Consider the following 72,089-nt stretch of genomic DNA (forward strand, 5'->3'; position numbering starts at 1 on the left):
TTTTGGTATGACTTACCATAGCATTTACTGCCACTTTGGTAGTGTATTTTATAGCCTGTTCATTTGGAAGACCATCCGAAATATACGCGCCTTTTAGGGCGTCGGTCAACTCAGTAATCTCTTTTGTGTATGAAACACAGTTATTAGGGTTTCTCTGCAGATTTTTAATCTTTGCTGTTAAAAGATCCACTGATTCACCCTTAAAGATTGTTGACAGTTTTTGTATAACTTCGTCAATCGTTGTTTCCGAGCTTAGCGTATTACCCGCTTGACCTTTCAATTTTGATTTTATTATTTCGATGGCTACTGCTTCATGCGTTTCTTTTATGGTATCAAGTACGCGAAGTGCCCCAATGAAACCTTGTAGGTTTTTAATGTCACCATCGAAGAATGGTAGCAGCCTTGTGGCTGTGTTTATGAATTCTACCACTGTTTGAGTCATTTTGTTGCTTCCTTTTGGAATTGCTGGTTTATTATGACTTATAATTGACTGATCAGAGCTCACTGGTGGTTTTTCTTGACCTCTTTCATCATCGGCCATTAGTTGCGTTTCTTCTTCCAGCACTATTGAAGTTTCCAAATCAGTTGTTTGTTTAAATTCAATATTGTGTCTGTTTAGCACAGCTATTGCTTTTTGTTTGCAATCACTGTAGAACGCATTTGCGGCTGTTTTTTGCCCTTCCTTTAGTTTGCTATAGTGCTCAGTTAATACTGCCCTAATAGCTTGGAGCTTCTCGGTTATTATTTTCGTGTGTTTGGTTACTGTGTCTTGGGATGTTTCTCTGTTTTGCGAGAGGCACTTACAAGATTTAGTTAATTCTTGTGCGTGTATTCTAGCTTTTCCAATTATATCATCCCAAGTAACCATAGTTTGTTAAAAATAACAAAATTTTCGAAAATGTTTATGTTTATTTATTTTTTTTTTTTTATTATTCTGTATCTATTATTTCTACATCTGAGTCTGTACTCGATTCTGATATGTCTATCAGCGCGATCGAGTCCTTAAAAAGTTCGTGGACCCATCCGGGCACGTCTTTATGTAAAGGAGTCTTAGCTAACAATCTACTATAAGCTACTTTTATGGATTTTTCCATAAGATCTACAATTTTTTTTTTGTAAATTTGTAGTTGTGGGCTATCCAATACCTTATTTCCTTGTATTTGTGATTTGTTTCGCCTGATTGTATCAGGAAATCGAGGAAAGGTAAGTATTTTTGTAGCCTTTTTGTTTCTATCTTATCCATATTCTACACTAACTTGTTAGGCCTATTAATATGGATGTACGTATATAAAAAAAATCATGGAGGCTTACTGCCTCGGTTCCTCCATTCGGTAGAAACGATATGTGCCTGCTGCGTTGGAAAAGCAACATACATATGGTACTGTGAGGATGAAACTCATCTGTACCCTAGTGCTTCCTTGAACTGGGAATTCTTCTCCCGTTATATTTAGGTAAGCTGACTTAATTTGTACCAAGTTTATTGAGTTCTGTGGTGAATTGATATGCTCATTTCTAAAAACCTCAATTAAATCTTGGACAATACTGGGATGCCTAGCGTTTATTTTTCCAAAATAATTATCAAGAGTGGCCATTGTTTTCCAGAATTATTATTATTTTTTTTTTTTATTGTTATTCGCGTGTGTGCATATGTATTCTTAGACCTTATCTAGGTCATTAGCTTGGCTTATGGCTCTTTTGGTTACACATTTATTGTGTAATAGATAAGCTTTATATAAAATATATGCGCACATTATTACGACGATTATTAATAACAATATGTTCGTTAATCTCAAGTCAGTATTTGATGATTCGATTTTATTTATTACATTAGCAGTGGAGTCCACTGATTTTGTTTCTATTAACCCCATTGTGGGTATAAGAGATATATCATCAAATTTACTTATGGAATTATCGAACATATGGAGTTTATATAAAAAAAATTTTTTTTTTTTTGTGTATAATTCTAATAATAATCTCACTGACTAACGATCCTATATGAGACTATTTTAATTTAGCAGGATGAAAATGAATATGACAAATACGGGAAAAAATAGGGAACAAAAGCCCATAAAAACATCTCAAAACCTTTTGTTTAAAAGTTACTAAAAAAAAATTTTTTTTTTTTAAGTATTTCAAGCTTCGTTCTTATTTGCTTGAATACGAATTATAATTATAAAAATTTATATTTGAATTATTTGAAAAATTGTTATGGATTCATGAATTTTTATGAAATTTTATTTAAAAAAATTATTAAATTTTTTTTTTATACGACAAAAGAAAAAAAAATTTTATCTCAACTGTGTCTTGCACAGCGAGCCAGAGACGTGGAAAAAATTATAGAGCATGTGGTTGGCTCACAATTCAGATTTACATTTCATTCGTTATTGTTATTTAGAAATAAAAAAAAATTTATATGAAAAAAAAAAAAATTCTCCAACCACATTGTTAGTAATAGCCTACAGAAAGTTAGTAAGTTCGCAAGTTGCACTTTCGTGCTTCAACTTGCTATTAGGCTTATAATTATTATTATTAAATTAAGGCAAGTTAAGGCTTGCGCATTTCTGCGGCCCCCTTGCGTTTCTTCGCTCTTTGGCGAAGTTCAGTTTTTAGGTTCTCGATACGCTCTATGCAGCGTTGTCGGTCTTCTTCGTTGGTGCTGGCCTTTAGTAAATCCTGCTGCAGTCTTTTCTGGGTGAGCAGGCGTCTCACCTCACCGCCCCGTTTCGTCTTTTTGGGGATTCTCGTCTGCTGCCGGGCTCTGTACTCCTCTATTGTTAGTGGCCGCGGTCCATCGCTGGGATACAGCTCTAGCGCTTCTTTTAGCGTCAGTGCATCCCTTTGCTCGACAGGAGCAGATTCCGCAAAGGGAATATCTTCACTGTTGTTCATGTATTTTTTTTTTTTTTTTTTTTTTTTAGTCAAACTTATGTGTTGATGCTGATGTTCATCGTTGGGATAACGAACGAGACTCAAATATATTCACTAGATATCTTCAGTATTATGGTGTTGAAGCTGATGTTGATAGCTGTTCTTTAGCTTTAAATGTTTAATGTCTCTGTTGTTTATGCTGTTGTTGTTGCTACAATCTCTGTCAGTTGTTTCTTTTCTTGCCAATAAGTTGCAGCATCATTTAGTTGTTGTCGCTTTTCCATATATTAGTTGTCGCAGCATCATTTAGATGTCATCGCTTTTCAATATAAAATTATGTTATTATAAATTATATATATGTTGTGTGCAGCTCAGGTCCTGTCACGGTCGCCATGTAAAAACTCCTTCGACCGGGTTCTGTTGGGTTGAAAAATAATAATCAGAGACACGTCTGTGTCGGTTGACTGGAGTTTTTAATTGAATTCTTTATTCCAAATTATTCTTTTGCTTAGGCTAATTTTACATATATATTCTTATGCTGCGATTTATGCGACAGCTACAAAAGAGAGGGAGAGTGTCAGTACATACATACATACATACTGTTGGAGCGCATGCATCAAAGTGCTTGGTCAGCGGTCACACGCTGGCCTGGCTCTAGCTCATGTTACGCTTGTGCATACAGTGCTTATGTGAATATATGTATGTGCATATACAAATGTACATACATATATGTTCATGCTTAATTGTATGTTTACTTGAATATGTTTATGTGAATACTTCAATGTATACATATGAACATATTCAAGTGCACAATTATATTTTAATGCGTATATGTTTTAATTGTTTATACTTGCAACAAAGTGTTACAAGTTGAGCTCATTGTGTTGAGTTATTAGTTGTATGAACATACTACAGCCTAAGCCTATTTAACTGATTATGGATGTATTTAGTTCTTTACTGCTTTGGTTCCACCATTAGGTAGAAACGCAGTGTGCCTGCTGCGTTTGAAAAACAGCATACATATGGTACCGTGAGAATGAAACTCATCTGTACCCTAGTGCCTCCTTTGACTGGGAAATCTTCGCCCGTTATATCAAGGTAAGCTAACCTAATTTGTAATAAGTTTATGGAGCGTTGAGGTGAGGTACTACCCTCGCTTCTAAAAACCTCAATTAAGTCTTGGACTATGCTAGGGTGCCTGTTGTTTATTTTTTCAAAGTACCTGTCACAATGGGTCATTTTAAAAAATTTTTTTTTTTATATATATGTGAGGTTAACATTATATTTGTAATAGTTTATTGTATATAATATTAACTGAAATGTTTAAATTGAGGTGTAGTACATATGTATATTTCTTTGAGAATAATAACTGATTTCATAACTGCCGAACGCTCTCGTAACCCGTTTATATCTTGCCCGTTCTCGACGACGACTGCCCTTCGACTCTCTTTCTTAGATGCCTCTCACTCTCCGCTGCTACACGCCTCATCAAAATAGGGGCAATCTCAGATCAGTGTGCCCATCTCGTCTTTACATATATATATATATTTTATCTTTTGTTAAAAAGGTTTAGATTTAACATTGCTTGTGTGCATATGTATTTTTAGATCTTATCTAGATCATTAGCTTGGCTTAGAGCTCTTTTTGTTACACATTTATTGTGTAATAGGTAAGCCTTATATAATACATATGCGCACAATATTATGACAATTATTAATAGTAGTATGTTCGTTAATCTCATATCAGCATTTGATGATTCAATTTTATTTATGACATTCGCAGTGGAGTCCACTGATTTTGTTTCAATTAACCCCATTGTGGGTATATCGGATATGTCATCAAATTTACTTATGCTATTATCGAACATAGGTATGGGATTTTTGTTTTTATTTATTACAAGTGTGCAAAATATGAAATAAAGTTCATAAAGACAGGTTAAAAACTTTTGTTTAGCAATTACTTTAATTTTATTAAAATTGTTATGGATTCATGCATATTTTTTTTTTTTATTTAAATTATTTGTGAAGAGAAAAAAAAATAAGAGAGAAATAAAATTTATCTCAACTGTGTCTTGCACAGCGAGCCGGATACGTGGAAAAATTATAGAGAATGTGGTTGGCTCACAATTCAGGTATACATTTCATTTGTTTTATTTTTTTTTAAAAAAAATTCTCCAACCACATTGTTAGTAATAGCTTAGCAGTGAGTTAGTAGTTCGCAAATTGCACTTTCGTGCTCCAACTTGCTATTAAGCTTATAATTAGAATTATTTAAATAAAGGCAAGTTAAGGCTTGCGCATTTCTGCGGCCCCCTTGCATTTCTTTGCTCTTTGGCGAAGTTCAGCTTTCAGGATGTCAATACGCTCTATGCAGCGTTGTCGGTCTTCCTCCGTCTTCAGAGTGGCCAGTAAGTCTACTTCCAGCCTCTTCTGCTGGAGTAGCTTGTGTATTTGGCCTCCTCTTTTGGTCTTCTTTGGCTCTGGCTTTGTAGATTTTGTGTTGCGGGCCCGGTACTCAGCTATTGTGAGTGGGCGCGGTCCATCGTTGGGATACAGCTCTAACGCTTCCTCTAGCGTCGGTGCGTCCCTTTGCTCGATAGGAGCAGATTCCGCAAAGGGAATATCTTCACTGTTCATTCGTGCTCCTTGTTGGTTGATTGGTCGATTTCGAACGCCACTGCCGAAAAGATGGATATTTGACGGGGGGCGGGAATTTGTTGTTTTTGGCGCTTAAAACGTTCAATTGAATTGTTTGTTTTTTATAAAGATTGTTGGTTTAAAGCCGGGTGGGGGGAGAGCTGGAACTGGAACTGGAGCTTGGAGCTTGAGCTTTGAATTAACGTTTTTTTTTTTTTTTTTTTGTTTTGTTGAAATTTTCTTGGTTTTTTTTTTATTGTTGCTGTTGTAAGCATGGAGAGTCCTTGTAGGTCCTTTAGAATCCTGTCACGGCCGCCATGTAATGACCGGGTTCCATTTGAGAAGAAATGATATTATTGAGGACGGACACGTCAGTGTCCGTTGATTTTAGTTTACAGATTGATTCTTTATTCCAAATTATTATTTTGCTTAAGCTAAGTTTACATATATATTCTTATGCTGCGACTTATGCGACAGCTACAAAAGAGAGGGAGAGTGTCAGTACATACATACATATTGTTGGAGCGCATGCATCAAAGTGCTTGGTCAGCGTTCCCACGCTGGCCTGGCTCTAGCTCATGTTACGCTTGTGCATACATTGCTTATGTGAATATATGTATGTGCATATACAAATGCACATACATATATGATCATGCTTAGCTGTAGATTTATGTGAATATGTTTATGTACATACATCAATGTATATATATATAAACATATTCAAGTGCACAATTATATTTTAATGCGTATATGTTTAATTGTTTATACTTGCAACAGGGTGTTACAAGTTGAGCTCATTGTACTGAATGATTATTTGTATGAATATACTACATTCCGTAACCCTCGTGAATAAATATCATTTTGTAATGTTTGAGTAAAAGTTATGTGATCTTCGTTGTAGCGAAATGTGAGCGGTGAACTGAATTATATTGGGATGTTCCAGAATCTTGCGAAAGGAAAATCATTGGTTGGGAGGGTTTAGACGCGAAGCTATAATAACATCCTCATAGCTTCCCTATTCGTGCGATACTAATATACTCTTTTTCTCTATCCTTCTAGATCATCTCTTTTGTTTAAGTAATTGTGTAATATTCGAGAGCATCCCTATTCGTGCGATACTAATATACCCTTTTTCTCTATCCTTCTAGTTCATCTCTTTTGGTTAAATAATTGTGTAATATTCGTGCTCTAGGGACTTTGTTTTATTTTATGTACTACGGGTGTATTGAGTAATGCTGGTCCAAAGAACCCCCCCAAAGACTGTTTGCTAGCCGACAGCCAGAAGTCCCACCCGGACCAAACTTCTCGATACACTAAGCCCGTAGATGTGTTGGCATTGGCCTAATTTGTGGTACTCTTGCCCATCATAACATCTGATGATTAGGGACTGCAAGAGAGACTACCTATATAGGCTGAACCTGACCTCTTCTTGGATCAAAGAAGATTCTTTGACTAAGAGGTGTAGCAGGAGAGACGGTCACACTTGCTCTCTTGCTACTCTTCGATCCCAGTATTTTAATAGGACAGGATATCGAGAGAATATTAATAGAAGTTAACTTTCGCATTATTATGCGAGAGCTACCTTACGATTTCGTAAGGATTTATTTTAAGTATTATTTACCCAAATGAGAATCCTTGAGAATTGGAAAACATTACAAGTTCTTTTATTCAATACTTAAGTATAAAGCAAATCAATAGTACGTTGTTGGTTCTTTATTTTATATCAAAGCAAATCAATTGGTGGTTGTTATTCTCTTGCTAGCTGCTACAAGAATGTTTCTTAACGCTGCAGCCCAGAAGCGCCAAAGCTCCCTAGCTGGCCCTGAGGTGCTGACGCAGTGCGAATGACCGTCCAACAGTCGCACGCGCATCCGGTGTCACCGCTTTGGCTCTTGCGCAATCGGTTGGAATTTCTGCTTCTCCATCCTTTCTGCTGAGCCAGCAATCCATGCTGAGCCAGCAGTTTGTGTGAGGGGCAGTTTGTGTGAGGGGCAGAGTGGCCTGATGTTTGTGGGCAGAGTTCATGGTGTTATTTCCTCCCCCTACAGAGACCTGCGTCCCGCAGATTAGGGTGAAGGTGACAGATTGGCCATTTCTGCCGACACACGCAGTTCCAATGGGCTCTGTTAATAGCGATATCTGGAGCTTTCTTGATACATCGTATAGTTTTCTGAGATTTTGTATAGAGAATTCGTGAACATATTGCAGTGTCGGGGTGTACCTATAGCTGTTACATTGGAGAGGACCGCAGGCATTGCGGTAAGGGTGGAAACAGATCGGCTCGAGAAGGTCTTCCTTCCGATGGTTATTGTTTCATTTTGGAGTTTGACTGGAGGAGGTGGTCACTGTTCCATTAAAGCCAGTGAGGAACACCGTGCTCTCGTCTATCAGTGTCACTGATTCCTGTGCGTCCCTCAGGTAATGGCATTGTGCATTGCCATTGTCCTGACAAACTGTCGTGTTGCCGATAGAGAGGCAATTTCCAAGGACCTTATAGGTTTCGCTTGGGTCCACTGCCACCAGGTTGGCATCCAAGACGAGTTTCTGACCCTCACGGACTATGGGGAGTAGGTGAAGTAACTTATACTTTTTGTCCATCACCTTAGGAATGGCTAGGACGTAGAGCAGGAAGGTCCCATTGGACATGACCGTTGGGCGGGAGAATTCAATGGCCTCGACCGCATTGTGGTACGGGAGTCCCGTTACTTCGCTCAGAATATCGTCTACTTCCTTTCCGTTTAGCAGGTCCGAGTTCACCGCTTCCGTCTTGGCTAGTTGGCACGCTCTGGTCACCTCATGGACTTGGTTTGCAAGAATCATGGCCTTATGTAGCGTCGCAGTGGCGGCGTGGATGTCTCCATCAATAGAGTTGTGTAGTAGTTCCGAAGATATATTGAGAGACACCAATTGTTCTTTCTGGTTTGTACTCAGTTTATTGAATAATTCTTAATTGTATAACAATTGTCGACTATAGCTAAGACCGCGTAGCTGCGCTGCTAGTCATGCAGGCAGAGGAGCGGTATGCTTATGTATAAACATACTTATGTATAAATGTATAAGTGTTTACATAAAAGTATGTATGTTTATATACCGTCGCAGCGGTAGAGTGAGGATGTATCATATTGCATATTGGGCCAACGCGGCCGCGCGTGTTATATTTGCCGACACAGCAATTGTCCAGCACCATGCACTCATGGGTGGTCATGTTACTTAAGAGGCAAATGCACTTGAATGTTGCGCACATAAATATTGTAACTAATTGCTACAATATGTTTGTATTGTTGTTAATATGTTATTCCAAAACATGCTACATCCCCCCTCTTTAGAAAAATAACGTAATTATATGGAGTTATTTTCTAAAAAAATTTTTTTTTTTTTTTATTTTCTAAAATTTTTTTTTTTTTTTATTATATAGAAATTTATTTACTTATTATTGTTTCTTTTTTTTTAAATTTGTTTAATGATACATGTGGTAAAATTATATTTGTATATGTATAGTGTCATTAAATGTTGGTAATTTATTTGTTTAAATTTATTTCTCTTGTTTTATTGTCATTATTATTTTTTTTATATATATATTAATTGGTTAAGATTTTTAACCTATCTTTATGCACTAATTGTTTCTTATTCTTTGTATCTTTAATTAAAATGTTATTCCTATCTTTTATTTCTTCTATGATGTATGGGCCTAAATACTTAGATTCTAGCTTATGACCCGTATCATTACGTAATAAAACCTTATCTCCTATTTCTAATTCAATATTTTTTACCTTTCTATCATATATTTCCTTATTCTTCGCTTTGTGCTGTTCTAACATAATTCTTGCTCTTTTATAAGCCTGTTCTAATCTAAATTTTGATTCCTTAGCATAATCTTCTATGTTATATAGTGGAATTATCTTATCAACACTATTAAATTGTTGTGGTAAATTTGAAGTTTTACCGAATACTAACTTATATGGACAATAATCATGTGCCATAGAGGGTGTTGTATTAAAACAATATTCGAAGTATCTTATCCATACATCCCAGTCAGTTTTGTCAACTGAAATGTATGATCGTAAAAATTCATTACGTGTTCGGTGGCTTCGCTCCACAGTGCCTACAGTCTGGTGATGATGTGCAGTTGAAGTTATCTTTTTTACTTGCAAGTTTTTGCATAAATCTTCAATTATTGAGTTTCTATATTCTGTTCCCATGTCCGTAATGAACGTCTTCATTGGACCGTACCGCAGAATGAAATCTTCAAATATAGTTTTCGTTACTGTTTTTGCACTTTTGTCTTTAATTGGTATTATAGCGGACGTTGACGATACTATGCGCAGTACGTTCAAGTGGCCCCTACGACACCAGGACAAAGCCTGTTACGCGCGAGCGCAAGCAGATAACTGCCCACCTCCCACCCGACCGACAGAGGGGTGCAGCCGTATAACGCACGGCACGAATCGCGTGGACAAAATACACAATAGAAAAGACAGACAAACACATAATACTGTAGCTATCTATTAACTAAATGGGATAGGATAGATGTTTTAAGCATATTAATAGAAAACTCTGAGCCGATTACAGGGGATAGAAGATTGTAATCAGAGCAGAGGACCCTAAAAGGTTCATGCATAGCATAGTTAGAAGAACAACGACTAAGGGATAAAGGTATCAAAGGATGTCTACTCTGTCTACATGGTACCGACAGATTCACCTGAGCTAATAACTCAGGCGAGTCGATATCACCAATTAGGAGCTTGTGCATAAAAATGACACCAAGCATAATTCTACGGTTAGTTAGGGACGGAAGGTTAATCAAGAGAAGTCTACTAGAATACGAAGGCAAATTGACATTGCGATCCCAGTTTAAGCCACGAAGAGCAAATAGCAAGAACTGCTTTTGAACGGATTCTAGTCTAATCTGGTGCGACTCATATTGAGGTGACCAAATGCAAGATCCATACTCTAAAATAGGACGGACAAGCGAAGTAAAAAGAACTTTAGTTGTATAGGGGTCATCAAATTCTTTTGACCATCTTTTAATGAAACCCAGGACACTCATGGCCTTTGCGACCGTGGTGGAAATATGGGTGTTAAAATTTAACTTATGGTCCATAAGTACGCCCAAATCATTCATATTATTTAGACGTTCTAAAAAGCTGTTGTTTAGAAAATAAGTGACCAGTTGAGGAGAGTTACGAAAAAAAGTCATTACCTTACATTTGGTAGTGTTAAGATTTAGTAGATTAAACTGGCACCAGGATTGAAAGTTTTTAAGATCAGCTTGTAGCCGACTAAATGAATCTGTATCTTTATAAGTAAGACAAAGCTTGACATCGTCACATATATAAGCACACGCGAATAAACAATGACTGATGGAAGATCGTTAATAAATAGTGTGAAGAGCAGAGGGCCAAGATGACTACCTTGAGGTACACCAGAAGTCACAGAAATGGAAACGGAAAAAGAAGACTTAAAAAGTACCTTCTGTTTTCTATTTGTTAAATATTCTCGAACCCAAGAAAGGAAAAGGGGTGGAAACCCAATGTCGCTCAGCTTAGAAAGTAATAGGGTATGATTAACGGAATCAAAGGCTTTGCTGAAGTCAGTGTATATGACATCAGTTTGTTTACCAATTTTGAACCCCTTGATAATTATTGATGTAAATTCTAAAAGGTTAGTGGTTGTAGATCTACGTTTCACAAACCCATGTTATGATGGCGAAATAATAGAGCTGCAAAAATGTTGCAATTGAGAAGTTATAATTTTCTCAAAAGCTTTCGGAATAGCGGACAATTTTGAGATACCTCTATAGTTAGAGGCTTCGGACTTTTTGCCATTTTTATGCAGAGGAATAATATACGACTCCTTCCAAATAGATGGAAAAGAGGAAGATTCTACAGACAATAGAAACAATTTTAAAATGGGCTTACATAATGCGTTTGCACAGAACCTGAGTACACATCCAGGAATACCGTCTGGCCCCGGAGAATAAACAGGTTTAACTAATTTAAGTTCGCTAAGAATAGAACTTTCATCAATCACTGGATTGAAAATGCAATTAGCCTTTTTTAAATGATAAGGATACGGACTTGCTCGATATTCCGTTGAGGAATAAGTTGTTTTGAAAAAACTCGCAAACATATCGGCAATTGCCTGATCAGTGCTCGCTTTTTTATTTTGAAAAGACAAAAAAGATGGGTGCACAGAAGTCTTACATTTAGAATTAACAAAATTATAAAATTGTTTAGGGTCAGAAGAAAACTGAAGCTTACACCGCTGAAGATAATTCTTATAGCATTGTGTATTAAGCATCATGAATTTTGAACGAGCGACTGTATACAGAGCATAATCTGATGAACGACGTGTTTTTTGAAACTTCTTATAATATCGTGTCTTTACATTTTTCAAATTGGATAGCTCGCGAGAGAACCAGGGAGGTTTGTTAAGCCGCTCCAGCCTACCAAGAGGCACACAAATATCAAAGAGTGAATTCAGAGTATCATAGAAAAAACGAACAGCCGAGTTCATATCACTACAATTGTACAGATAAGACCAATCGGTAGTAGCAATGTTTCATTAAGGCTGGCAAAGTCAGTCTTACGAAAGCACCTAGTTAGAGGTAACTCATTTGAACCAAGTAATGGTGAAAGCAAGGGCAAATCAATTTTTAAATTTAATGTAGGATGAAATTTGTCTTCTGGAAGAACAAATGGTTCGATCCTAGAAACCTCACAATAAAAAGAATCCAATACAAAAATAAGATCTAACGATTTTCCATTAGAATCTAAGACAGGATTGACTTGAGATAAAGATAAGCCTAGAAGGCCATCAATAAAGTCATGTGACAAAGAGGGCAGCAACGTGGTAGATTCATCTGTTAGTGACCATGCTAAAGCGGGTAAATTAAAATCACCTACAACTATGAGCATGTCTTGACTCGAAACTAAAGAGGAGACAGACTGAATTGCCTCTAAATGATTTAAATATACCACCATGTCTGACAATGGTGGAATATAGGAACAAGTAATGAAAGCATTAAAAGATTTAAAATTTACTTTAACACCGACAAACTCAATCTCCTGGGTACTAGAAAATTGAATCATTTCAGATGATAAAGCAGCATCAACAGCTATCAGAACGCCACCACCTATGCGAGAAATCCGGTCACGTCTGAAAATAGAAAAGTTTGTGGAAAAAATCGATGCATCAGCAATATCAGGTTTTAGCCACGTCTCTGTGAAAGCTAGAATGTTATGCTGAAAAGAGAGACTATCTACATAGAGATTAGGAAGTTTAGATTTCAGTCCTCTAACGTTCTGGTAACCCAGGTTAAGGGACGAAGCTAGTTTTTTGACACACCAGCAGATGCTGATGTGGCAGGAATAGTATTAGTTGTTGTTGTAGGCAAGCGAATCGGTTGCCGATTTTTCTTTTTTACAGTATATTCCTTAACTATTATATGTTTAGGCCAAAAATCTTCTCGACATATAGTGTCGAAGATATTGCAGAAACACTAATTTTAAAGGACGAAATGTCCCGAGAATAAGAAAATTTAAACTTCTCCACCGCAATATTCGAGACGTTAACTTTCTTCCGAATATAGGCTATTACATCATCAGATGTGACAACAGGGTCTAGCCTAGAAACAAATATATGTTTCTTTGGTGGTTTGCCAACAAGAGGCCGCGGTCCCGAAGCGTCAGCCGCAGTAGTAACGTTGGACAAGTCACCCACTGCAGCAGTCAACTTGTTTACGGGGCCCTCAATACTTTTAGAACTATCGGCAATTTCCATTGGAATGGGTAATTGCCCAGACACATCGGACACTACAATAGGCATCGTTTTTAAGAGATCATTCCCAGGTGATACCGGTAATTCATTACTAATAGCATTCACAACCGGGCTCTTAAACGATATCAATTGCTGTACATTAGGAGTGGACGGTGCATGAGACCGGTCGGGGACGATAAGAGACGCTGGCGGATCTACAGATACAGAAACACCCCAAGGACTGGTCCTTTTACGTTTCGGAGACTCATTCATAAGCGATAAACTTCTGAACTGAGTCTCCACCGCAGTAAACTCCGCTTGGAGTTTATTAAAACCTGCCCTTAAAGTGTCAAAACTATCTCTAGTCCGCCTCATGAAAGAGCGCATCTCATTCTCGACCCCCCGGCAAGCATCACATCCATATTTTAAGCCACCACCTTTAGCAATAGACTCCTTGATTCTGCCTGTGTAACCTGCACACTTAACGTGAACCGCATTGTCACACAACCAACAAAGAATATAATCATGGGAGTCAACCGCATTAGTGGCAACTATGCAATATTTTTTGAGCAGACAACCATTTTATCAAAAAGTTTAATTTAATTACAAAAGGAAATACAAAAAAATAAAAAATAAAAATTCTAAAGGTAAAAAATCTGTGTATAAGAATATACTGACCAGTTCTGACACAAGGGTTAATGTGCAGAGTAAGCCTTCACAACTAAAGAATAAAAAGAAATGAAAACACAAAAACAAAAACACGTATCACAGAGTCGCGGGTAGGCAAAAGACGAGAGCGCAAATCAATCAAGAATAGGAAAGAGCGGGAGAGCGCGCCAAATTGAACACATGCAACAACAATTTGTACGCAAGAGCGCGAGAGTTTGTTAAAACGGTAAAGACACAAAAGCAAAAGAGATAAACAAAACAACAACACCGCTAATGCAAGTATTGTTGTAAGTTTTGATTTTATTTAAATTTAAACAAAAACGACAGCAAGAACTCGCGAAATGAAAATAAAATTCGGATGTTGTAATTATTATTAATTAAACCGATAATTTAAGAGTTATGTAAAAGTATTTAATCGCGAGAAAAAATAAAAGTTGATAAGCGCAAAAAAAACACGTCCGTCCTCTGCAACGAGTGAAAGACAAAACCTAACAAGATATTTTGTTAGGTCGCAGATTAAAGTTACTGCGTATTCATTCCGTGTTCTGATGTTGGGAGTGGACCGATCGTATCCACAATAACCCCATCGAAAGCCTGTTGTGGCGTTTCAGTTATGATTAACGGGGTTTTTGTATGCTTTGTTATCTTTGCTTTTTGACACTTATTACATTTTTTTATATATTGATATATATCTCGTGTCATATTTTTCCAATAATAATGCCTTTTTATTTTGGCCATAGTTCTTAATATTCCAGTATGACCTCCTTGTATGGGGTCATCGTGGAACGTAAACAGTATTGCTTTTTTTTCTTTATCGTTATTTGATAATAAGGTCACCGGCTTGATTAGCGCTACTCTTAATAATTGTAAAATCTTATTGCCCATATTTTTGAAAGATTCTATGGTAATAGTCTCAAAGATCTTTTCGCTCGGTGCCACTTTGACTTTACTGATGTTGAGTATACCGGCTTCTTTTTCGAGCCTTTGGAAAAATTGACCTAAGTCAAGAATTCCATTGGTATACAAATCGCAAATGTCAATTCTTGCTATAACTTTCTTGCCATGTTTGAATGTGGTTAAAGAATCAGTTATTCGCAAGGTCACTACTTTTCGTACTTCGTCATTTACAAGACTTCGTATACGTTGGGCTTAGAAGCATCTAGAGTTTGCTTTTGCAAATCTTCTTTTTCTTTTTCGTTCCCTGCGCAGGAATTTAACTGTTTATTTTGGTTTCTGGTAGTGACTTTCAGAATTTTTTATCGATTTGTATGTTTTGTAAGTCTGTGATTGTTATTCTTGATAGGGCATCTGCTACATAATTATCTTTACCCTTTAGATACTCTACTGTGAAGTCATATTCCTCTAATTCAAGTCTCATTCGCGTTAGTTTCGAACTTGGATTTATCATTGAAAATAGATAAGTAAGTGCTCTGTGATCAGTTTTGACGGTGAAATGTCTACCATAAATGTATGGTCTGAAATGTGTTATTGCCCAATGAATAGCTAATAATTCTTGTTCTGTTGTACTCTTGTTGCTCTCACCTTTTGTAAAGGCTCTTGATGCGTATGCAACTGGTAGCTGGAGTCCTTCTTTGTTCTGTGTTAGGGCTGCTCCACATGCGTGCTTACTCGCATCAGTGATTATGCAAAATTCTTTGCTGAAATCTGGGTATTGCAATAGAGTTGGGTTCATTAATGCCGATTTTAGATGTTCAAAAGCATTTTTACAGTCAGCTGTCCATAATCTTGTTATGTGACGAGAATAGTCGGCAAAATTCTTTATGAATCTTCTGTAATAATTGCAAAATGCAATGAATCTTCTAGCGCTGTCCGCATCGTGGGGACTGGATAATTTTGGATGACGTCGTATTTTGTGTCATCAGGCAAGATTCCTTTGTCTGTGCATTTATGCCCCAAAAAGTTGACTTCATGCATAAAAAATGAACATTTTTCGGGATGTAATTTTAGGTTGTGTTGCCTACATTTCTCAAACACATCTGTTAAGTTATTGAGCATATGTTTTCAGAACAACCAATGACTATTAAATCGTCCATATAAAGGAATGCTTGAGAAGCTTCAGTCCAGTGAATGCTATAGTCATCATTCTCTGGAATGAATTTGGCGCTATCTTTAGACCAAATGGTAATCGCGTGAAGCGATATGAACCATTGTTGTTGAAAAGGATGTAACATTTCGTGACTCTTTTTCGAGTTCTATCTGATGAAAACCTGACATTGAATCCAGGCACGAAAAGTACTTCGCCCTTCCCAGTTGATCTAGAATATCATCAATCCTTGGGAGTGGGAATTTATCGGACAACAATAATTAATCAACAATTTTTTTATTAATCTTTGGTACAAGTAACAGTGGGCTGTTATAAGCTGATACCGATGGTTCAACTATTTTGTCATCTATTAACTTTTGGACTTGTTTTTGTATCTCGTCTTTTTGACTATGAGGATTTCTGTAGTTCTTTATATATATTGGTTCATCATCTTTCAGTCTCAGTTTTTTCTTGGTTCGGAATTAATATACTGTCTTCCGCTGAGGTTATTTCAATTTTTCGGACAACTTGTGATCTTGCTGGCAGAACTATGGAGTTGTTGCCAGAACTGTATGCTATTGGTACATATATGGGATATTGTAAATTATTTGGTCTAATTATAAGCCAATCCTCAGTCGGTTTGAAATCTAATTGACAGTTATATTTTCTTATGAAATCGATACCTAGTATTCCATCACCAGGAATAGCGAATTGTATATTTACGATATGAAAATCGTGTGGAATTATGTATTTAGAGGTTTGTATTTCTATGGAAGTAAGTCCTTTTGATTTTGTTATTTCTTGACTTATTCCCTGTATATTTATTATTTGATTGGTTTGAATATATTGGAAGTTGTCGGAATTTTCTTTTAATATGGATATGTCAGCTCCTGTGTCTATTAAAAATACTAACTCTTTTCCTGTTGCTACGTTTGTGAAACTTGCAAATGTGCTTTGACTGAGACTGATGGTGTAACCTTGTAATTTTTTATTGTCGAGTATCTAAAGGTTGTTGGGAGTTTCCCGAATTATTCTGGCTACCCTAACATTGCTATTATTAGAGTTATAACCTCTGTTTTGTTGGTTATTTCCTCTATTCCCTCTGTTATTATTTCTGCCGTAACCTCTGTTGTTTCCTCTGTAACTATTGTTTCTGTTTTGTTGGAAATTTTGGCCGTTATGGTTTTTGTTATAGTTGTTGTAATAACCACGACCATTGCCTCTACCACGATAATTATATTTGTTATTGTAATTACCTGGTTTCTTTGAGCAAATAGAACCGTATTTGTATTACCTGATATCTCAGTATTTTTTGTAGGTACTTTGCTATAGCTTCGTTCATGGTTTTGAAGTTACCAGAGTCAAGTATATTTTTAATTCTGTTGTGTTCGCAATTTCCAATCATTGCTTCTATAGCATCGTCTGTGCTATTCTTAAGGGCAAGTGCTGCAGGCATACCTTCTTCGATATATGCAGATTGAAGTGTTTTGCGTAAGTTATCTATCTCCGAAGTAAATTCGTCAGCGGTTTTACCTTTCTGAGTTGTATTCTTCAACCTGGCTTTTATAACTTTGGATGTTTCACCAATTACAAAGCCTTGCAATTTTTGTATTATTGCTTCTATTGAAATTTCTTCTTCGACTTCATATAGTGTTGGGCCAATAATTTTTGATTTTTATTACCTTTCATCATATCTACCAACTTCAGAGCTGTTACGAATCTTTTGAGTTGCATTTTCGTGCCGTTAAATTCAGGTATGGCTATGTTTATATCTTTCATATATGCCCTTCGGGCATTTAATTCTGCCATCCTGTCAGTTGTGTTTATTACACTTGTATTGATGTATAATCTGATTCGTTGTCTTGTTCAGACAACGCTTCTATATCAGGTAATGTTAATAGCGCAGGAATTGTTAGATCGTTTAGATCTTTCTCTTCTATTTCTTCCTCGCTTGTTTCAGATTCTTCACCTTCTTGCTCTGTTTCCTTTTTAGAGATTGTATTTTGTCTTTTTAGAGATTAGGTTTGCTCGTAACTTGATCAGTAGATTGGAAATCTTTGACCAATTTGCTTTACCTATGCTCTCTCTATTAACATGCACTAAATTTCTTGCTTCGTTGAAAGAATCAACTAGAATTTTTGCGTGCTTGTTTATTGTTTCCTTTTGGATGTTTCTATTTTGTGTAACGCATTTATATGATTTTTTGAAATTTTCTTTAATATTTTGGATATGGAGAAGTATTTCTTCCCATTCCATGCTTGAAAGTTTTTTTTGTGTTTTTTTTTTATCTGTCACTTAGACCTCTTATCTGATTCTCCTACATTAATAGTTTCTATATCTGCTTTAAAAATATTATGTACCCATGCAGACACATCCTTATTCTTAGGTCTTTCTAGTAATAGTCTGTTATATGCTATTTTTATGGATTTTTCCATAAGTTCTACCATATTTCTTTTAAATTTTTAGTTTTTTTGTATCCAAATTTTATTTCCTTGTACTTTTTATTTACTGGTCCTGAATGTATCAGGAAATCAAGAAAGGTATATATTTTTGCAGATGTTTAGTTTCAACTTTATTCATACTTATTTATTTATTTGCATTGTATTCAATTTGTAGTAACTAATTAAAGTCGGTATTTTTATGACAACTTATTGTTGTTCGGCTTCATCCATCAGGTAGAAGCGAAATGTACCTGTTGCATTTGAGAAACAACATATATTTGGCACTGTAACAAGAAAACACATCTGTACCATTGCACTTCCTTGAACTGGGAATTCTTCTCCAGTCAAATCAAGGTATGCTGATCCGATCTGTACTAAATTTATTGAATTCTGTACCGAATTAACATTATCTATTCTAAAAACCTCAAGTAAATCTGCTTCAATGCTAGGATTCCTATCTACTATCTTCCTAAAATAATCTTCTAATGTACTCATTTTATTCAATTGATATATATGTATATTTGTTTTAAACTTTTTTTTTTATTTAGTAAATTTGGAAAGTGATTTTTTTTTTGTTTCAAATGCACTGTTACAATAATTGATGCATATGTTATTTAGATATTATCAAGATCATTAGCATGGCTTAGGGCTCTCTTTGTTACACATTTATTGTGTAATTTATATGCTTTGTATAACACATATGCGCTCATTATTACCACAATTATTAATAAAAGTGCATTTGTTGGTTTTCAAATCTACATTTGATGACTCTATTTTGTTAATTACATTTGCAGTGGAGTCCACTGTTTTAGTATCTATTAACCCCATATTGGGTGTATCAAATGTATCATCAAACTTGCTTATTTTGTTATCAAACATTCCATTTATAGAAAAGGTTTGGAATAAATATTTATTTCATTTTTTAATTTTTTTTTTTTGGATGTAGTTTAGTAGAGTAGTAATTTAATAAAATTTTTTTTTTTAAGCTGAAGGCTCTTCTTTTTTTTTTTTACATATATCCCTTCCTATTTTTTCGTATGGTTTTCAGGCCACACTCTAATTGGACAGCTTTTAATGCCGCACAATTATACATTGATTATTTTAATTCTATTAAAAAAAAATGTGCATCGCAGTACACGCTTGTAGTCTCAGCTGCTGATGTCCGGTGCCATTCATCGCACCAGATTTGTTGATTCTTTGTTTTATTTTTCTTTTCACTTCCTTCGCTTGGGGACTGGCTTTTCCTTTGGAGTCCCGTAGCAATGTCTGCATGTATACTCGCAGTATGCTGAGTATAATGGGCCCTCGCAGTAGTTTGGGCAGACCTTCTTTAACTTCGGTAGTTCCTTCACAGTTTGTGGACTTATTTTTACTTTTGGTTTTGCCACGTTTTTGAATCGGCGTGTAATTCCACCGAGGTATTCCAATTAGTCTGTGGGCTATTTAGTAGCCTCAATATCTGCGCCTTTCTGGCTTTTAACTTTTTGACCACACCAGATTTTTTCCCCATCACTCTATGTGCCATGTCGCCATGGTCGCCATGTAGTAGTTTCGATGATATATATTAAGAGACACAAATAGTTCTTTATGGTTTGAGTTCAGTTTATTGAATAATTCTTAATTCTATAACAATTGTCGACCATAGCTAAGACCGCGTAGCTGCGCTGCTAGTCATGCAGGCAGAGGAGCGGTATGCTTATGTATAAACATACTTATGTATAAATGTATAAGTGTTTACATAAAAGTATGTATGTTTATATACCGTCGCAGCGGTAGAGTGAGGATGTATCATATTGCATATTGGGCCAACGCGGCCGCGCGTGTTATATTTGCCGACACAGCAATTGTCCATCACCATGCACTCATGGGTGGTCATGTTACTTAAGAGGCAAATGCACTTGAATGTTGCACACATAAATATTGTAACTAATTGCTACAATATGTTTGTATTGTTGTTAATATGTTATTCCAAAACATGCTACTATAGTCTTTTAAGGGGTAATTTAGAAAATATAACTTCAATTGTTCTGGTGAAGACAAAAGAAATATTTATAAAAAAAAAAATATTAGGTCTACCACCTTTATATAAAAAAGTATAATTCAGTGCATCATTAATACAGTGGAAATTAAAAAAACAAGTAATAGAGGAAAATTAATCTTCATTAGATTCAGACGGGCGTAAAAGAAAAAAAACAAAGGCATTACTTTTGCCAGATCGCCCATAGGAAGAAAGGAAGTCAAATGGCTTATGTGTTCCCCTTTGACTTCGACACTCAGTAATCCATGAAGTAATTCCAACGCCGTGGATAGACAACAAAATGAAATCACATCTTTATAGGATGTGTCTGTTGTGGAGGATCTTATAATTTTGGTATTGTAAAGATTAAGGAAAAATCATTTTATTATATTTAGACGGGAAAATAAAATTTTAAAATCTTATGCTGACGTAAAGAACACAAATAAAGAATATAAATGTTTTATGACTGAAACGACTTCATCTTAATGATTCCGAAAAGCGCTCAGTTCATAAGATGCAGGAATATTTTAAAGCGTTTTAAATTTTTAAATGCTTTAAAGGAGAAGGAATAAATTAAAGCGTTTTAAATTTTTAAATGCTTTAAAGGAGAAGGAATAAATTAAAGTTTTAATTTTAAATTTTTAAATTTTTATATGCTTTAAAAGAGAAGGACCAGGGAGAAAGAAGTAAAAAGTTGAACTTGTTCCTTTGACTGCTGCGAAGCAAGTAAAGTTGATTGTGAGCTGAGGTCGAACGAAAACTTTTAGTGCCAGTGCCGCCTACTTGACCCCAAATAATATTATCCAGTTTTGGAAAATCGTAGAAAGTAGTGTTGGAAAACGTGAAACACACTCGGGTCAAATTTTTAGTGTTGCATTTGTTAGAGCTGGGAAACTATCGATAGTGGCGTGATTCGATATTTTCAATGTTTTAGGAGCAAAATTTAATTACAATAATTATCATTTTCAAAAAAAATGAATACAATTTTGCTTAACCTAATATTAATAACCAAAATTATATAGTTTTAGCCTTTCAAGTTATATAAATATTTACCAATTAATTATCAAAAAAAAAATTTAACTTGTTTTGATTTTGTTTAAATTAAAATTAAATTAACATATATTAGTTTTCAGACTTTTAAATTTATGGAGATCAACTCTTAAAACAAAAATTAAAAGAAAGTGTAAACACCTATTTATTTAACAAAAACGATAAAGATTCATTAGTATTTTTTGGATTTGATTTTGGTTTGTCCGCAGACGTCTTGTTCGTTTCGAGGCCGGAAGAAAAGAGAACGACGCCGTCTCGTGCCTATCGAGGACTTATCGCTAACCATCGATACTTTCTACTCACAATCGATACTTATTACTAACAATCGATACTTATTACTAACAATCGATACTTATTACTCACAATCGATACATATACATGAGCATTTAACAGACTTTAAATAATTGGAATCTTACAACTCGGCCGTCCTGACGAGGAATCGACCTCGATTCCAATTGGTAACAACGGAGGGGGGGGGGTACATAAGAATCTTAAGTGGCTGGGGGAGGCGGAAGTGGCCGGTACAGCAGTGGCAGCGGGCACAGCAGTGGTAGCGGGTGCAGCAGTGGCAGCGGCGGCAGGTACCGTAATGGATGCGACAGCAGCGGCGGCGGGTACAGCGGTGGCAGCGGCGGTGGGTACAGCAGTGGCAGCGGCGGCGGGGACAGCAGTGGCAGCGGCGGCGGGTACAGCAGTGGCAGCGGTGGTGGGTACAGCAGTGGCAGCGGGTACAGCAGTGGCAGCGGCGGCGGGTACAGCAGTGGCAGCGGGTGCAGCGGTGGAAGCGGGTACAGCAGTGGAAGCGGGTACAGCAGTGGCAGCGGCGGCAGGTACCATAATGGATCCGACGGCAGCGGCGGCGGGTACAGCAGTGGCAGCGGGTACAGCAGTGGAAGCGGGTACAGCAGTGGCAGCGGCGGCAGGTACCATAATGGATCCGACGGCAGCGGCGGCGGGTACAGCAGTGGCAGCGGGTACAGCAGTGGCGAGTATGACGGCAGTTGGCCCAGCAGGGGCGAGTGTGACGGCGGTTAGCCCAGCAGGGGCGGATGCAGCAGCGGCGGGCCCGGCAGGGGCGGATGCAGCAGTTCGCACAGCAGGAGCGAGTATGGCAGCAGTTGGCCCAGCGGGGGTGAGCATGTCAGCGGTTGGCCCAGCAGGGGCGTATGCAGCAGTGGTTGGCCCAGCAGGGGCGTATGCAGCAGCGGAGGGCCCAGCAGGGGCGGATGCAGCAGTTCGCACAGCAGGAGCGAGTATGGCAGCAGTTGGCCCAGCGGGGGTGAGCATGTCAGCGGTTGGCCCGGCAGGGGCGAATATGTCAGCAGTTGGCACAGCAGGAGCGAGTATGGCAGCAGTTGGCCCAGCGGCGGCGGGCCCGGCAGGGGCGAATGTGGTATCAGTTAGCCCAGCAGGGGCTCGTATGGCGGCAGTTGGCCCAGCAGCAGCGGGCCCGGCAGAGGCGAGTGTGGCGGCAGTTGGCCCAGCAGCAGCGGGCCCGGCAGAGGCGAGTATCTCGGCAGTTGGCCCGGCAGGGGCGAGTGTGGCGGCAGTTGGCCCGGCAGGGGCGAATGTGGCATCAGTTAGCCCGGCAGGGGCTCGTATGGCGGCAGTTGGCCCAGCAGCAGCGGGCCCGGCAGAGGCGAGTATCTCGGCAGTTGGCCCGGCAGGGGCGAGTGTGGCGGCAGTTGGCCCGGCAGGGGCGAATGTGGCATCAGTTAGCCCGGCAGGGGCTCGTATGGCGGCAGTTGGCCCAGCAGCAGCGGGCCCGGCAGAGGCGAGTATCTCGGCAGTTGGCCCGGCAGGGGCGAGTGTGGCATCAGTTAGCCCGGCAGGGGCTCGTATGGCGGCAGTTGGCCCAGCAGCAGCGGGCCCGGCAGGGGCGAGTGTGGCGGCAGTTGGCCCAGCAGCAGCGGGCCCGGCAGAGGCGAGTATCTCGGCAGTTGGCCCGGCAGGGGCGAGTGTGGCGGCAGTTGGCCCGGCAGGGGCGAATGTGGCATCAGTTAGCCCGGCAGGGGCTCGTATGGCGGCAGTTGGCCCAGCAGCGGCGGGCCCGGCAGAGGCGAGTATATCAGCAGTTGGCCCAGCAGCGGCGGGCCCGGCAGGGGCACGTGTGTCAGTTGTCGGCACAGCGGTTCTCGGTACTGCAGCGGTAGTCACAGCAGTGGGTGCACTAACAGCGGTGGGCGTGGAGGCGGCCATTCTCGATGTGGAACGTGTGGCCTGCCGTGTCCCGAAATATTTGTCGTTTCAGGTGGTCATCCCACTTCTGAGTTGTAAACACCTATTTATTAAGTAAAAACGATAAAGATTCATTAGTATTTTTTGGATTTGATTTTGGTTTGTCCGCAGACGTCTTGTTCGTTTCGAGGCCGGAAGAAAAGAGAACGACGCCGTCTCGTGCCTATCGAGGACTTATCGCTAACCATCGATACTTTCTACTCACAATCGATACTTATTACTAACAATCGATACTTATTACTAACAATCGATACTTATTACTAACAATCGATATATGCATGAGTATTTAACAGACTTGAAATAATTGGAATCTTACAAAAGCAAAGAAAAACATTTAACATAAATTTTACTCCATCCAAGCGTGTCTTTTCAAGTGCTGTGTAACTATTACATATGTATGTTATACTATCGATAGTGGCCAAAAACAATCGATGGTGGTAAATATTCGATACTTCGATAGTGCCATCGATAGTTCCCCAGCTCTATTGGAAGCCTATTGGAATTAGAGTTGGAGTATTCAACTTGAAATTTTTTAGTGTTTTGGTTTTTTGTGTAAGACATCGAATCCCCAAATTATGGAAAGATTAGATACATACCTACATATGTACATATGTATGTATGAACACATGTTACAGTCAATATAAATTAGCTCTGCTTAAACGCCGACAGCAGCCTACCTCGGAATCAACAGAGCAGCTGAGCTCACACACATACAAAAGTATTGCTAGTACTTCATTCTGTATGAACGAATCTTTTGCTTCGGCAAACGGGAGTGACCGAAGATTTTTGTTTGTTCCGAAGGAGTTATCGTCTGTTTACTCACAATCACACTTTTCGATAGTGTGTGATTGAGTGGCTGTTAATATTTCTGTCGTCACCAAAACAAATAAAATAATTTTTCTAAGTTCTTGGAAAAAATTTAGGAAAATAATTCAAAATTTATAACAGAGCAAATGGAAAATGGAACCTTTACTTTGTCCAGCAAACGCAAAGGACGCAGTGCGATTTGAGAAACTTGAATTAATATTGAAATAAAAATTTCAGCCAACCGATCTAAACGATCGATTTGACTACCAAATTTGGGCAACTAAATAAAGCGCAATATTACATAAAAAACTGGCGTCTAATTATTTGGTTAGAGGGCTCGGGATATAGTTCATACATACATATGTTTGAACTAGCGAACTTTTTTTTGGAGCCAACCCCCGTCGACGGACTTCGGGTCAACAGACATCTCGAGTTAAATGCATTTAAAATTGACCTGTCTTAATTTATCTCATATTACAAAAATGGTTTCGGAAATTACGAAATACTTTTCTGCTACTACTACATTAAAAATTTTAGATTGCGTTTTCCACAACACATAAAAAAATATTTTTATTTGCGGAAAAGGAGGGAAAATATTTGCTAAAATATATTTGTTGTTTAAACTTTCGGCGTCTTGTCTAAAAAGCTTATATCCAGAGCTAAGAAAATGTCAAGAGGCTCTCCGTTCAATTGGATTTTACACAAATACAATAGACGATAGTCCATGAGAGAACTTGGAAACGGAGAAATTAAAGTTAAAAGATCACCGATGTAGTGGACAAATAAAACATTAAAACAAAAATCGCCCAGAATGAGGGAATCGTCCAGAATTGGAAGCAGCAGTTGAAGAAAAAATGGGAATATTTAAAACAAAAAACGAAACACCATCACAAACAAAATTGGAGCAAATATGACTTTGTTATAATCGTATTATGGTAGTCAAAGAGTCACAAAATTGCTGTGGACGCAGGGTTTTTGATACATTTTTGATTTAATGGAATTATAATGAATAAGGAAAAAGTAAAGAAAGGAAGTAAGACTTTACCAAACCTCAGAGACGGCAGAGTCCTTAAATAGAAAGAAAATGTAAATCTTTAATACCAATGTCATATCTTGCTAAAACTGTCGATTAGCTTTAAATGGTGTGGCAGCGAAGTTAAATGCCTTACTGCATAGCCATGCACGATGAAAAACAAAAAAGGAGGAGAAATATCCCAATGGATTAACGGACTCGTTTTTGAAATTAAGATCTATTTTTCGGCACGTAGCAGTAGCAACAAACTAGTTGGCTTATCGTGGCATAAAGACGGCAGTTACAATGTCGAGCAAGGGTGTCCAATGTAAAAAGTTCGCAAATGGTTATTAATTTCTATATTGATTCTTTAGCTCGTTTCGACGACTTTTTTTAATAAAATACTAAACGTTAACTTCTAACTATGAACTTGAGGTCTCTTTATGTTCTAACGAGGGAAACACTCATGCACTCAAATGCAAAGGTGAAAAAACAGAATCAGAATCGGTACAGAATCACCAGAAGCATCAACAACACCGTCGAAATTGGCGTCATTAAAACTAATTTGTTTATGGTTTTACCATGGCAATAAGCAACAGTCAACAGAAAATGGTTCGGACCTAAAACATAAATTCAGTATTTACGCTGCGTTTAAAATGATGCATCTTGCAATTATGGGATCGAGTAGACAACTGGCTATCCACTGAAAACGACGTGAAGCAGAAAAGCCAAAAACCTTACTGACTTAGAAGTATGGCTATGTTTATTGGATAAATTGTTGGAAGTTCGGAAATACAATGAACAAGGAAAATGCTTTGAACGATACTCTCCCAACGTCGGTGTCAATCACATCTCCTAAAAGGCCTATGGCGCTGTTGGAACGTGAACCTCAGATAGAAATATGCACTTTAAAACTTTAATGTGTACGAATAGGGAAAAAGTGGTTAAAATTTAAATTGAGGACAAAAATTAAGGAATAAATTTGATTCTATCGCAACGACTTAACAAAATAGAATGAACTCTAGCCCTTCAGGTTCCTCTATTTATATGCTTCTGTCTGTCAAAGCCAACTAGATGTATATAAGTAAATGCCATTGGAATTGTAAGTGTTGACAAGACAGTAAACTTGAAAGTCACTTACAACACTACTGACAAATTTTTTTTAGCACTGGCAGCTCAATTGTTATCGATATAATTTTTTCTCTCAACACTAAGCAGCTGAGCTCACACACACTGGAGTATCGCTTTGAAATTTACATATGTGATAATATTGGATATAAAACCCCAGATCCCACAATTTGAATCTCATCGGATGAATATAACACAAGTTACAGTCAATATAATAATCGGCTCCAAGCTCTGCCGGCAGCGCTGCTTGCTGTCTACTACGTCTTTCGTCATCAACACAGTACATGCATACACACACAGACGCAACGCTACATAAACTGTATGTGTATGCGTGCGTTGCTTTGCTTTGGGAATGCGGGAAGAAGAAGAACAAATTGTATAGTATAAAGAGTAAAATTGTTTTGTTTGTATATTGGCGAATTGAGTTGCAGAAAACAAATTTTAAACATGTAAAATTATTATTGCCGAAGACTGCAAGGGTATATAAACTTCGGCATAGCCGATGTTAGCTTCTTTGATATTTTTTACATTAAATTACAAAAAAATACCAACAAATTCTATTTTCAATTTTCATCGGCGGCCATTTTTTACTTTCATTTATTTTTCATTGAATAAAGAAAACATACATAATTCTAGTAACCCTAGAAAATAAAAAATTATGTATGTATGCATATATTTATATTCGTTGTTTTGTGATCTACAACTTTCTTTTATTTGCTGAGCTTTTTGTGTAATTTTCTTAAAGATGTTCGAATATGACACCCATGCGGGTTGAGTTAAGTTGTTTAAGAAAGTCGTCTGGAAACTGATTGCGTAGACTCCTAATGTGATCATTCTCATAAGTCATAACTAATATTCTTAAATTTGCCTCGATTATGTCCTGAACCGTATTAACTTGTCGTTGTGGTGGAGACGATGTAAAATAGCTGGTCATCTTTGAAATATACATATTAGACGAGATGAGACCCATGGCAAAGAGTACAATATACAGATAGCGTATTCGATGTGTCGGCGTCTTAATAATATAAATAGGAGCACTATAGGTCACAGTGCATATGGACTGAAGAAATGCAGCACTAAAATCTCGCGGACGTATGGGTGAACACCACCAAATGGCAATGGTTATATAAAGAACCGAGAGTAATAGTAATATCCAGGCGCTATTTTCCAATGCTTCACGTATATAAGCTTCAGCCGGTGATTGATTGCGATATGGGACCATGATACACCAGTCATTTATGCCAATGGGATAGCTATAGCTAACCGAATAGTTGCCAACCATGTCCGTGAATGAATGTATCAATGTCTCATACACACCATGAGCTACCAATTCCAATAGATTTGGTAAATTCAAAGACATTGACATATTTCTGCTTGTGTCCAGAATGCGAGCATTTACGAACTTAAGAAATCCCATTATCCTCATAATTATCCTCATAACTGTTTGTTGGCCTATCCGACTTGAATACCCGTGGCAAATCATAGAGTATTGGTGTCTTTAGCACATATTCCTTCATATCCCTACTATACTTGTAGAAAAATTCATCTGCCTTCCAGGAGTCTGTCTTATTTACTATTGATGGTGTGGGGTATGGTTCCAATAGATAGACATTGTTCTGTAGTGTAATCAGTACAGTATTTAGAAATTGTTTGCTCCAAACCCAATCAAAAGTATTGTTAATATTCTTAGAGAATTGTGTTAGGGCATCAAAGTCCACATAAAACTCGGCAGTGCTGAGTTTTGGAAACAATATGAAAAGGGTTTTCAGCCAGCGTATTCCTCGTAATTTCTGGGCAGCTAATTCCATAATGGGATCATCACGTTCCGTTGTATAGATCATAACCAATGAGGGTGTACTTATTAGCTCTACCATGGGCATTGAGGCATGATAGTTCCGGGTGAATATTAAATTCGGTGCCAGCGGAAAATGTATACAAAATTCACGAAAGAAATCGAGTGAGTTTTCATTCTGTAAGTCCAATCTCTCCGAAATGTAGAAAATGAAATTCTTAAAGTGATACAATTCATTGATGCGTTCCACAATGTCTATAACGAATGAATTGCTAACCAACTGAACAGTGGCTTCTCCGGTTCTATTCGCCGCTACTGCTGCATTGTTGTCCACCGTTTGGCCCGGACGATGTTCGTCCAATATGAGGTTGGCCGTGCGATTATCCATTGTCCCCACACGGATTGACAGTTGACAACTAAATGATTGAAATTGGCGCACTTCAACTTGGGTGTGCCAACGTGGCCAACCTGGCTAACCTGGCCAAGTTTAAGCACATTCTGTGACATTACTGACAAATTCGCTATGACGATTTTATTGACTGACTATAAAAATTGTTCACGACCCTTAAAGCTCAGGAGCGTTTTCACAAGATTTTTGCATTTGACTTTTAATGCTAATAAAAAGAACAAATACGAGTATGTGGATAAAAAAAATAAAAATGCATTTCAAATTGATTGTTGGCATTTATAAAATGTCAGTCAAAGTAACAGTACATTAAAGTGCACTTAAATCTTTTCTTATGGTTTTGGTAACAATTGTTAGTAGGAATTACAAGTTTTATTTTAGCAAGTAGTTTACATAAACTAAGCAAAATTTATCTAGACTACTCTGTTAGCATTATGGTGCAATAATGACACATTTTTACTCATCTAATAATTTAAAAAAGATTCCTAGGTTAAATTAACACCCTAAAATATGCAATACGTTGTTGATGATTATTATCCGTGTGTTATATATAATTCTATATTCTATAGAATAAGTTAATAATCACTATAATGAACTGTTATTCTATCCGTGTGACACATAGAATTGTTATCCGTGTGTTCCATTTTCCTTGCACCCAGCCTGCCTTCCTAAAAGCCTGCAAAGCACAAATAAATTATGAAGAAGCATACGCAAAATTAGGAAACTATACATTTTATTTTAGAGATGTTGAAGAAATAGAAGAAGAACAAAATATAGAAGTTTTTTTTAAAGAGTTTAGGCAACTTATCTTTATGACACCCCAAAAACTATTCATACAGAGATGTCGCAGAAATCGATAATATTGAAACATGCATTACAATTTTCAATTTGCAAAAACATAAAAAAATAAATGGAACTACAGATTTATACATTTTTTTTGCCTTTATTGGCTTTTTTGTAACTTTTTGAAGAAGTTATATCAAAGTGCCAAGTTAAAAAATTAAAATGAAGAGTAAGAGCAAGAGTAATTTCAAATTAACATCGGTTAATTATAAACAAAATATATGTAAATTTAAATTTTTAAAACAATTTTTTTTGGGAAAGCATATTTGTAAGCTTAAGCTAAACTTTAAAGTAAAAGGTTATTGTAACTGGAAGTAATACTTTACCAACAACTATAGGAAACCCACATGCTGCAAAATTGCTACTTTTGTGACCTACTTTTTATTTGAATCCATGTCGCAAAGGTGAATCAGCTTATCATTTTGTATGGATCGTAAAGCAAATTCAGGAGAAGGAACTTATGTAACACGATTAAAAAGTTTATCAAGCAGAAGTTTCAGGTTTCTTTACAGAAAACCTTTTTTTTTTGCTTTTCTTGTCAAATAACCGAAAAAAATCATCGGATTCTACGAAGAGTTTTAGGATAAATTTTATTAAGAAACTATATGTTTGAAATGAACTCCTAGCCTGCGCTGGGAAGCTTTAAGTTTTGGGATGAGTTATTGGTTTATCAATTTTATGTATTTAAGGCACTTTGAAAATAAAACAAGTATTAAAAAAAAGGTTAAAGAAATGTTCGCATAAGTTGATCCAAAGTTATGACTTTTGCAACAGTTATTCAGCATTTTTATACCATGCACCTATAGGTTGAAATGGTATGTTAAAGTCGCCAAAATGTATGTAACAGGCAGAAGGAAGCTTTTCACTACGAAGTAGTGGTTTTGGTGGTTTTGTGCTGACCAGCACAGATGGAGCAGAGAGAGGGAAGGCAGCAGTACCTGGCCGTATGGCCAAAGAGAAGACAGTTTTTGCATTGAGGAATACCTTTTTGGCCCCTTTGCCTCTCCACGCGGATCTCTTGGCATCCCAGGACTTAAATTTTAAGAATTTCGTTATGTTTATTGTCCTCCTGTCTGTTTATTTCTATTAAGAATACATTCATTGGCTTTTTAGTTCTGTAATTTGTTAATCTTTTAATGTATTTAGTCTCATATCCTAACTTTTTCAGATCACAACGGATGGCTTCATGTTCAGTGGAGTGGTGCAGATTCAAAATGGCGAATCTAGCATTTCGTTCCCATCTGGGCTGATGTGTAAAAAAGGCGTATTTGTTTGCGTCTAGCGTAGTTTTTATTTTGGCATAAATATCCATTGTTTTGGCAGTGATTCGGGTCAGGCCGTTACTCAGCCGGGCCAAGTGATAGAGCGAGAGAGAATTTCTAATTTCTCTCGTCAGTATCGGGAAGAGAGCATTTTGGTTTTGGGGCAGAGGCAGAAAGAAAGCCGGGGGTTTATCTGGCAGAGGGTTCTTTCTGCGTGCCACCATCGCCCAAGTGCATCTATCCTGCAAATGAGAGCGCTCATCGGATATTTGTGGCACGAAGTTTGGCACTGGCTGGGCCAAGATACATACATTATAGGCATTGTGATTGATAAGGACATGAGGCTAGGTATCGTAGGGGGCATTATGCGCTTTTTTTCCAGCAGCTCTGTCATAAAGGGGGAGGGGCATTCCGAGATGAGGGGGTTGTTGTGGTCTGTTATTAAAAGAGTAGTATTTAAGGGTGAGTCATCAGGGAGGACTAGGGCATTTATGGGCATTTAGGGCATTTTGGCTGTCATCTCCATAGGCATTTTGCATGCTCACATTGTGTAGGTGGGCGAGCTTTTTTGTTGTTTATTAGTCAAGTCATTGAGTATGGGTGCAGCCATGTTGGCTTTGCTCTCTCATTTATTCTCTCTCCTCTCCCTATGACTTGCTGAGTCACACTTGTTGCATATGTTGTTGGTGTTGGGGTAGGCTCAGGTCAGCTGTTGTTGTTGGTGGTGGATTCTTAGCTGCAGACAGAGAGTCTGATTTGCATGTAGTTGTAGTTGTTGCTCTTTTTTTTTTTTATTTAGCGTTTTAGCGGTTTTAGTTTGTTTTATATGTGTTGGGGGCATTTTTTATTAACATTTAGCGGTTTTATTGACGTGTAGAAATTTTTAAGTAGATTAATTATTAGCTTGTAGTCATTTTTTTTTGTTTATAAGGTTTTAGTTATTTGTTTAATAGTTGTTAGTTAATTATTTATTGCTTATTTAGACGTTTTATTGATGTTAACACATTTTAGCTGTAGGTTTAGGTGAGTTCCAATTTTATATATTGTTTAACAATTATTTTAAGCCATTTTAATTAGCTTTAGGGTTTAATGTTAGGCTTTTTATTTGTTTTTAAGATAAGGCGTTGGGAACCGCCTGGCCTCAGTCTTTCGATTGAGGCCGCTTTATTTTCTATCCTTTCATTTTCTAGAGACATACAACAGAAATTTAAAAATAGGGCCGTTACAGCAGCAGGGGAGGGACAATATAAAATAACTTATAAATTAACTTAATTACTAACAATGAATGTATAATAATAAAATAGACAATGACATTTATAATAGAGTTTTTTTTAGAGATAAGTAAGTAGTTTTAAGTATTTAGCATAAGTATTAGTTTTTAGCAATAAGAATTTTAAATTTAATTTTCCGGTGCAAAGGGTCTTAATAGGGGGAATTAGGAGAGTGCAGAGGGCACTAATAGAGGTAAGTAGAGAAGTGCATAGGGCGCTAGAGCGAGAAATGTAGGGAAACTGGCATTTTTTTGTGGTACTTTTAGGGCAACACTGGAGTGAGTGCTCATTATTGCGTGTGCGCTCACTGTTGCTGCTCAATACTTATTCGATAAGAAATCGATACAGCATCAGGTGGCGGCGCATGTGGCTAAAAAGAGAAGCCGATATATTTCCAAAATGTAAGCAAACAATTAGAAAAATGTGACAAAAGTATAAAAATTGACAATAAGATTAACAAATATTGGAAATTATGAATTAATTATTATTATTTTTACAGAACATGGCTGCTGAATCATCACTGGAGACCTCCAGCGACGACAGAGTAAAGCTGTTAGGACGGGAACAGCTGCTTGCAGGTAAGTATTTTTTAGGTTGATGTTTTTGCTTATTTTTATTTTCACGTCGAGGTAAGTATACTCCATGGGATGCAGGTGGCCGCGTTGAGTTTTTAGGTGAGTATTGTTGGCTTTTAGTTTTTCCAATATTTGTAGTTAAATTTAATTTTGTTTTTCTCCGTTTTCAGGTGCGTCTGGTATAGAAGAATGTGTTGCGGCTGGCGGCATTTGTATGGCAGGTGAGTAATTAGTTGGTTTAGTAGCATTTTTTAGCATTTTTATATTTTTTCCAGGTGCAGGAGCAGCTTTATGGCGTTTAGGACCAGATGACGGGCCACGTGGTGCAGCAGAAGATGCAGGAGGTGCTCCAGTTGGAACTGCTAGCGGCTGCGGCTGGATTTTAGATATGTATTTAGTTAAATTAGCTTAATTCTTTGTTGATTTTTTGTTTTTTTCAGGTGCAGCCTTAGGTAGAGGGCCAGAAGGACCAGCTGGAGTTGCTGCAGGTGACTGAAGAGAATTTGCAGGTTACGTGATTATTGAGAGATTTTTCTGACGATTTGTGTTTTTTTTTCATCTCTGCTGCTGTCTGACGTAGATTTTCAGGTGAGTTTTTGTGTTTTATTGCTGATTTAGATAATAATTTTAATATATTTTCAGATACAGGAGCTGCAGACGGACTAGCTTGACGAGATTCTGGACGACGCAGATGAGACGATGCATACGACGCTGGACAAGGAGCTGCTGTTTGCTGTTGTGTATTTTCAGGTGAGTATTTGTACTTTTTAGTTGGTTTTATTTTTCGATTTGTTTTATTTTCAGGTATTGGTGCATCAGGCGAGCGGAAGTCTGGACATGACGATTGTCGATATGGTGCAGACGCTGAGAACGAGGCAGAGAGTGCAAGAGGCGCTTCTACTGGAGGCACAGCTGTCGAGGACTGGCCCTCTGGCCAGGCCAGGAAGGCAGCTGAATAGTGGACAGGATTCCGGCTTTGCAGGGGCCGCCTGAAATCATATTTCGTTATGGTTAGGTAAGGTATTTGCTTTGAGTACCTAGGCCATGGCAAACGATTAGGGATAAATGGCTTTAGATAAAGTTTTTCAATTTCTTTGTTCTCATGGTCAGACATGAAGTTAAAGAATCTTAGGCAAGCGTCATTGTTTCTAGTTTCTAGAGGTTTGGCGTTATGTTTTTTTGAATTTCAGAGTTTGGGCAATAGATGTTCGCATTTGTTAGCTTTCTGAGCAGTTTATTGTGAGTTCCGGTGAGCAAGTGTGTTACCCTTTTTGAATAGGGTGTTAGATATTAGGCTACCCCATATGGGTATAGCGTATGTCCAAATAGGGACTAAGATTTGCTTGTAGATAGTGACCTTGCAGCGGGTGCTAAGATGGCCATTTGTAGCGAGTATAGTTTGGCAATATGGGTTTTAAACAGGAGTTTGCTATCAACAAGGACTCCCAAGTATCGGCACGAGGACGTATTTTTAATAGGTTTGTTATTAAACTTAACAGTGGCAGCTTTAACAGCAGGTGAGGTAGATCGTCTGGAGAAGAGAACATGAATTGTTTTACTCACGTTGACTGTGAAACACCATTTGTTGGACTAGGTAGAGAACTTGTGTAGGTAATTTTCCGTTTTATTCATGGCTACAAGGGCGTTTTTATCGGTCGAGATGAAAATAGTATCGTCAGCATATGTAGAGAGCAGAGTGTCACCGTGTTTATAGGTCGGGTAATATTCGATCAGGGTTTCATGCTCAATTATGAACTTTGGAATTGGCATGTCTGACGAGTATATGTTGTATAGCAGGGGTCCCAAACACTACCCTGAGGGATTCCTGCTAAAATTTTCGCATCACGGGACATAATACCATGGTTACCGCGAACGGAGAACGTGCGATCCTTGAGGTAACTGTCCAGAACTTTGTATAGGTTAATAGGTAGTAGCTTTATCAACTTGTTACGCAAACCGCAGTGCCAAACTTTGTCAAACGCTTCTGTAATATCGATGAATATAGCCGATCCATACAGTTTGTCCTCAAAAGCTCTCTGGAGGAATTGTGTAACGCGAGCTAGTTGATGCTCGGCCCCATGAAATTTGCGGAATCCAAATTGGTAGTTAGGTATGGATTGTGAAAGACGGTTACATTTAAGGAGCCTCTTGGCAAGCAAGGATTCAAGTATTTTTGAGAAAGCAGGAAGCAAGCTTATGGGGCGATACGAGCTAGCTTCAGAAATTGGGGAGCTAAAAGCCATCTTAGCACCCGCTGCAAGGTCACTATCTACAACCAAATCTTAGTCCCTATTTGGACATACGCTATTCCCATATGGGGTAGCCTAATTATCTAACACCCTATTCAAAAAGCTCACCGGAACTCACAATAAACTGCTCAGAAAGCTAACAAATGCGAACCTCTATTGCCCAAACTCTGAAATTCAAGAAAAACATAACGCCAAACCTCTAGAAACTATATACAATGACGCTTGCCTAAGATTCTTTAACTCCATGTCTGACCATGAGAACAAAGAAATTGAAAAACTTTATCTAAAGCCATTTATCCCTAAACGTTTGCCATGGCCTAGGTACTGAAAGCAAATAGATAAACTTGTCGCCTTACGAACGATAAAAAAAGCCCAAACGCCACCACTGATGCCACCTCAGCTCAACCCAAGCGTAACAGTAACTAACATAAAACTTCGCATTGAATCCAAGCTTATGGAGTTCTTCTCCAAGGCGCCAACTCTTATTGCTGACAACTGTCACCAGACCTACAACAGGATCACTGAAAAGCAAGATGTTCTCAGAGCTAAGAAAGCGTCCGGAACGCCTGCCTGGACACATCATCAACTTGCTGTTTAGAGATTATAAGACAGGCAGAAGATCCAGAGCGGACATTGAGGAAAAAATCAGGGACAACCCACTTGTCATTTAAAGGCTCATCCTGCCCCCTTTGGGCCAAACGAACAAATTCAATACACGGAAAATGAACTACTCGCTCTAAACATGGCTAGTCTGGAATCTGAGTTGCTCAAATTAATTGATAACAGCACGAATAGCACTGATGCTCTAAAAAAAAAGGAAAACTGATACTGCACCCATGATGGTCCTAACTAACAATCAGTCTAACACCAATACTAATACTTCTGCAAACATTCACTTACCTAACCATAACGAAATATGAATTCAGGCGGCCCCTGCAAAGCCAGAATCCTGTCCACTATTCAGCTGCCTTCCTGGCCTGGCCAGAGGGCCAGTCCTCGACAGCTGTGCCTCCAGTAGAAGCGCCTCCTGCACTCTCTGCCTCGTTTTCAGCGTCTGCACCATCTCGTCAATCGTCCTGTCCAGACTTCCGCTCGCCTGATGCACCAATACCTGAAAATAAAACAAATCTAAAAATAAAACCAACTAAAAAGTACTAATACTCACCTGAAAATACACAACAGCAAACAGCAGCTCCTTGTCCAGCGTCGTATGCATCGTCTCATCTGCGTCGTCCAGAATCTCGTCAAGCTAGTCCATCTGCAGCTCCTGTATCCGAAAATATTTTAAAATTATTATCTAAATCAGCAATAAAACACAAAAACTCACCTGAAAATCTACGTCAGACAGCAGCAGCATCGTCTGCGAATCCTCGTCCAGCATCTGGCCAATCATCTGGTCCATCTCGTCCTTCACTAGCGCCTGCACCTGAAAAAAACACAAATCGTCAGAAAAATCTCTCAATAATCACGTAAACTTACCTGCAAATTCTCTTCAGTCACCTGCAGCAACTCCAGCTGGTCCTTTTGGCCCTCTACCTAAGGCTGCACCTGAAAAAAAAAAAAAATCAACAAAGAATCAACCTAATTTAACTAAATACATATCTAAAATCCAGCCGCAGCCGCTAGCAGTTCCAACTGGAGCTCCTCCTGCATCTTCTGCTGCACCCGTGGCCCGTCATCTGGTCCTAAACGCCATAAAGCTGCTCCTGCACCTGGAAAAAATATAAAAATGCTAAAAAATGCTACTAAATCAACAAATTACTCACCTGCCATACAAATGCCGCCAGTAGCATCGCGTGCAATTCTTCGTGCTAAATCTGCCCAATCTCCTGGTCCATCTCGTCCTTCACTAGCGCCTGCACCTGGAAAAAAACACAAATCGTCAGAAAAATCTCTCAATAATCACGTGAGCTTACCTGCAAATCCTCTTCAGCTCTTCAGCTCCTCTTCACCTGCTGCAACACCAGCTGGTCCTTCTAGCCCTCTACCCAAGGCTGCGCCTGAAAATAAAAAAAAATCAACAAAGAAACAAGTTAAAATAACTAAATACATATCTAAAATCGAGCCCCAGCCGCTTGCGGATCCAACTGGAGCTCCTCCTGCTTCTTGTGCTGCATCACTTGTCCCGTCACCTGGTCCTAAACGTCATAAAGCTGCACCTGTACCTGAAAAAAATATAAAAATGTTAAAAAATACTACTAAACCAACCAATTACTCACCTGCCATACAAATGCCGCCAGCCGCAACACATTCTTCTATACCAGACGCACCTGAAAACGGAGAAAAACAAAATTAAATTTAACTACAAATATTGGAAAAACTAAAAGCCAACAATACTCACCTAAAAACTCAACGCGGCCACCTGCATCCCATGGAGTCTACTTACCTCGACCTGAAAATAAAAATAAGCAAAAACATCAACCTAAAAAATACTTATCTGCAAGCAGCTGCTCCCGTCCTAACAGCTTTACTATGTCACATTTTTCTAATTGTTTGTTTACATTTCGGAAATATATCGCCTTCTCTTTTTAGCCACATGCGCCGCCACCTGTTGCTGTATCGATTTCTTATCGAATAAGTATTGAGCAGCAACAGTGAGCGCACACGCAATAATGAGCACTCACTCCAGTGTTGCCCTAAAAATACCACAAAAAAATGCCAGTTTCCCTACATTTCTCGCTCTAGCGCCCTATGCACTTCTCTACTTACCTCTATTAGTGCCCTCTGCACTCTCCTAATTCCCCCTATTAAGACCCTTTGCACCGGAAAATTAAATTTAAAATTCTTATTGCTAAAAACTAATACTTATTCTAAATACTTAAAACTACTTACTTATCTCTAAAAAAACTCTATTCTAAATGTCATTGTCTATTTTATTATTATACATTCATTGTTAGTAATTAAGTTAATTTATAAGTTATTTTATTTTGTCCCTCCCCTGCTGCTGTAACGGCAATTGCAATTTTTAAATTTCTGTTGTATGTCTCTAGAAGATGAAAGGATAGAAAATAAAGCGGCCTCAATCGAAAGACTGAGGCCAGGCGGTTCCCAACGCCTTATCTTAAAAACAAATAAAAAGCCTAACATTAAAGCCTAAAGCTAATTAAAATGGCTTAAAATAATTGTTAAACAATATATAAAATTGGAACTCACCTAAACCTACAGCTAAAATGTGTTAACACAAATAAAACGTCTAAATAAACAATAAATAATTAACTGACAACTATTAAACAAATAACTAAAACCTTATAAACAAAAAAAAATGACTACAAGCTAATAATTAATCTACTTAAAAATTTCTACACGTCAATAAAACCGCTAAATGTTAATAAAAAATGCCCCCAACACATATAAAACAAACTAAAACCGCTAAAACGCTAAATAAAAAAAAAAAAAGAGCAACAACTACAACTACATGCAAATCAGACTCTCTGTCTGCAGCTAAGAATCCACCACCAACAACAACAGCTGACCTGAGCCTACCCCAACACCAACAACATATGCAACAAGTGTGACTCAGCAAGTCATAGGGAGAGGAGAGAGAATAAATGAGAGAGCAAAGCCAACATGGCTGCACCCATACTCAATGACTTGACTAATAAACAACAAAAAAGCTCGCCCACCTACACAATGTGAGCATGCAAAATGCCTATGGAGATGACAGCCAAAATACCACACAAACCAACAACAACAACAACTCAAATGCCATAAATGCCCTAGTCCTCCCTGATGACTCACCCTTAAATACTACTCTTTTAATAACAGACCACAACAACCCCCTCATCTCGGAATGCCCCTCCCCCTTTATGACAGAGCTGCTGGAAAAAAAGCGCATAATGCCCCCTACGATACCTAGCCTCATGTCCTTATCAATCACAATGCCTATAATGTATGTATCTTGGCCCAGCCAGTGCCAAACTTCGTGCCACAAATATCCGATGAGCGCTCTCATTTGCAGGATAGATGCACTTGGGCGATGGTGGCACGCAGAAAGAACCCTCTGCCAGATAAACCCCCGGCTTTCTTTCTGCCTCTGCCCCAAAACCAAAATGCTCTCTTCCCGATACTGACGAGAGAAATTAGAAATTCTCTCTCGCTCTATCACTTGGCCCGGCTGAGTAACGGCCTGACCCGAATCACTGCCAAAACAATGGATATTTATGCCAAAATAAAAACTACGCTAGAGGCAAACAAATACGCCTTTTTTACACATCAGCCCAGATGGGAACGAAATGCTAGATTCGCCATTTTGAATCTGCACCACTCCACTGAACATGAAGCCATCCGTTGTGATCTAAAAAAGTTAGGATATGAGACTAAATACATTAAAAGATTAACAAATTACAGAACTAAAAAGCCAATGAATGTATTCTTAATAGAAATAAACAGACAGGAGGACAATAAACATAACGAAATTCTTAAAATTTAAGTCCTGGGATGCCAAGAGATCCGCGTGGAGAGGCAAAGGGGCCAAAAAGGTATTCCTCAATGCAAAAACTGTCTTCTCTTTGGCCATACGGCCAGGTACTGCTGCCTTCCCCCGCTCTGCTCCGTCTGTGCTGGCCAGCACAAATCCGACAAATGCCCCTCTCCTGATGGCCAATCTCCAAGTGTGGCAACTGCGGAGATGGCCATAGAGCCACCTATAGGGGCTGTGCATTTTATAAGGCTGAACTGTCAAAATTTGTCGTTGACCAGCGCCCAGAGCGGCAAGAAAGGCAAATGAATCATGATAAGGAAAGAAAATTTGGGCATGAGACAATGAATATGCAATCTAACGCTAACAAAAACTTACCTGAAGTCCACCAGCAACCGTCTGCACCACCTCGCCAGTCGACCTGTCCAGATTTCCGCTCGTCTAATGCACCAGTACCTGAAAATAAAACAAATCTTAAAATAAAATCAACTAAAATCTACAAATGCTCACCTGAAAATACACTACAGCAAACAGCAGCTGCTTGTCCAGCGTCGTAAAATCATTATCTAAATCTCCGAAAAATCATAAAAACTCACCTGTTAATCCATGTCAGCCAGCAGCAGCACCGCCTCGTGCAGCATCTTGGCAATCATCTGGTCCATCTCGTCCTCTGCTAGCGCCTACACCTGGAAAAAAACACAAATCGTTAGAAAAATCACCTAAAATTCAGACAAACTTACCTGCAAATCGTCTCCAGTCATCACCAGTAGCAGCATCTGGTCCTCCTGGTCCTCAAGCAGCGGCTACACCTGAAAGCCAAAAAATATCAACAAAGAATCGCTCTAAAAAAACCATAAACTTATCTGAAAGCCAGCTGCAGTCTTTAGTAGCACCTATTGCAGCCCCTCCTACACTTTCTGGTGCTAAATCTCGTCTGGCAGCCGCCCCATTGGTTCCAACTAATGCGCCTGCACCTGAAAGAAAGCAAAAATTGTTACAAAAATATACCAAATCAACAAAATACTCACCTGTAAATTACTCGCCTACAGCAGCAACCCCTATTTATACACTAGACGTACCTGAAAACGGAGAAACAACTAAAATTAAAACAACTATAATTATCGACAAAGCTAAAAGTCAGCGGTACTCACCAAATACCAACATGCGGCCAACAAAACTGGCCAAAGCCAAATCACCAGTACCTGAAAACAAACAAAAAATTAAATTAATCAACAAACACTTACCTGCAAGCAAACCCGGTCGGGCAGCAACACCAACAAAAATGCAAAACGGATCGTTTCGCAAAACCTTGCAGCAACAAAATCTGCCAAAGGTTGCCAGCTGTTCTCGACCCAACAGCTTTACTCTGTCGTCGCCAGAATACTCCACCGTTCATGAACTCGCCATGTTCCTGCAAGGCATCTGAAATTAATTTTTAAAATGTTCTATGTTAATTATTACTATTGTCAATTTTATATTTTTTTTACTTACCTCTATTTTCCTATTCTTTACAAATAAATGTCGCTCTCTCTTTCCAGCTCACATGCGGAAACTTCGCCATCAGAACCATATCGATGACTTATCGATAGGTCATCATCATTTCAGAGCACTATCGATACGCCGGCCGATTCTGGCTAAACCAAAGCCAAAGACTCTGAATCTCAACCTTATAAAGCTAACTTCTTGCCTTGCTCTCAAATTATGCCTTACGGACTCTAGCCAATATTGGCTTTTTTACTTAAATATTTGGTCTCTTTATGTTTTCCCCCACTAAAAGCTAATTGCTCTAAAACTTCTAGCCTATAAAGCTAACTCAACTAAAAGCTAACTGCTAACTGCTAACTGCTCTGCTTGGCCCGCCAACGGCCAAGCTAAAAAACTCGTGTTACTCAGACCCAAAATATGGGTCTCCCTACTTTTTTCTCCAGTGTGGGGGCCAACCAGTTTTTTTCCCGACATTAATCGCCACGTTTTTGTAGCCACCTTAGCACCAAATACTTATTCGCCAAATTTATTTATTATTAAAAAATTGCTACCTACTTGACTACTTATGCTAAAAGTAACTTAATCTTAAATCTTACCTAAATCGCTAAAAACTAAATGTTAATCTAATGTCTTATTGTATATTTTTTATTTAGTATTAATCTAGTTTTAAGATAATTTTAATCCCCCCGCCCCTACTTGACTACTTATGCTAAAAGTAACTTAATCTTAAATCTATCATACTACAAACTATCTTACCTAAATCGCTAAAAACTAAATGTTAATCTAATGTCTTATTGTATATTTTTTATTTAGTATTAATCTAGTTTTAAGATAATTTTAATCCCCCCGCCCCTGCTGCTGTAACGGCCTTTTAAATTTAAATTTTTACTATATACCCTAGTAGGTGAAAGGGCAAAAAATAAAAAGCGGCCTCAATCGAAAGACTGAGGCCAGGCGGATCAAACGCCTTACCTTAAAAAGTGGGGTAATTCAAGGTCATGTAAACGCGGCAGAACTCTCCTTGAAGTGATCTACTTACCTGTTTTTGTACACATCACGATGGACCAGCACCCAAACTTACTTCCTGACAATCGAAGATTTTTGCCTGTAGGATCTAACATCAAACTGTTGCAAAACACCCTCAGCGACTCCCTCCACCTAAATATGGAAATCGAATCTGGATTAGACATTGAGGACGCGATTAATATCTTCACAAACAATATTCACCATGCTGCAGCCCTGGCCACTATACCTCTACGAAGGGACCTGCAAAATACGTACCGAATCGGAGGAGCCATACCTATAAATAATATGAAGTAAATAAGTCGTCTCGCCGACTTAGGTATACCATACACCAGTAAAGCAAATATTTCAACTTTATTAAACAAATGCATTTTCACATGCTTCTTACAAGCATATCTTAGTATCTCGCTCACTCAATCATACGAGCTCCCTAGCGCCCCCACCAGCCAACGGCCAACTCCGGCCTTATGGAAAAACGTTTATATGCATAACTCGATGGTGTCTCTAGCTGGTATAGTTTTTGAGATAAACGCTTTTTTTAAATTGCGGAGGCGGAAAGGGGCATGGCAAAAATTTGAAATAAACTTGATCACTCTACATACTACACGAGTCTACATACCAAATTTGGTGGCTCTAGCTCTTACAGTCTCTGAGATCTAGGTGTTCATACGGACAGACGGACGGACGGACAGACGGACATGGCTAGATCGACTCGGTTGTTGATCCTGATCAAGAATATATATACTTTGTGGGGTCGGAGATGCTTCCTTCTGTCTGTTACATACATTTTGGCGACTTTAATATACCATTTCACCCTATGGGTGTATGGTATAAAAATGCACAAATTATTAAAACAAAAAAATAAAATAAAATTGATATATTGCCTCTCACGAAACTTTGAACATAAAAAAACATTAAAATATACAACTAAGTTACTAAACAAAGAAATAAACCTATCAAAAAACAAACACTTAAATAAAAAACTATGTAAAATAGACTCCTCTGATCGGTACAGACCCCACAAGCTGTGGCAATTAACCAACAAACTAAAACGGCAGCCACTTCCTAACTGGCCTCTTAGGATCCCTAGCGGAGTAGACAAGAAGCATGCATGGACAAGATCACCTGAACAAAAAATGGAGCTGTTTACTGACCAGTTAGAGAAGCGTTTCTCTCCCAACTTGACAAATAGCTCCCCCCTTGACAGGGCCAAAATCAACGAGGAAACAAATGCCATCCTTGCCCAAAAAATTCTCATGGAGTATGCATGTAAAACCCACCACTCCATCGGTAGCTCCTCCAACTTTGACTCCAGCAACTCACCTTTTGTCAAGCCCATCACTCTCTCTGAACTAAAAAAAGAGATTGATAGCTTAATCAACAAAAAAGCACCAGGATATGATAGGATCAACAATGCCCTAATCAAAGTTCTCCCACTCAAAGCTATCATCTTCTTACTCAAAATATACAGCAGCATCCTACGTTTTGGCCACTTCCCCCTAGTGTGGAAAAAAGCCATAGTTGTCATGGTAAAAAAAACCAAAAAAACCAATATCTGAAGCTAGCTCGTATCGCCCCATAAGCTTGCTTCCTGCTTTCTCAAAAATACTTGAATCCTTGCTTGCCAAGAGGCTCCTTAAATGTAACCGTCTTTCACAATCCATACCTAACTACCAATTTGGATTCCGCAAATTTCATGGGGCCGAGCATCAACTAGCTCGCGTTACACAATTCCTCCAGAGAGCTTTTGAGGACAAACTGTATGGATCGGCTATATTCATCGATATTACAGAAGCGTTTGACAAAGTTTGGCACTGCGGTCTGCGTAACAAGTTGATAAAGCTACTACCTATTAACCTATACAAAGTTCTGGACAGTTACCTCAAGGATCGCACGTTCTCCGTTCGCGGTAACCATGGTATTATGTCCCGTGATGCGAAAATTTTAGCAGGAATCCCTCAGGGTAGTGTTTGGGACCCCTGCTATACAATATATACTCGTCAGACATGCCAATTCCAAAGTTCATAATTGAGCATGAAACCCTGATCGAATATTACCCGACCTATAAACACGGTGACACTCTGCTCTCTACATATGCTGACGATACTATTTTCATCTCGACCGATAAAAACGCCCTTGTAGCCATGAATAAAACGGAAAATTACCTACACAAGTTCTCTACCTGGTCCAACAAATGGTGTTTCACAGTCAACGTGAGTAAAACAATTTATGTTCTCTTCTCCAGACAATCTACCTCACCTGCTGTTAAAGCTACCACTGTTAAGTTTAATAACAAACCTATTAAAAATACGTCCTCGTGCCGATACTTGGGAGTCCTTGTTGATAGCAAACTCCTGTTTAAAACCCATATTGCCAAACTTTGTGCTCAAGCCAAGTCCACCTATACTCGCTACAAATGGCTCGTGGGAGCTAAAAGCCATCTTAGCACCCGCTGCAAGGTCACTATCTACAACCAAATCTTAGTCCCTATTTGGACATACGCTATTCCCATATGGGGTAGCCTAATTATCTAACACCCTATTCAAAAAGCTCACCGGAACTCACAATAAACTGCTCAGAAAGCTAACAAATGCGAACATCTATTGCCCAAACTCTGAAATTCAAGAAAAACATAACGCCAAACCTCTAGAAACTATATACAATGACGCTTGCCTAAGATTCTTTAACTCCATGTCTGACCATGAGAACAAAGAAATTGAAAAACTTTATCTAAAGCCATTTATCCCTAAACGTTTGCCATGGTCTAGGTACTGAAAGCAAATAGATAAACTTGTCGCCTTACGAACGATAAAAAAAGCCCAAACGCCACCACTGATGCCACCTCAGCTCAACCCAAGCGTAACAGTAACTAACATAAAACTTCGCATTGAATCCAAGCTTATGGAGTTCTTCTCCAAGGCGCCAACTCTTATTGCTGACAACTGTCACCAGACCTACAACAGGATCACTGAAAAGCAAGATGTTCTCAGAGCTAAGAAAGCGTCCGGAACGCCTGCCTGGACACATCATCAACTTGCTGTTTAGAGATTATAAGACAGGCAGAAGATCCAGAGCGGACATTGAGGAAAAAATCAGGGACAACCCACTTGTCATTTAAAGGCTCATCCTGCCCCCTTTGGGCCAAACGAACAAATTCAATACACGGAAAATGAACTACTCGCTCTAAACATGGCTAGTCTGGAATCTGAGTTGCTCAAATTAATTGATAACAGCACGAATAGCACTGATGCTCTAAAAAAAAAGGAAAACTGATACTGCACCCATGATGGTCCTAACTAACAATCAGTCTAACACCAATACTAATACTTCTGCAAACATTCACTTACCTAACCATAACGAAATATGAATTCAGGCGGCCCCTGCAAAGCCAGAATCCTGTCCACTATTCAGCTGCCTTCCTGGCCTGGCCAGAGGGCCAGTCCTCGACAGCTGTGCCTCCAGTAGAAGCGCCTCCTGCACTCTCTGCCTCGTTTTCAGCGTCTGCACCATCTCGTCAATCGTCCTGTCCAGACTTCCGCTCGCCTGATGCACCAATACCTGAAAATAAAACAAATCTAAAAATAAAACCAACTAAAAAGTACTAATACTCACCTGAAAATACACAACAGCAAACAGCAGCTCCTTGTCCAGCGTCGTATGCATCGTCTCATCTGCGTCGTCCAGAATCTCGTCAAGCTAGTCCATCTGCAGCTCCTGTATCCGAAAATATTTTAAAATTATTATCTAAATCAGCAATAAAACACAAAAACTCACCTGAAAATCTACGTCAGACAGCAGCAGCATCGTCTGCGAATCCTCGTCCAGCATCTGGCCAATCATCTGGTCCATCTCGTCCTTCACTAGCGCCTGCACCTGAAAAAAAACACAAATCGTCAGAAAAATCTCTCAATAATCGCGTAAACTTACCTGCAAATTCTCTTCAGTCACCTGCAGCAACTCCAGCTGGTCCTTTTGGCCCTCTACCTAAGGCTGCACCTGAAAAAAAAAAAAAATCAACAAAGAATCAACCTAATTTAACTAAATACATATCTAAAATCCAGCCGCAGCCGCTAGCAGTTCCAACTGGAGCTCCTCCTGCATCTTCTGCTGCACCCGTGGCCCGTCATCTGGTCCTAAACGCCATAAAGCTGCTCCTGCACCTGGAAAAAATATAAAAATGCTAAAAAATGCTACTAAATCAACAAATTACTCACCTGCCATACAAATGCCGCCAGTAGCATCGCGTGCAATTCTTCGTGCTAAATCTGGCCAATCTCCTGGTCCATCTCGTCCTTCACTAGCGCCTGCACCTGGAAAAAAACACAAATCGTCAGAAAAATCTCTCAATAATCACGTGAGCTTACCTGCAAATCCTCTTCAGCTCTTCAGCTCCTCTTCACCTGCTGCAACACCAGCTGGTCCTTCTAGCCCTCTACCCAAGGCTGCGCCTGAAAATAAAAAAAAATCAACAAAGAAACAAGTTAAAATAACTAAATACATATCTAAAATCGAGCCCCAGCCGCTTGCGGATCCAACTGGAGCTCCTCCTGCTTCTTGTGCTGCATCACTTGTCCCGTCACCTGGTCCTAAACGTCATAAAGCTGCACCTGTACCTGAAAAAAATATAAAAATGTTAAAAAATACTACTAAACCAACCAATTACTCACCTGCCATACAAATGCCGCCAGCCGCAACACATTCTTCTATACCAGACGCACCTGAAAACGGAGAAAAACAAAATTAAATTTAACTACAAATATTGGAAAAACTAAAAGCCAACAATACTCACCTAAAAACTCAACGCGGCCACCTGCATCCCATGGAGTCTACTTACCTCGACCTGAAAATAAAAATAAGCAAAAACATCAACCTAAAAAATACTTATCTGCAAGCAGCTGCTCCCGTCCTAACAGCTTTACTATGTCACATTTTTCTAATTGTTTGTTTACATTTCGGAAATATATCGCCTTCTCTTTTTAGCCACATGCGCCGCCACCTGTTGCTGTATCGATTTCTTATCGAATAAGTATTGAGCAGCAACAGTGAGCGCACACGCAATAATGAGCACTCACTCCAGTGTTGCCCTAAAAATACCACAAAAAAATGCCAGTTTCCCTACATTTCTCGCTCTAGCGCCCTATGCACTTCTCTACTTACCTCTATTAGTGCCCTCTGCACTCGCCTAATTCCCCCTATTAAGACCCTTTGCACCGGAAAATTAAATTTAAAATTCTTATTGCTAAAAACTAATACTTACTTATGCTAAATACTTAAAACTACTTACGCCATAATGATCTCTAAAAAACACTAAATTCTAAATGTCATTGTCTATTTTATTATTATACATTCATTGTTAGTAATTAAGTTAATTTATAAGTTATTTTATTTTGTCCCTCCCCTGCTGCTGTAACGGCAATTGCAATTTTTAAATTTCTGTTGTATGTCTCTAGAAGATGAAAGGATAGAAAATAAAGCGGCCTCAATCGAAAGACTGAGGCCAGGCGGTTCCCAACGCCTTATCTTAAAAACAAATAAAAAGCCTAACATTAAAGCCTAAAGCTAATTAAAATGGCTTAAAATAATTGTTAAACAATATATAAAATTGGAACTCACCTAAACCTACAGCTAAAATGTGTTAACACAAATAAAACGTCTAAATAAACAATAAATAATTAACTGACAACTATTAAACAAATAACTAAAACCTTATAAACAAAAAAAAATGACTACAAGCTAATAATTAATCTACTTAAAAATTTCTACACGTCAATAAAACCGCTAAATGTTAATAAAAAATGCCCCCAACACATATAAAACAAACTAAAACCGCTAAAACGCTAAATAAAAAAAAAAAAAGAGCAACAACAACTACATGCAAATCAGACTCTCTGTCTGCAGCTAAGAATCCACCACCAACAACAACAGCTGACCTGAGCCTACCCCAACACCAACAACATATGCAACAAGTGTGACTCAGCAAGTCATAGGGAGAGGAGAGAGAATAAATGAGAGAGCAAAGCCAACATGGCTGCACCCATACTCAATGACTTGACTAATAAGCTGGAAAAAATCATGCAAGTATACACAGCAACAACAAAAAAGCTCGCCCACCTACACAATGTGACCATGCAAAATGCCTATGGAGATGACAGCCAAAATACCACACAAACCAACAACAACAACAACAACTCAAATGCCATAAATGCCCTAGTCCTCCCCGATGACTCACCCTTAAATACTACTCTTTTAATAACTGACCACAACAACGCCCTCATCTCGGAATGCCCCTCCCCCTTTATGCCAGAGCTGCTGGAAAAAAAAGCGCATAATGCCCCTACGATACCTAGCCTCTTGTCCTTATCAATCACAATGCCTATAACTAAGAAAACACGACCTTTGCCTACGCCATCATCCACTAAGAAGCCACAAAAATCTACCGCCAGCAAGAGAGCACAAAATTTGGCCATCTTGGCCCAGCCAGTGCCAAACTTCGTGCCACAAATATCCGATGAGCGCTCTCATTTGGAGGAGAGATGCACTTGGGCGATGGTGGCACGCAGAAAGAACCAAAACCAAAATGCTCTCATCCCGATACTGACGAGAGAAATTGGAAATTCTCTCTCGCTCTATCACTTGGCCCGGCTGAGTAACGGCCATTCGGGTCAGGCCAAACCAATGGATATCTATGCCAAAATAAAAACTACGCTAGAGGCAAACAAATACGCCTTTTTTACACATCAGCCCAGATGGGAACGAAATGCTAGATTCGCCATTTTGAATCTGCACCACTCCACTCAACATGAAGCCATCCGTTGTGATCTGAAAAAGTTAGGATATGAGACTAAATACATTAAAAGATTAACAAATTACAGAACTAAAAAGCCAATGAATGTATTCTTAATAGAAATAAACAGACAGGAGGACAATAAACATAACGAAATTCTTAAAATTAAAGTCCTGGGATGCCAAGAGATCCGCGTGGAGAGGCAAAGGGGCCAAAAAGGTATTCCTCAATGCAAAAACTGCCTTCTCTTTGGCCATACGGCCAGGTACTGCTGCCTTCCCCCTCTCTGCTCCATCTGTGCTAGTCAGCACAAAACCACCAAAACCACTACTTCGTAGTGAAAAGCTTCCTTCTGCCTGTTACATACATTTTGGCGACTTTAACATACCATTTCAACCTATAAGTGCATGGTACAAAAATGCTGAATAACTATTGCAAAAGCCATAACTTTGGATCAACTTATGCGAACATTTCTTTAACCTTTTTTTTAATACTTATTTTATTTTCAAAGTGCCTTAAATACATAAAATTGATAAACCAATAACTCATCCCAAAACTAAAAGCTTCCCCGCGCGGGCTCGGAGTTCATTTCAAACATATAGTTTCTTAATAAAATTTATCCTAAAACTCTTCGTAGAATCCGATGATTTTTTTCGGTTATTTGACAGCAAAAGAAAAAAAAAAGGTTTTCTGTAAAGAAACCTGAAACTTCTGCTTGATAAACTTTTTAATCGTGTTACATAAGTTTCTTCTCCCGAATTTGCCTTACCATCCATACAAAATGATAAGCTGCTTCACCTTTGCGACATGGATTCAAATAAAAAGTAGGTCACAAATGTAGCAATTTTGCAGCATGTGGGTTTCCTATAGTTGTTGGTAAAGTATTACTTCCAGTCACAATAACCTTTTACTTTAAAGTTTAGCTTAAGCTTACAAATACATATGCTTTCCCAAAAAAAAATTGTTTTAAAAATTCAAATTTACATATTTTTGTTTATAATTAACCGAAATTAATTTGAAATTACTCTTGCCCAAAAAAATACATTTCAATTTTTTAACTCGGCACTTTGATATAACTTCTTCAAAAAGTTACAAAAAAGCCAATAAAGGCAAAAAAAATGTATAAATCTGTAGTTCCATTTATTTTTTTATGTTTTTGCAAATTGAAAATTGTAATGCATGTTTCAATATTATCGATTTCTGCGACATCTCTGTATGAATAGTTTTTGGGGTGTCATAAAGATAAGTTGCCTAAACTCTTTAAAAAAAATTCACTCATCAACAACGTATTGCATATTTTAGGGTGTTAATTTAACCTAGGAATCTTTTTTAGATTATTAGATGAGTAAAAATGTGTCATTATTGCACCATAATGCAAACAGAGTAGTCTAGATAAATTTTTCTTAGTTTATGTAAGCTACTTGCTAAAATAAAACTTGTAATTCCAACTAACAATTGTTACCAAACCCATAAGAAAAGATTTAAATGCACTCCTTCTCCTTCTTTTTTACCAAGCTTTCGATTAAGTGTTAGGCATGGAATGCAGCATCTTATTTGGTGTTGTATTTTCTCATCTAATTTTGGGATATAGTACTCCTTTGCAATTATTTCCTTCGTCTTTTTCACAGAAAAGTGACCTCTTTCGTGAGCATGCTTAATAATTTCCCGTTGCAGAATAGAGGGAACTACAATTAGTTCTTCATCATCAACCAACTTATAAAGTATGCCAGCTTTCTTAAAATAGTTGTTATGAGAAGTTTTCTGAGCAAGGATATCGATTATGGCCTTCAATTGGTCGTCTTGTGCTTGGGCATTCTTTAATTTACTGTTTATGTAATCTTCTGTTATAATCATAACGGGGTAGCGACTAAGCGCATCCGCATGACGTATACGATTTCCTGCACGGTGCTCAACATCAAAATCAAATTCTTGGATCTCAAGAATCCATCGTGCGACTCTAGTGCACACATCTTTTTTATCCATCGTCTTTGCAAACGCATTACAATCGCTTATAACTTTAAAATGCATACCTAGAAGGTAAACTCGGAACTTACGAAATGCTTCAACTACCGCCAAAATCTCTAATTCGTAGCTAGTGAATTTTCTTTCCGCTTCAGTCGTCTTTTTGCTCATGTAGTATACAGGGTGCAATTCTTTATCATCGGGTATCTTTTGTAATAAAATTGCTCCGAAGCCATCAATCGATGCGTCTGTATGTACTTCTGTTTCAAACTTGGGGTTAAATATTTGCAGAACAGGTTTCTGTGTTATCAATTTTTTTAGCAAATTAAATGATTTTATCTGACTCTCATTGAATCTAAAATTTGCATCGTTTTTTAATAAATCAGTAAGAGGCTTGGCTATAATCGAAAAATCTGCAATGAACTTGCGAAAATAACCAACCAGGCCAAGAAAACTTTGGAGCTGCTTTTGATTCATCGGCATAGGAAATTTGTTTACAGCTTTGGTCTTTGCGTCTGAGATACATATCTTCTAATTCTTTATAGTATGCCCAAAAAATTCTATTTCTCTCTTCAAAAAGCAACATTTCTTTAAGTTAATGACTAAACCATATTCTTCACATCGCTTCAAAACACTTCTCAGATTGGAGACGGCTTCCTCTTCAGTTTTACCAGGGATTATAATGTCGTCGACGTATGGGATAGCCGTACCAGCACGGGTTAAATCACGAAAAATGGCATTAACGTGTCTCTGAAATACCCCAGGGGAGTTCGTCAATCCAAAAGGAACTTTTAAAAACTGGTACTGTCCGTTGTGTGTAACGAACCAGGTGAATCTTCGACTCTCTTTTTCAACATCTACATGGAAAAATCCATTCTTTAAATCGATTGTGCTGAAAACCGTTGCTCCTTGTAGCCGATCCAATTGATCTTCAATCAGGGGTAATGGAAAATGGTATTTTACTATTACCTTGTTTATTCTTCTGTAGTCAATGCACAGACGTGGAGTGCCACCGCGTTTTTTTTACTAATACGACCGGACTGCTGAATTCAGACTCGGATTGTTCTATTATTTCGTCTTTCAGCTACTGATCGACTTGGTCATCGATTATGCACCGTTCAGCAAAAGCGAATCTGCGTGGTCTCGAATAAATTGCACTATCGTCTTTTAAAACAATACGCATTTCAACATTTGTCAATTTTAAATTTTCCGGCTTATAGTTTTTGATAAGTTCGTTCACTTCGCACTTTGTACTTTTCGATGCATTTGAGTCAATGTCAATTTCGTCGTTTTCGACCTTTATTCTCATTACCGAACTTAATTCCGTTTCATCATTATATTTCCCGATTTGTACGCCATCGCGATTGATTTTTATTTCGGCTTGCTTACAAAAGTCTTCTCCCAAAATCACTTCATGATCTAGGAATTCAGATGATACCACTAAAAAAACCAAATCAAACTGTTCTTGGCTTACGAAAAGCCTTCTCGTAAACGAACCGATAGGTACCACTCTCTTTTTATCTCCGAAACCGTATAGAACTTTATCAACTTTAGCGAGCTTAGGTTTTTTCAAACGATTATAAATTGTTTCCGTTACGATATTATATTTGCTACCAGTATCAAGCAAGGCTATACTCAATCACTTTTCATTGTTGATTGATACTTCTTTACACATAAACAAATGATCAGCTGATATTTTATTAGTATTACGAACATCTGTGCTATTTTCAGGCTTTTTATTTGGACAGTCTTTTGCTATGTGATCAAAATTATTGCAACCAAAACACTTTCTTCCTTTACTCTTATTGTCACAATTCTCAGATATATTTCCTTTTTGCCCACAGTTATAGCATTTTATACCACTTTCTTTATTTTCGTATTTCATTACACTTTCTTTTTTGATTTGAACGTTCTTAGACTCACTTTTTTGATTACTTGACTTTTCCCGCATTTTTTCATAACATTTTATTTTCTCTTTAAACTCTTTTAGGTTATTATCATTGTACAATATTGCTTTGTTCATACTCAAGTCATTAATTCCGTCAATTACATACTGCATAAGAGCACTGTTCTCTATATTACCCCGTGATGCCATCTCTTTCATTTTCAACAAATATTCTTGAACACTTTCACTTTTCTTTATTTTCCGTTCTGACAATTGTTTATGTAACTCCGCGCTATTTATTACTGTTTTAAATTCATTTAAAAGTGATTCTTTCAATGTCGACCAATTTTTAATTCCGCGTTCACTCAGAATAAACATTTTAGCAAGTCCTTTAATAGCTCTTTTAGCAAAAACAAATTTTTGTAAACTATCCCATTGCATCAAGTCAGCCATGTCTTCGAAATCCTCAATCCATACTTCAACTGATAAATTTTCATCGCCATGGAAATGTCGTAAAGAGTCTTCAACGTCCCGAAAACTCAAAGCGAACCTCGGTGGTGGCATGTTGACATTCACTGCACCTTGCGTATCAATATTGTTGGCCACGACTGTAGGAGTTTGCCCTATTCGTTTTGTTTCGCATATTTTCGTTTGTTGCAGCTGTTCTAAAATTCGTTTCGTCGCTCACTACTGACAACATTTCGTCTTCGTCATCGTCGTCATCTTCGTTTTGATCATTCTCTGTGTCAAGGTCAGCTAGCAAATTTACAGCTTGCAAATTGCGAAATAAATGGGAAGTTAGATTCGATTTATCATGCGATAAACCCAAAACGTTACAAATAATCACTAAATCGTTATTTGTTAAATTCTTTTCCACATAAGACACTTTACTTTTATATAAATCGCTGTTGCAATCAAAATAAAACCCTTCAAACTTTCTTAATCTTTGGCGATTTGCACGATCGCCTTCTTCTTCGTATATGAACTTGTGAAACAATGTAATATTAGATTTCTTTTCAGTTTTCAGTGCCTCTTGCACATTCACAAAGTCTTCAAGTTTGCTCATAGTTCTTTCTCTTACGCACACACACTAATATTGTACATACAAATATGTATATGTATATATACGTCGTTTGCCACGTCACCAGATAACTGTGGTATTCAAACACTTTCGCGTCGTTCGTTGAAAACTTTTTCACCGTTTCTTTGCCGCTTTTTCGTCGTTAGCCGCCAATTTTTCGTCGTTTGATGCTAATTCTTATTCGTTTTCGCGCTGTTTTTTTTTCTGGTCGTTTGATTCCACTGTTGCGTCGTTTTGTGTATGTTTGTCTCTTTCTCACTCACTGATCTTACTTTTTTACTTCTTTATAAGTTGAGCCATGCCTTCTTTGTAGGTTGAGTCATGCCTATTTTGTAGGTTGAGCCACGCCTATTTTGTAGGTTGAGCCCCCATATTTGTAGGAATTTGTCCTATTTAATATATTTATTTGTAGTATTTTAGTTTATTTTAATGTAAAACTATTTATTTGATTATTTTAATTAGATTTAGTTGGAAATTAGTCGTCTTTACTGCTTCGCGTCGTTTCGTCTTTCGTCTTTTTGCAACCGCTTTCGCTCGTCTCTTCGGTTCGACTGCCCGTCTTTCGCTCGTCTTTAGCTCAATTCGCCCCGCTCAGCAGAGTTGCCAGACCCAATCCCACACTTATGATAGCCCAACAAGATGGACTTATGCAACACTGGAAACGGGAAGCATTTTGGGAGGCCATTCATCTGGATAAAATCCACGTGGCCATTGTTAGCGAAGAACCAAGACCCTTGGGCTTGAATTTTTTTTCAAGCATGATTCACGTTTGGTGTTTGGGTTGTGTTTTGGCCGGTTTAGCATTTGCAGCGGAAATGAAATGGTATCAATATTTTATTTTCAACCCGCATGGGTGTCCTATTCGAACATCTTTAAGAAAATTACACAAAAAGCTCAGCAAATAAGAGAAAGTTGTAGATCACAAAACAATGAATATAAATATATGCATACATACATAATTTTTTATTGGTTGGGAAATGTTTTGACGACATTTTAAAAAAATATTTAAAAACGGAGAGGGTTACTAGAATTATGTATGTTTTCTTTATTGAATGAAAAATAAATGAAAGTAAAAAATGGCCGCCGATGAAAATTGAAAATACAATTTGTTGGTATTTTTTTGTAGTTTAATGTAACAAATATCAAAGAAGCTAACATTGGCTATGCCGAAGTTTATATACCCTTGCAGTCTTCGGCAATAATAATTTTACATGTTTAAAATTTGTTTTCTGCAACTCAATTCGCCAATATACAAACAAAACAATTTTACTCTTTATACTATACAATTTGTTCTTCTTCTTCTCGCATTCCCAAAGCAAAGCAACGCACGCATACACATACAGTTTATGTAGCGTTGCGTCTGTGTGTGTATGCATGTACTATGTTGATGACGAAAGACGTAGTAGACAGCAAGCAGCGCTGCCGGCAGAGCTTGGAGCCGATTATTATATTGACTGTAACTTGTGTTATATTCATCCGATCAGATTCAAATTGTGGGATCTATGTAAATTTCATAGCGATACTCCAATTTTTATGAAAATGTTTCTTCTAGAGCTATATGATATAGTGGTCCGATCCTGATGATACTTGATCTGCTCCAGATAATAAAAAGCACAGAAAAAAATTTCAGCCCAATAGCTCTTAAGACGGCTGAGTAACGACCGACAGACAGACGGACATGGCTATATCGACTCAGCTTCTCATGCTAATCAAGAATATATATACTTTATGGGGTCGGAAACGTCTCCTTCTGTGCGTTACAAACATCTGACCAATTTTATAATACCCTCTGCAAGGGTATAAATATCAAAGAAGCTAACAGTCCTCGACCATAATATTTTTACATGTTCCAATCGCTTTATCTGCAACTCAATTCATCAAATGCATAGACAAAACGTTTCAAATATCCCTCTGTCCCTTTTCAATTCGCTATACCAGAAATTTTTTCTTCTTCTTCATCCCGTATGATTGGCACGCACCCACAAACAGTTAGTGCTCTCTGTATGTGTGTATGTGTGTGAGCTCAGCTGCTTAGTGTTGAGAGAAAATATTATATCGATAACAATTGAGCTGACAGTGCTAAAAAAAAGTGTTAGTAGTGTTGTAAGTGACTTTCAAGTTTACTGTCTTGTCAACACTTACAATTCCAATGGCATTTACTTATATACATCTAGTTGGCTTTGACAGACAGAAGCATATAAATAGAGGAACCTGAAGGGCTAGAGTTCATTCTATTTTGTTAAGTTGTTGCGATAGAATCAAATTTATTCCTTAATTTTTGTCCTCAATTTAAATTTAAACCACTTTATTCCCTATTCGTCCACATTAAAGTTTTAAAGTGCATATTTCTATCTGAGGTTCACGTTCCAACAGCGCCATAGGCCTTTTAGGAGATGTGATTGACACCGACGTTGGGCGAGTATCGTTCAATGCATTTTCCTTAGTCATTGTATTTCCGAACTTCCAACGATTTATCCAATAAGCATAGCTAAAAATTTTAAACAATAAATGCCCACCTTTTGTGTTCTTTACTTTTTTTTCTTTCTTAATGTCAAAGTCGTTTTTCAAATCGAATGCAAAAACGCTCCCAGTGGATTGCCGAGGCAAAGAATCAATATAGAAATTATTAACCATTTGCGAATTTTTTACATTGGCCACCCTTGCTGGGATCTTTTTCAGCTCCTCCGCGCCTTTGAATTTAATTGTCAGTTTTACCTTTCGACCAGTGACTCGGCGTTGTAACTGCCTTCTTTATATCACGATAAGCCCACTAGTTCAAATTTTAAAAAAGAGTCCATAAATTCATTGGGATTAACATTTATCCTCCTTTTTTGTTCTCCCTAGTGCATGGCTATGCAGTAAGGCAGGTTCACTGCCACACCATTATGTCATTGGTATTAAAGATTTACATTTTCTTTCTATTTAAGGACTCTGCCGTCTCTGAGGTTTGGTAAAGTCTTACTTCCTTTCTTTACTTTTTCCTTATTATAATTCCATTAAATCAAAAATGTATCAAAAACCCTGCGTCCACACCAATTTTGTGACTCTTTGACTACCATAATACGATTATAACAAAGTCATATTGGCGCCAATTTTGTTTGTGATGCTGTTTCGTTTTTTGTTTTAAATATTCCCATTTTTTCTTCAACTGCTGCTTCCAATTCTGGACGATTTCCTCATTCTGGGCGATTTTTGTTTTAATGTTTTATTTGTCCACTACATAGGTAACCTTTTAACTGTAAGTTCTCTGTTTCCAAGTTCACTCATGGACTATCGTCTATTGTATTTGTGTAAAATCCAATTGCACGGAGAGCCTCTTGACATTTTCTTAGCTTTGGATATAAGCTTTTTAGACAAGACGCCGAAAGTTTAAACAACAAATATATTTTAGCAAATATTTTCCCTCCTTTTCCGCAAATAAAAATATTTTTTTTATGTGTTGTGGAAAACGCAATCCAAAATTTTTAATGTAGCAGTAGCAGAAAAGTATTTCGTAATTTCCGAAACCATTTTTGTAATATGAGATAAATTAAGACATGTCAATTTTAAATGCATTTAACTTGAGATGTCTGTTGACCCGAAGTCCGTCGACGGGGGTTGGCTCCAAAATAAAGTTCGCTCGGGACAAACATATGTATGTATGTTTATCACGAGCCCTCTAACCAAATAATTAGACGCCAGTTTTTTATGTAATATTGCGCTTTATTTAGTTGCCCAAATTTGGTAGGCAAATCCATCGGTTAGATCGGTTGGCTGAAATCTTTATTTCAATATTGATTGCAGTTTCTCAAATCGCACTGCGTCCTTTGCGTTTGCTGGACAAAGTAAAGGTTCCATTTTCCATTTGCTCTGTTATAAATTTTGAATTATTTTCCTGAATTTTTTCCAAGAACTTAGAAAAATTATATGTTTTGGTGACGACAGAAATATTAACACTCGCCACTCAATCACACACTATCGAAAAGTGTGATTGTGAGTAAACAGACGATAACTCCCTCGGAACAAACAAAAATCTTCGGTCACTCCCGTTTGCCGAAGCAAAAGATTCGTTCATACAGAATGAAGTACTAGCAATACTTTTGTATGTGTGTGAGCTCAGCTGCTCTGTTGATTCCGAGGTAGGCTGCTGTCGGCGTTTAAGCAGAGCTAATTTATATTGACTGTAACATGTGTTCATACATATGTACATATGTAGGTATGTATCTAATCTTTCCATAATTTGGGGATTCGATGTCTTACACAAAAAACCAAAACACTAAAAAATTTCAAGTTGAATACTCCAACTCTACTTCCAATAGGCTTCCAAAAATAATATCAGCTCAGTGTTGGGAGAAAAAAATATATCGATAACAATTGAGCTGCCAGTGCTAAGAAAAAGGTAGTATTGTAAGCGACTTTTAAGTTTACTCTCTTATCAACACTTACAATTCCAATGGCATTTACTTATACATATACATCTAGTTGGCTTTGACAGACAGAAACGGTATAAATAGAGGAACCTGAAGAGCTAGAGCTCATTCTATTTTGTTAAGTCGTTGCGATAGAATCAAATTTATTCTTTCATTTTTGTCCCCAATTTAAATTAAAATCATTTTATTCCCTATTCATCCACATTAAAGTTTTAAAGTGTTTATCTATCTGAGGTCCACATTCCAACAGCGCCATAGGCCTTTTAGGAGTTGTGATTGACACCGACGTTGGGCGAGTATCGTTCAAAGCATTTTCCTTATTCATTGTATTTCCGAACTTCGCGTCATAGGCCTTTTAGGAGATGTGATTGACACCGACGTTGCGCGAGTATCGTTCAAAGCATTTTCCTTATTCATTGTATTTCCGAACTTCCAACGATTTATCCAATAAGCATAGCTAAAAATTTTAAACAATAAATGCCCACCTTTTGTGTTCTTTACCTTTTTTTCTTTCTTAATGTCAAAGTCGTGTTTCAAATCGAATGCAAAAACGCTCTCAGTGGATTGCAGAGGCAAAGAATCAATATAGAAATTAATAACCATTTGCGAGTTTTTTACATTGGCCACCCTTGCTGGGTCTTCTTCAGCTCCTCCGCGCCTTTGAATTTAATTGTCAGTTTTACCTTTCGACCAGTGACTCGGCGTTGTAACTGCCTTCTTTTTTCACGATAAGCCCACTTGTTTGTTGCTACTGCTACGTGCCGATAAATTGATTTAAATTTTAAAAAGAGTCCATAAATCCATTGGGATCAACATTTCTCCTCCTTTTTTGTTCTCCCTCGTGCATGGCTATGCAGTAAGGCAGGTTCACTGCCACACCATTATGCCATTGGTATTAAAGATTTACATTTTCTTTCTATTTAAGGACTCTGCCGTCTCTGAGGTTTGTAAAGTCTTACTTCCTTTCTTTACTTTTTCCTTATTCATTATAATTCCATTAAATCAAAAATGTATCAAAAACCCTGCGTCCACACCAATTTTGTGACACTTTGACTACCTTAAAACGATTATAACAAAGTCATATTGGCGCCAATTTTGTTTGTGATGGTGTTTCGTTTTTTGTTTTAAATATTCCCATTTTTTCTTCTACTTCAACGATTCCCTCATTCTGGGCGATTTTTGTTTTAATGTTTTATTTGTCCATTACATCGGTGACCTTTTAACTTTAATTTCTCTGTTTCCAAGTTCACTCATGGACTATCTGTATTTGTGTAAAATCCAATTGAACGGAGAGCCTCTTGACATTTTACTTAGCTCTGAATATACCAAGCTTTTTAGACAAGTTTTCGAAATTTTAAACAACAAATATATTTTAGCAAATATTTTCCCTCCTTTTCCGCAAATAAAAATATTTTTTTATGTGTTGTGGAAAACGCAATCCAAAATTTTTAATGTAGTAGTAGCAGAAAAGTATTTCGTAATTTTCGAAACCATTTTTGTAATATGAGATAATTTAAGACAGGTCAATTTTAAATGCATTTAACTCGAGATGTCTGTTGACCCGAAGTCCGTTGACGGGGGTTGGCTCCAAAATAAAGTTCGCTCGGGACAAACATATGTATGTATGTTTATCACGAGCCCTCTAACCAAATAATTAGACGCCAGTTTTTTATGTAATATTGCGCTTTATTTAGTTGCCCAAATTTGGTAGGCAAATCCATCGGTTAGATCGGTTGGCTGAAATCTTTATTTCAATATTGATTGCAGTTTCTCAAATCGCACTGCGTCCTTTGCGTTTGCTGGACAAAGTAAAGGTTCCATTTTCGTTTTGTTCTGTTATAAATTTTGTATTATTTTCCTGAATTTTTTCCAAGAACTTAGAAAAATTTTATGTTTTGGTGACGACAGAAATATTAACACTCGCCACTCAATCACACACTATCGAAAAGTGTGATTGTGAGTAAACAGACGATAACTCCTTCGGAACAAACAAAAATCTTCGGTCACTCCCGTTTGCCGAAGCAAAAGATTCGTTCATACAGAATGAAGTACTAGCAATACTTTTGTATGTGTGTGAGCTCAGCTGCTCTGTTGATTCCGAGGTAGGCTGCTGTCGGCGTTTAAGCAGAGCTAATTTATATTGACTGTAACATGTGTTCATACATACATATGTACATATGTAGGTATGTATCTTTCCATAATTTGGGGATTCGATGTCTTACACAAAAAACCAAAACACTAAAAAATTTCAAGTTGAATACTCCAACTCTACTTCCAATAGGCTTCCAAAAATAATATCACCTCAGTGTTGGGAGAAAAAATTATATCGATAACAATTGAGCTGCCAGTGCTAAGAAAAAGTGTTAGTAGTGTTGTAAGCGACTTTTAAGTTTACTCTCTTATCAACACTTACAGTTCCAATGGCATTTACTTATACATATACATCTAGTTGGCTTTGACAGACAGAAACGGTATAAATAGAGGAACCTGAAGAGCTAGAGGTCATTCTATTTTGTTAAGTCGTTGCGATATAATCAAATTTATTCTTTCATTTTTGTCCCCAATCTAAATTAAAATCATTTTATTCCCTATTCATCCACATTAAAGTTTTAAAGTGCTTATCTATCTGAGGTCCACATTCCAACAGCGCCATAGGCCTTTTAGGAGATGTGATTGACACCGACGTTGGGCGAGTATCGTTAAAAGCATTTTCCTTATTCATTGTATTTCCGAACTTCGCGCCATAGGCCTTTTACGAGATGTGATTGACACCGACGTTGCGCGAGTATCGTTCAAAGCATTTTCCTTATTCATTGTATTTCCGAACTTCCAACAATTTATCCAATAAGCATAGCTAAAAATTTTAAACAATAAATGCCCACCTTTTGTGTTCTTTACCTTTTTTTCTTTCTTAATGTCAAAGGCGTGTTTCAAATCGAATGCAAAAACGCTCCCAGTGGATTGCAGAGGCAAAGAATCAATATAGAAATTAATAACCATTTGCGAGTTTTTTACATTGGCCACCCTTGCTGGGATCTTCTTCAGCTCCTCCGCGCCTTTGAATTTAATTGTCAGTTTTACCTTTCGACCAGTGACTCGGCGTTGTAACTGCCTTCTTTATATCACGATAAGCCCACTAGTTTGTTGCTACTGCTACGTGCCGATAAATTGATTTAAATTTTAAAAAAGAGTCCCTAAATCCATTGGGATCAACATTTCTCCTCCTTTTTGTTCTCCCTCGTGCATGGCTATGCAGTAAGGCAGGTTCACTGCCACACCATTATGTCATTGGTATTAAAGATTTACATTTTCTTTCTATTTAAGGACTCTGCCGTCTCTGAGGTTTGGTAAAGTCTTACTTCCTTTCTTTACTTTTTCCTTATTCATTATAATTCCATTAAATCAAAAATGTATCAAAAACCCTGCGTCCACACCAATTTTGTGACTCTTTGACTACCATAATACGATTATAACAAAGTCATATTGGCGCCAATTTTGTTTGTGATGGTGTTTCGTTTTTTGTTTTAAATATTCCCATTTTTTCTTCAACTGCTGCTTCCAATTCTGGACGATTCCCTCATTCTGGGCGATTTTTGTTTAATGTTTTATTTGTCCACTACATCGGTGATCTTTTAACTTTAATTTCTCCGTTTCCAAGTTCATTCATGGACTATCGTCTATTGTATTTGTGTAAAATCCAATTGAACGGAGAGCCTCTTGACATTTTACTTAGCTCTGAATATACCAAGCTTTTTAGACAAGTTTTCGAAAGTTTAAACAACAAATATATTTTAGCAAATATTTTCCCTCCTTTTCCGCAAATAAAAATATTTTTTTATGTGTTGTGGAAAACGCAATCCAAAATTTTTAATCTAGTAGTAGCAGAAAAGTATTTCGTAATTTCCGAAACCATTATTGTAATATGAGATAAATTAAGACAGGTCAATTTTAAATGCATTTAACTCGAGATGTCTGTTGACCCGAAGTCCGTCGACGGTGGTTGGCTCCAAAAAAAAGTTCGCTAGTTCAAACATATGTATGTATGTTTATCCCGAGCCCTCTAACCAAATAATTAGATGCCAGTTTTTATGTAATATTGCGCTTTATTTAGTTGCCCAAATTTGGTAGGCAAATCCATTGGTTAGAGCGGTTGGCTGAAATCTTTATTTCAATATTGATTGCAGTTTCTCAAATCGCACTGCGTCCTTTGCGTTTGCTGGACAAAGTAAAGGTTCCATTTTCCATTTGCTCTGTTATAAATTTTGAATTTTTTTTTCTGAATTTTTTCCAAGAACTTAGAAAAATTATATTTTTTGGTGACGACAGAAATATTAACAGCCACTCAATCACACACTATCGAAAAGTGTGATTGTGAGTAAACAGACGATAACTCCTTCGGAACAAACAAAAATCTTCGGTCACTCCCGTTTGCCGAAGCAAAAGATTCGTTCATACAGAATGAAGTACTAGCAATACTTTTGTATGTGTGTGAGCTCAGCTGCTCTGTTGATTCCGAGGTAGGCTGCTGTCGGCGTTTAAGCAGAGCTAATTTATATTGACTGTAACATGTGTTCATACATACATATGTACATATGTAGGTATGTATCTAATCTTTCCATAATTTGGGGATTCGATGTCTTACACAAAAAACCAAAACACTAAAAAATTTCAAGTTGAATACTCCAACTCTACTTCCAATAGGCTTCCAAAAATAATATCACCTCAGTATTGGGAGAAAAAATTATATCGATAACAATTGAGCTGCCAGTGCTAAGAAAAAGTTTTAGTAGTATTGTAAGCGACTTTTAAGTTTACTCTCTTATCAACACTTACAATTCCAATGGCATTTACTTATACATATACATCTAGTTGGCTTTGACAGACAGAAACGGTATAAATAGAGGAACCTGAAGAGCTAGAGGTCATTCTATTTTGTTAAGTCGTTGCGATATAATCAAATTTATTCTTTCATTTTTGTCCCCAATCTAAATTAAAATCATTTTATTCCCTATTCATCCACATTAAAGTTTTAAAGTGCTTATCTATCTGAGGTCCACATTCCAACAGCGCCATAGGCCTTTTAGGAGATGTGATTGACACCGACGTTGGGCGAGTATCGTTAAAAGCATTTTCCTTATTCATTGTATTTCCGAACTTCGCGCCATAGGCCTTTTACGAGATGTGATTGACACCGACGTTGCGCGAGTATCGTTCAAAGCATTTTCCTTATTCATTGTATTTCCGAACTTCCAACAATTTATCCAATAAGCATAGCTAAAAATTTTAAACAATAAATGCCCACCTTTTGTGTTCTTTACCTTTTTTTCTTTCTTAATGTCAAAGGCGTGTTTCAAATCGAATGCAAAAACGCTCCCAGTGGATTGCAGAGGCAAAGAATCAATATAGAAATTAATAACCATTTGCGAGTTTTTTACATTGGCCACCCTTGCTGGGATCTTCTTCAGCTCCTCCGCGCCTTTGAATTTAATTGTCAGTTTTACCTTTCGACCAGTGACTCGGCGTTGTAACTGCCTTCTTTATTCACGATAAGCCCACTAGTTTGTTGCTACTGCTACGTGCCGATAAATTGATTTAAATTTTAAAAAAGAGTCCCTAAATCCATTGGGATCAACATTTCTCCTCCTTTTTTGTTCTCCCTCGTGCATGGCTATGCAGTAAGGCAGGTTCACTGCCACACCATTATGTCATTGGTAATAAAGATTTACATTTTCTTTCTATTTAAGGACTCTGCCGTCTCTGAGGTTTGGTACTTACTTCCTTTCTTTACTTTTTCCTTATTCATTATAATTCCATTAAATCAAAAATGTATCAAAAACCCTGCGTCCACACCAATTTTGTGACTCTTTTTGACTACCATAATACGATTATAACAAAGTCATATTGGCGCCAATTTTGTTTGTGATGGTGTTTCGTTTTTGTTTTAAATATTCCCATTTTTTCTTCAACTGTTGCTTCCAATTCTGGACGATTCCCTCATTCTGGGCGATTTTTGTTTTAATGTTTTATTTGTCCACTACATCGGTGATCTTTTAACTTTAATTTCTCCGTTTCCAAGTTCATTCATGGACTATCGTCTATTGTATTTGTGTAAAATCCAATTGAACGGAGAGCCTCTTGACATTTTCTTAGCTCTGAATATAAGCTTTTTAGACAAGTTTTCGAAAGTTTAAACAACAAATATATTTTAGCAAATATTTTCCCTCCTTTTCCGCAAATAAAAATATTTTTTTTATGTGTTGTGGAAAACGCAATTCAAAATTTTTAATGTAGTAGTAGCAGAAAAGTATTTCGTAATTTCCGAAACGATTTTTGTAATATGAGATAAATTAAGACAGGTCAATTTTAAATGCATTTAACTCGAGATGTCTGTTGACCCGAAGTCCATCGACGGGGGTTGGCTCCAAAAAAAAGTTCGCTAGTTCAAACATATGTATGTATGTTTATCCCGAGCCCTCTAACCAAATAATTAGACGCCAGTTTTTTATGTAATATTGCGCTTTATTTAGTTGCCCAAATTTGGTAGGCAAATCCATCGGTTTGAGCGATTGGCTGAAATCTTTATTTCAATATTGATTGCAGTTGGACAAAGTAAAGGTTCCATTTTCCATTTCCTCTGTTATAAATTTTGAATTTTTTTTTCTGAATTTTTTCCAAGAACTTAGAAAAATTATGTTTTGGTGACGACAGAAATATTAACACTCGCCACTCAATCACACACTATCGAAAAGTGTGATTGTGAGTAAACAGTCGATAACTCCTTCGGAACAAACAAAAATCTTCGGTCACTCCCGTTTGCCGAAGCAAAAGATTCGTTCATGCAGAATGAAGTACTAGCAATACTTTTGTATGTGTGTGAGCTCAGCTGCTCTGTTGATTCCGAGGTAGGCTGCTGTCGGCGTTTAAGCAGAGCTAATTTATATTGACTGTAACATGTGTTCATACATACATATGTACATATGTAGGTATGTATCTAATCTTTCCATAATTTGGGGATTCGATGTCTTACACAAAAAACCAAAACACTAAAAAATTTCAAGTTTAATACTCCAACTCTACTTCCAATAGGCTTCCAAAATAATATCACCTCAGTGTTGGGAGAAAAAATTATATCGATAACAATTGAGCTGCCAGTGCTAAGAAAAAGTGTTAGTAGTGTTGTAAGCGACTTTTAAGTTTACTCTCTTATCAACACTTACAGTTCCAATGGCATTTACTTATACATATACATCTAGTTGGCTTTGACAGACAGAAACGGTATAAATAGAGGAACCTGAAGAGCCTAGAGCTCATTCTATTTTGTTAAGTCGTTGCGATAGAATCAAATTTATTCTTTCATTTTTGTCCTCAATTTAAATTAAAATCATTTTATTCCCTATTCATCCACATTAAAGTTTTAAAGTGCTTATCTATCTGAGGTCCACATTCCAACAGCGCCATAGGCCTTTTAGGAGATGTGATTGACACCGACGTTGGGCGAGTATCGTTCAAAGCATTTTCCTTATTCATTGTATTCCGAACTTCCAACAATTTATCCAATAAGCATAGCTAAAATTTTAAACAATAAATGCCCACCTTTTGTGTTCTTTACCTTTTATTCTTTCTTAATGTCAAAGTTGTGTTTCAAATCGAATGCAAAAACGCTCCCAGTGGATTGCAGAGGCAAAGAATCAATATAGAAATTAATAACCATTTGCGAGTTTTTTACATTGGCCACCCTTGCTGGGATCTTCTTCAGCTCCTCCGCGCCTTTGAATTTAATTGTCAGTTTTACCTTTCGACCAGTGACTCGGCGTTGTAACTGCCTTCTTTATATCACGATAAGCCCACTAGTTTGTTGCTACTGCTACGTGCCGATAAATTGATTTAAATTTTAAAAAAGAGTCCCTAAATCCATTGGGATCAACATTTCTCCTCCTTTTTTGTTCTCCCTCGTGCATGGCTATGCAGTAAGGCAGGTTCACTGCCACACCATTATGTCATTGGTATTAAAGATTTACATTTTCTTTCTATTTAAGGACTCTGCCGTCTCTGAGGTTTGGTAAAGTCTTATTTCCTTTCTTTACTTTTTCCTTATTCATTATAATTCCATTAAATCAAAAATGTATCAAAAACCCTGCGTCCACACCAATTTTGTGACTCTTTGACTACCATAATACGATTATAACAAAGTCATATTGGCGCCAATTTTGTTTGTGATGGTGTTTCGTTTTTTGTTTTAAATATTCCCATTTTTTCTTCAACTGCTGCTTCCAATTCTGGACGATTCCCTCATTCTGGGCGATTTTTGTTTTAATGTTTTATTTGTCCACTACATCGGTAACCTTTTAACTGTAAGTTCTCTGTTTCCAAGTTCACTCATGGACTATCGTCTATTGTATTTGTGTAAAATCCAATTGCACGGAGAGCCTCTTGACATTTTCTTAGCTTTGGATATAAGCTTTTTAGACAATGCGCCGAAAGTTTAAACAACAAATATATTTTAGCAAATATTTTCCCTCCTTTTCCGCAAATAAAAATATTTTTTTATGTGTTGTGGAAAACGCAATCCAAAATTTTTAATCTAGTAGTAGCAGAAAAGTATTTCGTAATTTCCGAAACCATTTTTGTAATATGAGATAAATTAAGACAGGTCAATTTTAAATGCATTTAACTCGAGATGTCTGTTGACCCGAAGTCCGTCGACGGGGATTGGATCCAAAAAAAAGTTCGCTAGTTCAAACATATGTATGTATGTTTATCCCGAGCCCTCTAACCAAATAATTAGACGCCAGTTTTTTATGTAATATTGCGCTTTATTTAGTTGCCCAAATTTGGTAGGCAAATCCATCGGTTAGAGCGGTTGGCTGAAATCTTTATTTCAATATTGATTGCAGTTTCTCAAATCGCACTGCGTCCTTTGCGTTTGCTGGACAAAGTAAAGGTTCCATTTTCCATTTGCTCTGTTATAAATTTTGAATTTTTTTTTCTGAATTTTTTCCAAGAACTTAGAAAAATTATATGTTTTGGTGACGACAGAAATATTAACAGCCACTCAATCACACACTATCGAAAAGTGTGATTGTGAGTAAACAGACGATAACTCCTTCGGAACAAACAAAAATCTTCGGTCACTCCCGTTTGCCGAAGCAAAAGATTCGTTCATACAGAATGAAGTACTAGCAATACTTTTGTATGTGTGTGAGCTCAGCTGCTCTGTTGATTCCGAGGTAGGCTGCTGGTCGGCGTTTAAGCAGAGCTAATTTATATTGACTGTAACATGTGTTCATACATACATATGTACATATGTAGGTATGTATCTAATCTTTCCATAATTTGGGGATTCGATGTCTTACACAAAAAACCAAACACTAAAAAATTTCAAGTTGAATACTCCAACTCTACTTCCAATAGGCTTCAAAATGGAGGCGTGAAGTTGATTTGCACAGACGGACGGATAATCTTAGATTTTCAGGCTGATCAGGAATATATACCATTTGCAAAGGTAAATAAAAAATCAGACTGAAATTTTAGCAACCAACAAGACTTTTAAATTTAATATCACCTCAGTGTTGGGAGAAAAAATTATATTATATCGATAACAATTGAGCTGCCAGTGCTAAGAAAAAGTGTTAGTAGTGTTGTAAGCGACTTTTAAGTTCACTCTCTTAGCAACACTTACAATTCCAATGGCATTTACTTATACATATACATCTAGTTGGCTTTGACAGACAGAAACGGTATAAATAGAGGAACCTGAAGAGCCTAGAGCTCATTCTATTTTGTTAAGTCGTTGCAATAGAATCAAATTTATTCCTTAATTTTTGTCCTCAATTTAAATTTAAATCATTTTATTCCCTATTCATCCACATTAAAGTTTAAAAGTGTTTATTTCTATCTGAGGTCCACATTCCAACAGCGCCATCGGCCTTTTAGGAGATGTGATTGACACCGACGTTGGGCGAGTATCGTTCAAAGCATTTTCCTTAGTCATTGTATTTCCGAACTTCCAACAATTTATCCAATAAGCATAGCCATACTTCTAAGTCAGTAAGGTTTTTGGCTTTTCTGCTTCACGTCGTTTTCAGTGGATAGCCAGTTTTCTACTCGATCCCATAATTGCAAGATGCATCATTTTAAACGCGTAAATACTGAATTTATGTTTTAGGTCCGAACCATTTCTGTTGACTGTTGCTTATTGCCATGGTAAAACCATAAACAAATTAGTTTTAATGACGCCAATTTCGACGGTGTTGTTGATGCTTCTGGTGATTCTGTACCGATTCTGATTCTGTTTTTTCAGCTTTGTATTTGAGTGCATGAGTGTTTCCCTCGTTAGAACATAAAGAGTCCTCAAGTTCATAGTTAGAACGTTAACGTTTAGTATTTTATTAAAAAAAGTCGTCGAAACGAGCCAAAGAATCAATATAAAAATTAATAACCATTTGCGAACTTTTTACATTGGACACCCTTGCTGGGATCTTTTTCAGCTCCTCCGCGCCTTTGAATTTAGTTGTCAGTTTCGACCAGCGACTCGACATTGTAACTGCCGTCTTTATGCCACGATAAGCCAACTAGTTTGTTGCTACTGCTACGTGCCGAGAAATAGATCTTAATTTCAAAAACGAGTCCATTAATCCATTGGGATATTTCTCCCCCTTTTTTGTTTTTCATCGTGCATGGCTATGCAGTAAGGCATTTAACTTCGCTGCCACACCATTTAAAGCTAATCGACAGTTTTAGCAAGATATGTCATTGGTATTAAGGATTTGCATTTTTTTTCTATTTAAAGACTCTGCCGTCTCTGAGGTTTAGTAAAGTCTTACTTCCTTTATTTTTCCTTATTCATTATATCTCCATTATATTAAAAATGTATCAAAAAACCCTAGATCCACACCAATTTTGTGACTCCTTGACTACCACAATACGATTATAACAAAGTCATATTGGCGCCAATTTTGTTTGTGATGGTGTTTCGTTTTTTTTCTTAATAGTTTGGCTTTTTTCTTCTCTAAGTGCTGCTCCCAATTCTGGACGACACCCTCATTCTGGGCGATTTTTGTCGCTCCAAAAGATTTGAATGATGATTTCCACTTTGTATTCGGATGGTAAACGGTCTCGGTTTTACATGTGCGTAACGGCGATTAGGATTTGTGAGTGTAGCGAATATATTATTCAATTGATTTTCGGCCGATCTATTAAAGGGACATTTTTGGGCTAACTGTCCATGGACCAATATGTCCAAATATGCATGGAATTATTTAATTTCTCTGTTTCTGTTGGTATATATGACTATCGCCTATTGTATTTGTGTAAAGACCAATTGTACCGAGAGCCTCTTGATATTTTACGTAGCTCTGGATAACCTAAAGTTTTTAGATAAGTTTTCGAAAGTTTGAACAACAAATACATTTTAGCAAATATTTTTTTTTTCTATTCCCAATTTCCGAAACCATTTGTATAATATGAGATAAATAAAAACTCTGCTATATATATTTAGCATATGTGGAAAATTTGGTAACGCTGAAACATCCGATTAATCGGCATATAATTGACAAACTTTTAATCTATTGATCGATTGTTATTAGTTCGATTACTAAATAGTCGATAAACAAATAATACAACACTGATAATAAAATTGCTCACGTCTGTCATCACTAATTGTAAGTGTGAGTAAGAGAGTCATGATAGAGAGTGAAAGAGAAGGCAATAGTGTCTGTAACTTTAAATTGCAATTTTTTTAGTCAGTAGCTAGGAACACATTTATGTTTTCTCTACAATTCCCAACTAGTTAAAAATCTGCAGATTACTGGAATCTCGAATCGAAATATATGCAAAAACAAACATCTTCTGTTTAGCCCACACACAATTTGGTTATTGTTTATTTAAATTTTGTAATATACTTTCTTAAAATACTTTCTTGCGTTCCGAAACTCTTGCGTGGAGTATTTCCAAGCTGAACACAATTCCACCCAGGACACACATAACCAAAAGATAAATGAAAGCAATGGCCAAGTGGGCTAGGCCAGCTGAAGTGTACTCACTATTGGCCGGCAGACGGGTCACTAGTCCAGCATATAGAGCCGTTTCAAAACAACTGCGTGTATAAAAATTCAACAGTCCCGAAGAGTGTATACGAAATGTATAATACTCTATGTAGCGCCACAAAGATGAATCCAGTTTTTGCTGCTCATCAAGAAATTGCCACTGATCCTCTGTGACAAAGTAGGCGTGGGTGCAATTAAAGTTGGTTTGATGCTCTGCAAATATCCCACTATCGACTGGCCTTAGAAGTTTTGGTTATAATTTCAGTCATTAAACTGTGTAACTTCATGGCGATGGTCATGTGCTACTCGTTTTTCTTGAAATCACTTCTACTTGGCTTTCTAATTGGACCTATCGCAGATTGGAATCTTCAGTATGTTCATAATTTGTTGCGTCCATTTGCTGCCTTCAATGCGTTTCAGGAGATTGTTTGGTTTGTGAGTCAAAAACAACGAGTGCCTGAATTGGATCAGTTTATACGTATCGTAGATGAAGCATTCGGAGCAACTGCTACTCAAACGGTGATCAACAACAATAGGGAATTGCGTATGATAAGGGCCCCGGCAAGGAGAAATCATATGAGTTTTGTATTCACCACCGTAGTGGATGATCCCATTATGGAGGTGTATAATAAAGTCTTACTTGGACGACATTTCTACTTCTCAGTGGTTATGCTGAGCCCCCCGATGCCTTGGGGGGCAAAGCAATTAATATGAAACAAGCCTTGCAATTGGTACGAGATCGACGTGTGGAATTTCTAGCCCATGCTTATGCCTTGTTTATGCCAGACGAAGGGATCGAGAAGAGCTACCCTCTGTTGGTGGTGCAGTGGTGTCTGGTAGTGCCCACTTCGATATCTGTTTCAACGTACTTTTATCCTCTGCAACCTTTCGATTTCATGGTGTGGTTTTTTGTACTTGGAGCATTTGTGGCCTTAATTTTGCTGGAACTTTTGTGGTTAAGCATTGGCAAAAAGACACTTGGTAGTATTTTGACTGTTAATCTCTTTCATGCCCAGATCAATACAATGGATGATCTAATACGTGACCAATTACCTGTGATGATTATCGATTATGAGCTGGAATTCTTATTGCAACTTCACAAGGAATTGCCGGAGGAGTTTGTAAAACTTCTAAGGCCAGTCGATAGTGGGATATTTGCAGAGCATCAAACCAACTTTAATTGCACCCACGCCTACTTTGTCACAGAGGATCAGTGGCAATTTCTTGATGAGCAGCAAAAACTCTTGAATTTATAAGAAAGTAATTACATATATGGCCTTGGAGATTACATACATAACTAAACGAAAAGTTTCTACCGCGACGACATAAAACAAAGTTGTTAGTTTTGTTTACTTGTTAGACACAAAAACAATAATAATCCTCCCACCTAACTTTCTTTGAACATAATTGCGACAGTAAAAGTACCATAAGGTAACTTTAATTGCATTTTAATCAAAATATATGTAAACGAAAATTTTCAACTAGCAACCATTTTGCAAAGTTAAATCTATAATTGTGTAAAATTAACAAAACTTTAGTTATAAACATAGGAAATTACTATTTCATAGAGCAAAATATGAATGCTTATATGAGTATAGATATAAGCACCCGTACGGAAGGTCTACTGAGCTTCAAATTCATGTTCATATTCGGACTGTACATTAGGAAAGCCATGGCGTAGAGCATATTTTGTGTGATGGATTTGGTGGCTAGACTTTTCTCACGCCAGTGTATCCAGCGCATAAGAAAGGCTATATAGAAAATGCCCAAGAACAGGGATGTCCAAATGTATCTGCCCAGTGGCCAAACTACATACATCCATTTGGGCAATTCGGGTGCAAAAGGCACCATTACACAGTTTCTCATCAGCTCCAGCGGATAACTGTGCTCCGTTTCGTTTGGTAATCTCTCCTCCATCTCTGATCTTACCAGA

The 72,089-nt window shown here is 37.6% G+C and overlaps 3 protein-coding genes and 3 long non-coding RNA genes across 6 annotated transcripts in view; 2 read left to right on the top strand and 4 right to left on the bottom strand.

The window, feature by feature from the left end:
- Nucleotides 1–1,112: 1,112 nt before the first annotated feature.
- Nucleotides 1,113–1,718, top strand: LOC124461632. The gene is made up of 3 exons (XR_006955168.1): nt 1,113–1,203; nt 1,264–1,451; nt 1,556–1,718. It is a non-coding gene; the product is annotated as an uncharacterized LOC124461632 (long non-coding RNA).
- A 25,689-nt stretch (nt 1,719–27,407) lies between these two features.
- Nucleotides 27,408–28,848, bottom strand: LOC6646694. The gene is given in 2 exon segments (XM_002069314.2): nt 27,408–28,092; nt 28,094–28,848. Coding segments are annotated over 2 exon segments (1,440 nt in total).
- A 10,559-nt stretch (nt 28,849–39,407) lies between these two features.
- On the bottom strand, nt 39,408–39,946 carry LOC124461631. The gene is made up of 2 exons (XR_006955167.1): nt 39,862–39,946; nt 39,408–39,740 (listed from the first exon to the last, which is right to left on the bottom strand). It is a non-coding gene; the product is annotated as an uncharacterized LOC124461631 (long non-coding RNA).
- Nucleotides 39,947–40,438: 492 nt separating this feature from the next.
- LOC124461633 lies at nt 40,439–40,827 on the bottom strand. Its single transcript, XR_006955169.1, has 3 exons — nt 40,635–40,827; nt 40,512–40,562; nt 40,439–40,457 (listed from the first exon to the last, which is right to left on the bottom strand). It is a non-coding gene; the product is annotated as an uncharacterized LOC124461633 (long non-coding RNA).
- A 29,816-nt stretch (nt 40,828–70,643) lies between these two features.
- LOC124461630 lies at nt 70,644–71,412 on the top strand. The gene is made up of 2 exons (XM_047013137.1): nt 70,644–70,675; nt 70,821–71,412. Exons 1-2 carry the CDS (start codon nt 70,644–70,646, stop codon nt 71,410–71,412), a joined length of 624 nt encoding a protein of 207 aa, XP_046869093.1.
- Nucleotides 71,413–71,740: 328 nt separating this feature from the next.
- The window catches only part of LOC6653752, a 612-nt gene continuing 263 nt past the window's right edge, over nt 71,741–72,089 (bottom strand). Inside the window, exon 1 of the mRNA XM_002076028.3 lies at nt 71,741–72,089. This exon is cut by the window's right edge and continues 263 nt beyond it. Within this exon, the coding sequence (XP_002076064.3) occupies nt 71,741–72,089 (349 nt within the window).

The sequence above is a fragment of the Drosophila willistoni genome, unplaced genomic scaffold, assembly GCF_018902025.1.
Source record: "Drosophila willistoni isolate 14030-0811.24 unplaced genomic scaffold, UCI_dwil_1.1 Seg570, whole genome shotgun sequence".
In the NCBI taxonomy this organism is placed as follows: Eukaryota; Metazoa; Arthropoda; class Insecta; order Diptera; family Drosophilidae; genus Drosophila; species Drosophila willistoni.

Bases quoted from the DNA above. Each gene is read 5' to 3' on its own strand.
- LOC124461630 (XM_047013137.1), top strand. From the start codon at position 70,644: ATGAAGCATTCGGAGCAACTGCTACTCAAACG. The intron at 70,676-70,820 runs GTGATCAACAAC...TCTACTTCTCAG, and splicing joins GAGCAACTGCTACTCAAACG to TGGTTATGCTGAGCCCCCCG.